This window comes from Coptis chinensis, chromosome 8 (genome assembly GCF_015680905.1).
Source record: "Coptis chinensis isolate HL-2020 chromosome 8, ASM1568090v1, whole genome shotgun sequence".
Lineage (NCBI taxonomy): Eukaryota > Viridiplantae > Streptophyta > Magnoliopsida > Ranunculales > Ranunculaceae > Coptis > Coptis chinensis.
This window is the reverse complement of record NC_141463.1, coordinates 11,427,036-11,498,638: the sequence shown is the minus strand read 5'-3', so window position 1 is coordinate 11,498,638 and position 71,603 is coordinate 11,427,036. Positions and strand designations below refer to the sequence as shown.

Sequence of the window (71,603 nt, the reverse complement as noted above, 5' to 3'; positions counted from 1 at the left end):
ATTTTACGTGTGATGAGTAGTTATTAGCATCATTTTTTAATGTTTGCCCTCTCTTTTACGTACGACGACACCTTATTAATATATGCATCAACTTAAAAGATTATATCCATGCTTGAGTTTTGAAGTGCGGTTTTTGTTGTTTTGCTTCACAAGTGTTTGGTTAAAGTTTTTTATATGTTGTTTGATCATATAAGTGAAGGTGTATAACCTTGATATAACTGTTAGTTTATGTTATCTATATAAAGATGTTTCTTTTATTGAATGTTTAATGTTTGTCTTCAACGTGAAAGTTGTTTGTTATTTCAAGTGATTTATGTTGCTTTAGACATACAAACCGGTTAACATTTTCTTTGCTGTTTAGTGTAACTCATGAAACTTGCTTTGAGCATTGCAATACCTTGTGTGTTAGTTTAGGTTTCTTCCCTTGCAGGTTTTGGTTGGAGAAGCATGGGCTCTTTAACCGAACCGGTTCAAGTGAAGGAGAAGATTGATCTTGCAGAGAAGGAGAAACAAATCTTTGATCTATTACTAGCAGTGGTTCGTCACTTCAATCTTAAAACTTCGCTTAGAGTTGCGAGACAAGCTTCTAGGCCAGGAATGTCATGATGTTGATATTGCATTGGATAACATGCTGGGTCGTGAGTTTTGCGAAAAGGTGAATGAGTACTTGCTGATCACTGGAGAAGAAAAACAAAAAAGGTATAGCATCCACCGCAATCCTGATCAATCTAAACACTTGGAAACAGAAAATATGACTCTATTTGGTGAACAGATCGATTTTGTAAACCTGAGATCAGAAAACTATTGTGAGAACAGTCGATTTCCTATTATGAAGTTTGGCGGAGCTGAAGAAGACACATATCGATGAGATTTTACAATCAACAGCTTGTCCTACAATATCCATAGCAAATCAGTTGAAGATTTTACGGGAAGAGGTCTGGCAGATTTGAAGTCTGGAAAGATAGTAACTCCGTTACCTCCAAAATATACGTTCTTGGATGATCCTTTGAGAGTTCTACGTGCCATTCGTTTTGTTGCAAAATTTGGATTTGTATTAGATGAAGAGTTAAAGAAAGCTGCTGCTAGCGATGAAGTGAAGGCTGCTATTGTGGGTAAAGTTAGTAGAGAGAGGATTGGTAAGGAGATCGATCTCATGATCTCTGGCAATGATCCGGTCAGAGCAATGATTTACATTTGTGATTTGCAGTTATTTTGGGTTGTGTTTAGTGTTCCTCGTGAATTTGAGCATATAATTTTTGAAGGATGCAACAGGCTTTGTGTTCGTTATGTCAGTGCTGCATGGAGCCTTCTACAAGTAGTTGGGTTTGAAACCTTCCATGAAGAACAAAGAAAGCTTTACTTGTTTGGGGCACTGTTTCTGCCACTTGGAGAATTACAATGTGCAAACAGAATCGTTAGTCATATTTTGAGGAACTCTCCCAAGGGTGCCAAGGATGCAAACAATGTTATAAGGTTGCATAAAGCATCAGAAAAAATCCTATCTGTGATTCCTTCCATGACACCAGACAACATTGAGCGTGTTCTAGAAGATTCTGAACTTCTTGTATCAGTCACTTCAAGACAATTGATTAGGGTAGAACTAGGATTTCTTCTTCTGGAAGATCGAGAGCTTGAAAGTTTATGGCGGGCAACCTTGTTGATTTCCATATTAATTTCCTCTGGAACTGATTACAGTCATATGGAATCCTTTTTGAAAACAGGTGGTGAATTGTATAGAAGAATCGAAAATACCATTGTGGACCTAGGTCTTGACAATGTGTGGAAGATGGAAAAACTAGTTGATGGGAATGTAATAATGAGCGCATTGCAGCTTAAGCAGGGGCCACGAGTCAGGGAATGGAAACGGAGATCGCTTAGATGGCAGCTTGCCCATCGCTATGGCACTCTTGAGGAATGTCTTGACTGGATGAAGAGCGCAAACATTGAAAACGAGAAAAGGAAACATGATCAAAGCAGGATCTAATGTTGAGAGAAAACAAGGTGAGCATCAAGATCGAATCCTTGACTCAACAGGTTGAAGGGGCGGACTTTACTTTTTGTAGTTAGTTAACATCTCCTGTAAACATCATCTTGGCACCTTGGTCTATTCAAAACGTATTAGACTCGTACAGAAATGCTTGCTTACATTGTAAGTAACCTTTTTCTTTTGGGTTCAACACAACTTTCTACTGCACTACTATTTCTTGTAGTAACTTTGAGTCTGTTGCGCACCTATACACTTGGTCACACATGCTGAAAACTTGCACTGCTTGACGTCGGGCTAACACAAATGCATCTTGTTTTACCTTTTTAATGTTTTAATCTAAAATTAAATCCAGTCCATCTCTGGCGAATATGATCCATATAGTACTTCCCTATCCCTGAACACATCATCATATCAAGACAAACTCAGAACTGCAGAAGTGACGAGTTAAACTCAACTGTTTGCTTGAATTGTCATGGCTAAATGGCTTACGTTAGACTCAGGATGGCAAAGTGAAACTCGGAGGGCCACTTCTGGGTAGCGTGACCAGTAACCTAAAGAACTTTGCCCATACATAGTTTACATACATGAGTCCTACAAAGTAGAAAGGACGCCATTTCCTTTTAATCCCCCCTTTAAAGAGTGAGACTTCCAATTGTCACCGTGCTCTTTACTGTCAACCCAGTTCTTAACGTCAAGTCAGTTTCTAAACTACTAGCATCAAGATAGACTTCAGTGTCGCGTATTATCAACATCCAAGAAAATAATGAAACCAGAAACAGAACATGTTAGAGCAAGTCAATGCAACATAGCATGCCAATTGGGCCTTTTAGCACAAATGATGGTTCAAGCAATTTTAGCACTTCATAAAGTTCATATCAATGCAACCCATTCTCTTTGGCTACCAAAGAAGTCAGAGTGTCAGACAACAGAATTTCTGTTTAATCACTAATGTATAGAAGCACAATTTCAGCCTTCTGATTTCTGAATATGACACACAGGCTAGGCTAACTTTTCAGTCTAGTAGACTTCCTCACCGGTACATTCTGCTATGCCCAACTAGAATCGTGGATCGTGGAATACTGGAATGAGAACAGAGAAGTTTGGATTGGGTTTGTGGACTTAAAACTCAGCCCAAAAAATCTTCTGCATTTAAAGAGTCCTTAATTCCATGTACTAACGATTTGGTCTTCTAGACGCACGGATGCACCTTCTTTGGAAGCCATCGAAGTCTTAAAGTCGGTCTACACTCTACAGTTCCCCACATACCTTCAATCACAAGTCCACAACACATGTTATATTCTCCTTTCACGTCCACTTTCATGTTATATTCTGTTATATTCTGAATTTTAAGGGGAAATTAGAAATTGTGTGCAAGTGCATCAAACTAACTTCAAAGACTAATTAACGAAACATCGAAAAATGGATGCAACTGTACTGAACTAATCTCAATAAATAATTAACGGGAAATCATAAATTTGATACAACTGCATTGAACAAATAAACCTCAAAAAATAATAAATAGGAAATCGAAAACTTACTGCAAATGCATTGAACTAACCTCAAAGAACAATTAACGGGAAATCGAAAATTGGATACAACTGCATTGAACTAACCTCAAAGAATCATTAACGGAAAATCGAAAACTTGATGCAACTGCATTAAACTAAAATCATATATTAACTAATTGGTCGGGAAATCAGAAATTTGATGTAATATTCTTGATGAATATTTAACGAAAAATCGGAAACTGGATGCAAATGCATTGAAATAACCTCAAAAAATAATTAACTGGAAATCGAAAACTAGATGTAACTACATTGAACTACCTTCAAAGCATAAATAACTGGAAATTGGAAGCTAGATGAGAACTAACCTCGAGAAATAATTAACGGTAAATCAGAAACTGGTTGCAGATGTATTGAACTAACCTCAAAGAGTAATTAACGGGAAATTGAAACATATATGCAAATGCAATGAACTAATCTCAAAGAGTAATTAGCAAAACATTGAAAACTAGATGCAACTGCACTGAATTAACCTTAATGAATAATTAACGGGAAATCAGAAATTTGATACAACTACATTGAATTAACCTCAAAAAATAATTAATGGAAAATCGGAAACTAGATGCAACTACATTGAACTAGCATCAAAGAATAATTAACGTAAAATAAAAAACTTGATGCAAATGCATTGAACTAACCCCGAAACATAGTTGTATTGTATATAGGGAGAATATAATGTCTCGATAAGTATAGTTTTGCATTTTAAGTAGTGTTTATTATAATTCTTTTATTATGATTGAGAATGTCTTACTATTCAAGTAGCTTCAATATCTTCTTCGTCATATTGGAAATTCTCACAAAATTTCAATTAAACTTCTATTATTAAATAACCTAACAACAAAAATAAGTCGATGAGTTTTATCAAGGTTTGGTACTTTCTTTTTATAGAGAGTAGCGCAAGAAAATTGAATGAGTGATTCATATAATTTCCATATCCCATAGTTGTGCATAGTTGCTAATATTATTTAGAATAATTTAATATAATGACAGCCGTTCGTAGGACGGGTTCGAAAGCTAGTTTATATATATAGATAGATAGATTGGTAACTAGTTCTCGAACTCGTCCTATAAACGGGTGCCGTTATATATTACATTATTTTAAAAAAATATTTGCAACTACGCAGAGCTATGAGATATAAATATTATATCGATCTTGCAATGTGAAAATCCCAGTTACCATAAAAATAAATAATCCCTTCGAATTTTTTTTGTTTTTTAATAATAGGAGTTTGATCAAAGTTTTTTTGAGAATGCCAAATTGAGGTAAATATCATATTGCACCTAGTTGAATACAACTATATTTTGAGGTTAGTTCAATACATTTGCATTCAGTTTTCGATTTTTCGTTAATTATTCTTTAAGATTAGTTAAATGTTGTTGCATCCAGCTTCCGATTTTTCGTTAATTGTTTTGATGCATTTGCATCAAGTTTCCGATTTTCCATTAATTATTCCTTGAGATTAGTTTGATGCATTTGCATTCAATTTCTGATTTCTTGTTAATTATTTTTTGAGGTTAGTTCAATACATTTTCTTCCAGTTTATAATTTCCCATTAATTGTTTTTTTAAGTTAGTTCGATGTTCCCGTTAAATGTTCTCTGAGGTTAGTTCGATGCATTTGCATTCAGTTTTTTATTTTCTGTTAATTATTCTTTGATATTAGTTCAATGCAGTTGCATCCAGTTTCCAATTTTCCCGTTAATTATTTTTTGAGGTCATCTTGAAAAATATTTGCAACAAACTATGCAAAGCTATGAGATATGAATAATATATTGATCATTCATCTAAATTTTTTGCAACGTGAAAACCTAACTCTCTATAAAAAGAAAGGACCCACCATTGATAAAACTCTTCAACTTATTTTTGTTATTTAATATTAGAAGTCGATTGAAGTTTTGTGAGAATGCCAAATAAAGTAAATATCATATTGAATCTACTTGAATAGCAAGACATTCCCAATCATACGAAAAAGAAATATGATAAACGTCATTTTAAATGCTAACTATACTTGTCGAGATATTCCCAATATATAAAATGTATTTTGTTAGGTTAGTTCAATACATTTGCATCCAATTTCCGATTTCTCATTAAATATTTTTGAGGTTAGTTCAATGTATTTGCATCCAGTTTTCGATTTTCCACTAATTATTCTTTGAGGTTAGTTCAATGCATTTGCATCAAGTTTTTTATTTCCCGTTAATTATTCTTTGAAGTTAGTTCAATGCAAATTTTTGATTTCCCGTTAATTATGCTTTGTGGGTAGTTCAATGCAGTTGCATCAACATTTTGATTTACTGTTTATTATTCTTTGAGATTATGCATCTAATTTCCTATTAATTATTCTTTGAGGTTATATCAATGCAGTTGCATCTGATTTCTGATTTGCCATTAGCTGAATGTAGCTTCTGATTGCCCATTAATTATTATTTGGGGTTAGTTCAGCCTTCGCCTAACAACTACCTTAATTATTCTTGGTTTTATTTTCAAAGGATGTTTCTGAATAACTAATGTCAAATATTTATTTCCAAATTATTATCACTGTGTATGATCTAATTTCCTAATAATTATTCTTTGAGGTTAATTCAATGAACTTGCATTCAGTTTCCAATTTTCCGTTAATTATTCTTTGAGGTTAGTTCAACGCATTTACATCCAGTTTCCAATTTTTCATTAATTATTCTTTGAGGTTAGTTCGATACAGTTGTATTGAGTTTTTAATTTTCCATTGATTATTCTTTGAGGTTTGTTCGATTCATTTGCAACTAGCTTCTGATTTACAGTAATTTATTCTTTGAGGTTAGTTCAATGCAATTGTATCTAGTTTTTTTATTTTCCGTTAATAATTCTTTGAGGTTAGTTTAATACATTTGTATACAGTTTTCGATTTCCCGTTAATTATTTTTTTGAGCTTAGTTCGCTGCATTTGTATTGAGTTTCTGATTTTTTGTAATTATTATTTCAGGTTAGTTCAATGCATTTCCTTGTTTCCTATTTTCTATTAATAATTTTTTGAGGTTAGTTCAATGCAGTTACATCCAGTTTCCGATTTCCTGTTAATTATTCTTTGAGAGTAGTTCAAAGCATTTTCATCCAGTTTCTGATTTCCCATTAATTATTGTTTGAAGTTAGTTGATTAATGCAGTTACCTTTTGATTTTCCGTTAACTATTATTTGAGGTCAAGTTCTAGTTTCCTGTTTCACTTTAATATTTTTTTAGGTTAGTTCGTTGCGTTTGCATGTAGTTTCCAATTTTTCGTTAATTATTCTTTGAGGTTAGTTCGATACATGCAGTTGCATTGAGTTTCTGATTTCCCGTTGATTAGTCTTTGAGGTTTGTTCGATGCATTTGTATCTAACTTCTGATTTACAGTTATTTATTATTTGAGATCAGTTCAATGAAATTGCATTCAGTTTCCGATTTCTCATTAATAATTCTTTGAGGTTAGTCAATGCATTTGCATCTAGTTTTTTATTTATCGTTAATTATTTTTTGAGATTAGTTCGCTGCATTTGCATCCAATTTCCGATTTTCCCCTAATTATTCTTTGAGGTTAGTTCGATGCATATTTCCTTATTGCTTCCAATTTTATGTCAATTATTTATGTTTCGACCCCCACCTACGTGGCAAGCGTCCATTAGTAGGGGTTTCTATTTTATTCATTTAATCGACAGGGCTAAAGCCCAATTTGCAATACCATAGATCAATGTACATGCCCATTAACTCATGTGTCTAAAGTTGAACCTTAGCCACATGGCTTGCCACTAATGTACATTGATTTATGTCCAGATTCATTTCTTATCAAAGAGATAATTATCAGATGAGAGTTATAGTCTATCACAATTACTCAAGCTACAAGATTACTTGAACTACAAGGACTCTCTACTCTACCTATATAAATACCACATTATTTTTCATAAGAAACTACGTTGAAACTTAATCCCTAGATAATAGATCTTGGGTATGTAGGTAGCCATTATTTGGTTCAGTTTCATCTCCCCAACATCAAATTCCTCTTTTTTTTAGTGCGTTCTTTACCATTGCTCTCGTTGTGTTGAAGCAGTTTACTACCAAAACATAATTGGCGCCATCTGTGGGTTTTTTGAATCCATTATGACGTGAAACAATCAAAATGGTAAGCACAAAAAGCAGACCGAACATACAAACATATTCCTCCTGCCAATAGGAATCACACCCCTCGAAATTCAAGTCGGGCAATGCAAGAACCATTGAACAATCGAGTTGCTCCTAGTGGTAGAATCAATTCTCAACATCCAACTGCAGCAGCACCGCCGCCGCCGGTACCGCAAACGGCGATACAAACGCCTCCGAAAAAAGGCGTCACGGAAGAAAGTATAAGGAAAACCTTAATCCCAGACTGGACCGACCTGATAGGGAAGGCCGACCTCGCAGATTTGAGGAAAATCGCCATCCTAGACAGGTCCGACCAGACAGGGAAAGAAGGCTTCACAAAAGAAAGTATAAGGAAAACCTTCATCCTAGACTGGACCGACTTGACAGGAAAGGCCGACCTCGCAGATTTGAGAAAATCGTCATCCCGCATGTGTCCGACCGCGGGGAAAAAAAAAAGCCACGAGAGAAAATATAAGGAATACCAATATCCCAAACAAGACTAACTTGACAGGGAAGGCCGACCTCGTTGACTTGAGGAAAATCGCCGTCCTAGACATGTCTGATCCAATAAGGAAGGAAGGTGTCACAGAAGCAACTAGAGGGAAGACCACAATCCCAGACAAACTACCGACCTAGATAGGCTGGTTACACGCAAAGAAAAAGACAATCTCCAGTCGGACCTGAACGTGTGTACCGCCTAAAATCTCTAACTTTTGTAAGAGGTAATGGCAGGTGTCATCTTCCACATAGGCTCAACCGGGGGCGTCTGTCTGTTTAAATCTTCTAGATAAAATGGATTTCACCCCACTTAACACGAAGTCCCTTTGATGTAACTTCCCACTCATCATAAAGTTCATCTGAACCTTAACGAACCTTGTCTGATTCATCCGTATCCGTTGCCACGAATTTCCGAACTGGTGAACGCCACTTCGGGCTTCCAATGCCTATCTTTCATGGATGCTTCTTCAGGGTACTACCAGATATCTTTGAATGTGGGTGACCAAGAGTTCACCGCCTTCATCACCGACCAAGGCATTTTTGCTACACTGTTATGCCTTTTGGTCTGAAAAATGCCGGTGCAACCTACCAAAAGCTTGTCAATACAATTTTTTCCGATCTGCTGGAAAAAAATAATGGAGGCTTATATCGATGATATAGTCGTTAAATTGAAGCATACTGGTGATCATCTTTCCGATCTTCAACCTATTTTTGATAGGCTTAACAAGTATAACATGAGACTCAATCCCGCTAAATGTTCTTTTGGCCTCTCTTCTGGAAAATTTCTGGGATACCTCATGACTCGTAGAGGTATTAAGGGTAATCCTGATCAGATCGTTATTGATATGCCATCACCAAATAATAAGAAGGAAATTCAACGACTTACTGGTCGGCTTGCCGCTTTTCATAGATTTATTTCTAAATATTTCGATCGTTGTCATCCCTTCTTCCAGACTTTAAAGGGGGCGGCAACTTGGAACGTTGATTGTGAGATGGCATTGCAACAACTGGAGAAATACTTGGTCAGTCCTCCTATATTGACAAGTCCTTCAACAGGTCAACCTAGTGGCATATACCTGGTAGCTACAACTCAAGCTGTTAGTGTTGTTCTTTTCATTGATGATGGTAGACCCATCTTTTTTATCAGTAAGACTTTAACCGGAGCTGAGTCTCGTTATTCAAAGATGGAAAAAATTGCACTTGCAATGGTTCATGTCGCTCGCCGATTGAAACCATACTTCCAGGGGAGGTTGGACAGAATTATACCGAAAATCCCTTACACAAGATCTTTCGTAATGCACAAGAATCAAGTAGATTAGCCGAATGGGAAAGTTATCTTAGTGTATATAGCATTGTCTTTGAAAATCGTACTACTAAAAAAGGACATGCTCGGGCTTCTTTGATAGCTGATTTTCCGATTGATGATTCTCCTATTGACAATTTCTTGCGCCAGGAAGAATCTATGGAAGACATTCTGCCGCCAATAACTGGGGGCGACGAAGACCAACATGAAAACGCAATTCCTAATCCCATTGACCTATGGATTGTTTACTCAGATGGCTCCCATAGTAAATCTGGGTCTGGAATTGGATGCATTTTTTGTTAAACCCGGCAAAGAAAAGATTGGGAAATAAATGCGACTTGGCTTCGCCGCTTCAAATAACGAAGCCAAGTATGAGGCTGCCATTTGTACCTTGAGAACAGATTTGACACTAGGGGCACGAAAGCTCCAGTTATACACGGATTCTCACCTTGTTGCCAATCAGTTTGGTGGGTCTTTTGAAGCAAGAGATGAGCGTATGGCGGCTTTTCTTAGTTTGATACATAGTCTTGCTCGACAAATTGATAGCATCTCTATCACTCAAAGACCCCGAAATGACTTACGTCATGCAGATTCATTGGCTTATCTCTCCGTCGCCGTTAGAAGCGAAGGGTCAAGACACATCACTTTTACAGTCATCTTTTCATCAGTCTAAGTTTGAACGATTTTACGCTCGCTTAGTTCGTTACTCTCATTACAAAAAAATCTGACGAAGTTACCACATTTAGCTTCGTCAGTTTAAGTTTGAACGCTTTTATGCTCGCTTAGTTCATTACTATCATTACGAAAAAATCTGACGAAGTTACCACATTTAGCTTTGTCAGTCTAAGTTTAAACGCTTTTTACGCTCGCTTAGTCATTACTATCGCTACGACAAAATCTGACGAAGTTACTACGTTTAACTTTGACAATCTAAGTTTGAACGCTTTTACGCTCGCTTAGTTCGTTACTATCACTATAACAAAATCTGGCAAAGTTACCACGTTTAGCTTCGTCAGTTTAAGTTTGCACGCTTTACGCTCGCTTAGTCCATTACTATCGTTCCGACAAAATCTGACGAGGTTACCATGTTTAGCTTCGTCAGCCTAAGTTTGAATGCTTTTATGCTCGCTTAGCCTAATTTTGCAAAGTTAATGACGCATTAGGGGCGTTTTTCTCTTCGTGGGGGCGTCTCGTTCTATTTCATTTCAATTGCATAAATCTACAACATTATCAGTTTTCCGCAGGTATATTATCTGACACAACAACAATATTCAATAACAAACCCATCTTTATTTTTATTTTTCATCAAAAGAAGTTTTAGCTCTATGGTATTACATTCACACAATTACCTAATCAATTGTCTCTGTCAATTGTCTTCACGGGTTGTTCGATTAAATCTTCATTTTCTTCTTCGAAATCTGCATTCGCTTCGCTTAGCGCTTTCGGTTAACTATTTTCCGCAGTTATTCTTTTTTCTAAGGCATTGTGCCGATCTTTCTACGAAAATTTTCAGAGCGAAAATTATCCAAGCGAAAATTTTCGTCAAGCGTCGTTATTTTTTCTAAGGCATTGGTCGATCTTTCTACGAAAAAATTTCCGAGTGAAAATTTTCGTCAGCTTCATTATTTTTTCTAAGGCATTGTGCCAATCTTTCTACGAAAAATTTTCCGAGCGAAAATTTTCATCAACTTCATTATTTTTTCTAAGGCATTGTGCCGATCTTTCTATGAAAAATTCTCCGAGCGAAAATTTTCGTCAACATCATTATTTTTTCTAAGGTATTGTGCCGATCTTTCTACGAAAAATTCTCCCAGCGAAAATTTCCGACAGCTTCATTATTTTTTCTAAAGCATTGAGCCGATCTTTCCAAGTTAAACTTTCCGACAACGCCATTATTTTCTCTAAGGCATTGCGCTGATCTTTCTCAACGAAACTTCTTTCAGCTTCTTTCATTCTTCTATGACATTAATTGACACATTGTTGTGCACAACTTTTCTCCGTCAACTCTTTGTACATATATTTTGCTCGAACTACCGCCATTTCTCCGTGCAGCAAAAATTCGCATTACGTTAACTTTCTGAGTGAAAACTTTCTTCAGCTACTTTATTTTTTCTACGGCATTGTGATCTTTTCGCTCAAAACTTTTCGTCAATATCTTTTGCTCGTAATTCCGTCGTTTCAACCTGCGACGAAAATACAAATTTTTTCGTTAGTCTTTCAGACTTAACCAAAATTTGAAGCTAACTGAAAAAAAAATACTGACATACCTGTTTCATGTTGTCGAATTTTTTTGCAACCGCTTTGTCATATTTTCCGAACTTTTCTTCTTCTTCTTCGGCAGCCCAAAATAACTCAATAATTGTGCAATTTCTTTGCTTAACGGAATTGCACTCCCGCAACTTAATTGTGAGTAAACCGTTACTACTTCATTTTCTTAGACTTTTGTTTCAAATTCATACACTTCGTCCATCTCAAATCTCTCAAGTACTAGTATTTTCCGTAGTTCTTTAAGTGACCATTGCCGTGGCGTCGTGTGTACGTTGTATCTGTCACCTTCTTTCCACCTCACCAAGTCTACGATCGTCATAGATTTTTTTTTTTTTTTCCGATTATCTTTCACCCGTATAATACGGTCGTATCTACCTACCAAAAAAAAAAAAAAACGAGTCAGATAGCTCAAAAACCGGGTTCCCTAATTCCACAAGGGTGAACCGAGCCAAATCAATGCGACAGGTACGGTGCCCTTCATTTGCTGGAGGTGCACCGTATAATGTTTATATTTGAGTTCCGAATGCACCAGGCCAAACTAAATAAGTGCAGGTACGGTGGCCTTCTTTTCCTTTCACTACACCGTATCATGTTAGTTAATTTTAGTTTTTGAAGATTGGCGCCTTCATCTGTATCACCATCACAGAACAAACACGAGTTTAGCAACGAGATACTCAACAGAGACATGTGATTTTTTATCGTGCAAAACTCTGATATTCAAATCACGTGAGTACCTCGTAAACACAGAGCTTCATGGCAACAACATGTACAACGCCTTAACACGAAGCTTCACGACAACAGCACGTACAACGCCTTAACACGAAGCTTCATGGCGAGAGCACATACCGATGGCCTATCACAACGAAGCAGACTTCTCTTGTGGGATTGGTGGTACCGGCTTTCCACTTGCTGCACAGACCATCTACGTCGATAGATATGGGGCAAGAACGAACGCGAGTCGCTAGCGTGTTCTGCCACCAAAGGTCCTGTTGCTTGGCCGGCCAGCCTTGTCCCCTGAGCCTACCGGAAACCGACACAAATTTCTATATAGGCAGAGTTGATGGAGAGAGAAAATACTTGCTAGTCAACGCGAAGACGACACACAGCATTCTAGAGCGGCAGTACTGCGGAAGAGAACAAGCTTTCTGCGACTTCAGGAGTCTTGACCACGTCTGTTGGATGAGCGTTAAGGTTTTTTTTTATTTGGGATTTGCAGTTTCAATTTATCGGAAGGAATCACTCAACCCTATGGTGCTGCACCAGTACTTATATAAGTTTTTGTTGAGCTGTTTTCCAGTGTTGGTGGGATTCTTTTCATATTCCAAATTTCATCTCTCATCTCAATTCTTATCTCCTCCACATTCTTATCTCATCCGAACACTTTGAGTCCAATTAGTATTTAACTTCTTTTTATTACTGTTATTACTATATTGCCCCTACGTTAATTTCAACAGTCTAATCCTAGTATCGCTATTCTGGTGGCAAGCGTAATTGAAATCAAGTTTTGTAGTATTGTCATGTAATGCGTTCGGTACAGTTTTCGGCAATAAATTTCTTTCGAAAAATTTTCTATGCATTTTTCAGCCATTTTTTTTTTAACTACAATGCGTCCCGTACACGTTAGTTTGACCTTATTTATTTTTTCTGATAATTCACGAATTTTTTCTGATTGTCCATTTTCCTATCATTTACGTTCACACGCCACTTTGTTATACATTCCGCTTACTCTTTTCTTATTCCAAGTTTTTCTTGATTTTTCTTCTCTTCTTTGCCATGTGAACTTTGACAAAGAGGGGGCGGTATTTCGACCCCCACCTACGTGGCAAGCGTCCATTAGTAGGGGTCTCTATTTTATTCGTTTAATCGACAGGGCTAAAGCCCAATTTGCAATATCATGGATTAATGTACAGGCCCATTAACTCATGTGTCTAAGGCTGAACCTTAGCCACATGGCTTGCCACTAATGTACATTGATTTATGTCCAGATTCATTTCTTTTCAAAGAGATAATTATCAGATGAGAGTTATAGTCTATCACAATTACTCAAGCTACAAGATTACTTGAGCTACAAGGACTCTCTACTCTACCTATACAAATACCACATTATTTTTCATAAGGAACTACGTTGAAACTTGATCCCTAGATAATAGATCTTGGGTATGTAGGCAGCCATTATTTGGTTCAGTTTCATCTCCCCCAACATCAAATTCCTCTGTTTCTTAGTGCGTTCTTTACCATTGCTCTCGTTGTGTTGAAGCAGTTTACTGCCGAAAACAATTTACAAACTCAAGTGCTCTTCCAATTATGCTAAATATCCACTTTAAGGGGCTCAAAAGCATCTCATCAATTGCATTATTGTGCTAAATATCTGCTTTAAGAGGCTCAAAAGCATAATATTAAAGACAATTGACTATGCATTTTTTAACTCTTAAATAACAGTCAGTAATTTAGTCTATGTGAATATTATATTTGACATAAATCTTAAACCCGTAATTACCACCGCTTTTTTATTTTTATACTATTATAACATGAAAACTGTAATATTTATGTTGGTTTCTTACCCTACATATGTGCACACATCTTCCTATAGCCAAGCCTAAGGAGCATTTTAAGCTGCCAAATTAAAGCAATTCATGATCTGACTGGTATAGCAAGTATTTTAGGATACCACCCTTACCATATAGAGTCCCTTAACATGATATGTTTTTAAAAAAATTTGGAATACGAATCCTCTTCGAGTGCTTTTCGTACGTAAGAAGTGTTATTTAATTAAAACAATATTCATACGTAGATGATATGTTATGACTATTGAAGTTCAAGAGGGATTTATACGCCCACCAATAGGGGCGGATCTCGATCTCAGTGACTACGATTGCAGAAGAATTTTGTAAATTATTTAATAATTTAATTCATTCACTTATTAAGTATAGTTTTTTTTATAACATAGCAGTCCTTTTTCAAGCTCTCTAAGACTATCCACGTGAGCAAGGGAATTACTAAAAAAGTGGAGAAAAAAAAAAATCCGATAGAAGTCTCAAAAACTACGATAGATGTCTCCCACTCAGAACGGCCATAATGGAAGGTTAGCTAAGCCCGCCTAAAAAACCCACGACTATTCCCAAAAAAAACAAAAACACACGGCTACTAAACTAAAAAAAACAACCCTAGAGATTCTCTTCATAATCATTTATAAAAATGGATCTGCGGGACTGAACCTCAACCGCTCTTCGAACCTGGTAAGAGAAACTCTAACAGAGTTTTTGTTTTTGTTTTGTTTTGTTTATTTTTCCCCATTCGAAAGGATTAGAAGTTCCACAAAGAAAATGAGTTTTTCATGGGACGTTGTTTAGAGATGGAGGAAGAAATGAAAATGCCTAAAAAAGCCTTGGCAAAATGTAACAGTGAACTGCAAGCATCGAGAAATATGTGTACTAAAACAAACATCAACTAGCTGCCGGATCTCGACAGTTTTATTAATCCAAACAAAATTCAATTTTTTTTAAGGTATGTGCTAAATTTCTTTAAAAAATCAGCTTTCAGTGGTTTGGTTATGATTGTGGAATTCGAGTTGTTAAAGATGGTGAGAAGTTGAATCTGAAAATTGTCGTTGGTGAACAACTTAGGAATTTTGTCTTTTAAGATGTCACATTTGTTTTCTTCGTATTATGATACTAAATCTGGTAACATGATAGTACATAAATCTGTTTAGGTGTCTTTTGGTTCAAAGGTATATTTGAGTCACTAAATTACTTTTAGGTTACTTTTGCTTCGACAGCAAATATGACATGATAATAGTACTAGCAACTTTTTATGCATTGCATAGGTAGGTTCGGATTCAGGACAAAGAAATGCTCAAGTCTTGAAAAATGTTCGCCAAAGTTTCATGCAGATTTGCTCTTGAAATTTGAAGTAATCAACAGCTTAACAGTGCATCAAATAGAATCTCAGAGCCATTATGTACTATGTAGTCTCAACTTTTTTTACTTTTGAAAGTGCAAAACCATGCATCAACTAAGCTTAAGTGAGTCAACAAGCATGAGGAGAACGTGTGATGGAGGTGTTGGAATTAGTTGGAATATGACTTCGATGTTTTGGAACATAATACACCACAATTGACAGAGATGGTAGTTTCATAGGAGGTTTCAGAACATAAGAGCATCTCTAGGTGGTGGTAGCATACTCTTCAAATTTGAAGAATGCTACCACATAATCTGATAGCAAATTTCGACCAACTCTAGGTGGTCGCAAATTCGTGGTCGCAAAATTTATTGGAGATGACCCCTGCGACATTATTATTGTAAATGCGCCGCCAAGATCACACGTCGCGACATTACAACCGCGCCCCAAGTTCAAAAAATAATTTGTCGCGACATTAGTGACATTAGTTGGTTGGTCAAAGTCAAAAAAACTTTATACATTAGAGGTTTGGTCAACAAAAAACTTGATTAGTATCTGGCGACGACATTACTATTGTCGCCTCCTTTTGGAACAAGAATGCGAACCTTCAAATTTGAAGAATGGATAAAGATAGCTTCACCCATGGAGGCGGATTTGACACCACAATTGGTGCCTTGATGAGAGGATATTGTTTTGGCACGTATGGTCACTATAAATATGAGGTGTCACAAGTACTAGAAGTGGTGGACATGGGACTTCACCACTAGAGGCTTGGGTATATTGATTTCTTCGTGCACCTATTGTTTTCCCTTTGAGTGATGTTCTAAAATAATCGTATTCTTTTCTTCAGTTCTATTGCAATTATCAATTATTAGTTCTACTCGATTTTTTAATATGTTTTATTTGAGAATAAACTTACATATGAACTGACGTTGAAGTAATTTGAGATTGTGGCTTATAACTTAGTTTTGGCTCTTCGGTGCTTTGTTGGTGATATTGAAGTTTGGATACTTTGGTTGCAAGATCACTTGGGGGATGTTTCCATTTGATTAGGCAACGGGTAGGTCTATTATATGGGAGCAGAAAACCTAGAAAGGTAAAATTTCAGTGTAATTCATTAGTTCCATATATATATTTTTTTTTTATATATTTAATGAATATATTGGGGTTTTAATCATGATTGCTAGTATTTTATAAATGAGTCAGCAACGTTTTGTTTTCTAGGATTCAAATTCTCTTTTTAGGGTTAGTTGCAAGATTCACAATTTTTAGTCAACATGATATAATATAATTATTAATATTTTTCTACTTTATTTATTTTTGTGGCATTGTAGTTGCTATGAATAGAAGTGAAAGGTGGATTGTGGATAGTGAACAAAAGATTGTGCAGTTATTATCCTATATTGTTTGCATTAGTGTTACTATCACATCAAAAAGCAAACCAACGGAGATACAAATTAGGTACTTCCTCACCGCCTTTAAACAATTTACTGTGTTATGAGTTGGTATGTTTGTTTGATTTACCCTAGCGTAGCAATCATCTTCTCCGACTCATGAAATGCGAGGAGTAGCAAGATCTAAAAACAGGAAAAAAGAAGGATGACAAAAAAAAAGAATATTATGAACAAAACTACAAAAGTAATTCCCTCTAAAAATCAGGAGAGAAAAAAGGAAGATTACAAACAAAACTTTTACAAACAAAACTACAAAAATACTTCTCTTTGATATTCCTCTATCTCAATCTTCACCGAAATCTTATCAAAAGCCTTCATTAAAATTCACTCCGACTCCATTCTCAATTAGATAGTTGTTGCTCGATTTAATGCGCTAAATTTTCTTCTTCATAGCTTTAGATGTTAGGAATCGATTTAGATTGTATGTTCTAACAATAAATGTAAAATAAATGTAATGAGTATATATGACTTAAGATTGACATATACTTATCATTTCTGTTGAATATTGATAGGTTCCTGTTGTAGATTCAATTCTTTGATTTATTACTTAACGCACACGCACACAACCACAATTTTTGTAATTCTGATGTCTTCTTTGAAGGTTGATGAACTGAGAGACAGTTGCACCTTCAGTCGACTCAACTACGACAAGCAAATATGAAGATGGAGATACTTCAGGTCAGTTCATCTTATCTATTTTATTTTGAGAAGTGTGATTTCCTAGCAACTGGAATCCTATCAATTGTCTCTTGGGAAATTGCTTGTAATTACAGACATCTTAAGGAAGACTGCAATTCATAAAGTCTTTGCTCGAGACTAGGTATCTCTTTCAGATGAATAAGAAGATTAAGTCCACTGTACTTTCATCAAGTAGGAAATTTGCAGGCACATCTTGAATTTGGAATTACGGTCTGTTCTTTGCAACCTCAGGGATTCCCTTTCTTGAGGAGTTGAGAAAGAGGGTTGTGTATATGGACCTAACTATGGCAGGCAAATAGTCGGAAAGAATTAGCTTAGGTCAGTTTATCTAATATATTTTGTTCTTAATTAATAATTATAACCATTACTTAAGTCCCAAGTAAACGAGTTTCTTTCATTATTAATAGTAATATTGTTATTGCCTGTAATATGCGTCTTTGCCCCAGGGACTCTGGCAAGTGCAGTGTTTGAATATGGTATTCAGATTATGGGGTTAAACATTAATCCCAAATGTGGTCGTTCATATGGGGAAAAGCAGCAAAGCCAAAGGGTAAATGTGTTCAGTCCCTTAGAATTCGTTTGACCTCATTCTGGGAGCTAGCGGCCCTCATCCAAGGCGCAATCTGATTTCAGCCAAGAGGCATTGTCAGTCTGGCCTGTTGTAAGATAGCCAATCGGCTGCCAACTTGGAGATGGGTACTCAATGTGGAAAAGGTTCTTATCAGAATATTTTGGACTCTGCATGGAGAAGATCAAGAGTGATGTGAGATTACCGAACAAAAACTCTATTTGAAAGAGAATAAGAAATTGAGGAAAACCCTCTTTCCCACATAATGGAAAGTTGGAAACTACCTCCCCACTCTGCAGCTTTTCTTATAGTCGAGGTAGGAGCTTGAAATTGATGTATGAAACAATGTTGGTTTTAAATGGTTGTAGGGTTCGATAAGTGAGCATACTATGGTTTCAACTGTCAATTCTCTTTTATATGTTGAAAATGTTTCAATTACTATAATTACTAAATATACTTTTCCTAAATCTATTTTACTTTTAAGGAGTTATCTCCAGTCTCCACCAACAACATTTGGACATGCTCACATTTAATCTGCAGCTTCAAAGGTTTTTACCTCCAAAGCCAACAACGATGAGATCATAAAAAAAAACTCCAGACAAAACACCAACTATGGCAAAAGGACAAATATAATATAATGAATCATTTGAGAGATCATCAGGTATAAACTATTTAAACAATAAATGAGGATTTAGGAACATCACTCGGGTTTACTCATAGAAATGGACCACTAGATTCCATTGGGATTTTTAATCACTATCGAACTCCTCGGGGTATTTCTCTGCTACTGAGTGATTTTAAAGTAAAAAATATTTTTTTAACAACTTCTTTATGTGTTCTCTTCTTTATCTCCCATTAGTAATAGTTATTGATTGTGTTGAATTGAATTGATTTGGGGTTCTAAGTGTTTGTGACATTGTCTCACTGAGTCCGTTTTCTCCACTCTCAGTAGTAAAATGGCCAGAAAAAGTAGGTAGAAAGATCCTAAATTTTAAGGGGAAATCAGAAATTGTGTGCAAGTGCATCAAACTAACCTCAAAGAATAATTTACAATAAATAAAAAAATTTGAGGCAAATGCATTGAACTAATTTTAAAGAATTATTAATGGGAAATTGGAAATTTGATACAAAGGCATTGAACTAATCTCAAAGAATAATTAACGGGAATGTGTGCAAGTTTATCAAACTAACCTCAAAGAATAATTTACAATAAATAAAAAATTTGAGGCAAATGCATTGAACTAATTTTAAAGAATTATTAATGGGAAATTGGAAATTTAATGCAAAGGCATTGAACTAATATCAAAGAATAATTAACGGAAAATCGGAAACTGGATACAACTATACGACAGAACTAACCTCAAAGAATAATTAATAAGAAATTGGAATCTATATGAAACTACACATAACTAACTTCAAGATGCAAATGCATTGACTTAATATCAAAGAATAATTAACGAAAAATAAAAAATTAGATGCAAATGCATTGAACTAACCTCAAAGCATATTTGTATTATATGTAGTGAGAATGTCTCGACAAGTATAGTTTTACATTTAAAATGGTGCACTTTTATCACATCTTTTTTCGTATGAACGGGAATGTTTTGCTATTCAAGTAGCTTCAATATGATTTTCACCTCATTGGGCATTCTCACAAAACTTCAATCAAATTTCTATTATTAAACAAGAACAAAAAGTCAGAAAGATTAATCAGGAGAGTGGGTTTTCGGCATTGCAAGAATTTTAGATGACGATGGATATATACATGCACACTGAGTGAGTGACTCGTCAATGAATCTAAAAACCAGGAAGAGAGAAGCAAGAAGACCGGCTTTCATTGCTTTTTCCAATTTCATTTGAAAATAGGCTTTGGATGGGGGTATTGAACTTTATGTTGTGCCCAGTAGGGGTGGGCAATGGGCCGCCCTAAACATTTAAAAGCCCTTCAAATATTAAGGTCGGGTCGGCCCGGCCCTAAATTTAGCATAGGGTCGGGTCGAGCTGGGTCACAAGTCTAAATCTCAAGCCCTGACCCTACCCTAAGCCCTCTTTAAAGACTTTAGGGCCGGGTTTTAGAGTCGGGTTTTAGGGTCGGGCCTATATATTTTCTTCTTTTTACAAATGCCATTTTTCAGACAAAAGTTATTTTTTTGGTTTCTGTGTTACAAATGTCTGCTCTGTATTTCACTTTAATAGTGTGGATGGAAACCTTTAGTTATAGACTTGTCTTGGATGTGAATAAAAATATAATTTATAAGAAGTAAATGGGAAAATAAATTAAGAATAATAAAGTCTTATTTTTTTTATTAGGCTAGTGCTCATTGTTCTTCTAAGAAATGGGGCTCAGCCCCTTTGTTTTAATCCGGATGAGTATAAACCCCTTCCTATCGGTCCATATCACATAACCTCCCTATTTATCGGCCCATATCATATAAACTCCCTGCTTTCCAATATCAGCGAAATTCTAGTCCGATTTCTATTTTCTATTTTATTTTATTACCCGTTTTACCCTTTTTCATCAAAATGGCGTCGAGAAAGAAAAGAAGGATTGAAGAAGAAGAAAGTGAATCAGAAGACTTCTCATGTCCAAGCTTCCAATCGAAATCTTCTTCAACATTCTATCAAGACTACCAATCAAATCCTCTTTAAATCCAAAAGGGTAAGCAAATCTTGGTTCAATGCAATCAAACATCCTCATTTCATCAAAATGCACCACGCCAAGGTGATTCAAAAAAACTCCCCTTGTGTTCTTTTTATCACTTGATTAGTCATGAAAACTTAGAGGTTCTTGATACTACAATTAAATCATATCTTCCCAAATATCCGAGACCTTTTCCTCAAATGGATTCTTGTCAAATGGTTTGTCAAATGGATTCCTCAAATTGGTTGGCCTTACATGCCGATACAATTGATGAGTTGTTGGGTTCTGACGGTGTCGGGATTATGGGTTATTATAAGGCATATTTATATCACTAACTGCGGCGAGTCAGTTCTGCAACCGTTATCCCATTTGGGGACCCTCATATCACCAAGGAATGTTGGTAAACTGAAAAAGAGGTACTAAATTTCACCCCACTTCTTTTTTATATTTCGGCATTCTTTGGCGTTTAACTTGGTTGGTGTTTACCTGTTAACCTTTTGCACTTTCCGATTGTAAAGTGATAACATAATTTTGGCCATCTCTTTTTTATCCTTTTTTTTTTTTGAAAGAGTAGGGTGTTTAAAGCTTTTTTTTTATTGCAGCTAGAGTTTTCATTGGTTTCATTTGTTTTTTGCACTTTATGTCTTTTTATGTTGCCTAACTGATACCTCTCCTCCTCTAATATTCTTGGGATATAGTGACCGGTGGTTGCATCTTGTCCTTGTACGAGTTACTGCCTTAAATTATATTTGTTAAAATGAATGATTACCTCTTCTTCAATCAGAAGATCTAGAAAATGGAAAAAAAGAAAAGAAGGAAACCAAGCCCGGCCCAGTTGCATATTCGTGATATGTTTTTTCATCTGATTTTTGCTCTGGCGAGCATGTATTCGTGCATGCTTCTTCTGAGTTACAGTTGGAGCAGTTCACAATCGGACGGTTCGATCTTATAGATGTTGGTCGGACAACGGTTTGGGTTCGGATATGCACTCAATGGGTCATAAGAGCATTGTATGTATGATCTCTTTTAGCCCCTCTTATCATGCCCGATCGCGAGTTCTTTTAGACCTTTTCTTTGGTTAGGGCGGTTGTGTTTGTATCATCGGTGTCTTGTATCATTAAGTGTGTTGTAACCTCGTAATTATGTAAGAAATATCTTTAACTCAATTCTGTTCTGTAACTCAACTCTGAAGTGTTGATTATTATTATGTAACAGGTTGTAGTTCCACCATGAAATATGTGGAAGATACATTTTAAATAAGTCGTTAATTTATGCTGATGCCCAAAAGTTAAGGCTCTAGTAGTCAGGATGTGTTAGAAATTAAGGATAAACAAAAGAAAGAAGAGTCTCCTTCAATTGGGGAATTGCGCGATTCTGGTTTAAATAGGAACCCTGAAATTCTACCTGCTGTAGAACCTATTCAAGCCCCTCTTTCTCGTCGTCCGGCTGGCCTTGGTGGCGCTGCTCCATTGATTGTTCATTTTGATGTTATATAGACACATTTTGTAAAACTATATTTACATCCACCGAATTTTTATAGACGCGTTTTTGACATTTGAGTTCTAACCGGTGGACGGGTTATAGAAATATGAATTTACATATGCAAATATGAAGTTACATATGTGCATACAAATTTACATATGCAAATATGAAATTTCATAGACATTTTTTCTGATATCTGACAGGTGACACAGGTTATGTAAATATGAATTTTCATATGTAAATATAAATTTACATATGATGCCGTCATATGTAAATTTTATATTGTCATATGTAAATACAAATTTACATAGGATGACGTCAGCCCGGTTTTTACAGGGGTATTTTGGTCTGTTTTGGCTTTAATGTTATGTTTTAAATAATATGGAGGTTTTATGCATGTGTTCGGTTAGAGGGGGTTTTTATGCTAGTTATGTATCAACCAGGGAGATTAAACCCAAAATCTGATTGTTCTTCATGGCTACTAGATAGGTTGACAAATTTTTGTTATATAAGACAAGTTATTGGAAGTATCTTTGGGTGTAAGTGATAAATTATAAATGACAATGTTATTTTAATTTAAAATATTTAACAAAGAGTTTGACAATTATGGTACGTGTATTTATAGTGAAAATGTGAAAATGTGTATTTATAGGGCTAAATTAGGGTCGGGCCTTCGGGCCTATGTTTTCGAACCTTAGCCCTAGTCCTGCCCTAGAAAGCCTTAGGGTCGGGTCGGCCCTGCCCTAAACTCTGTGAGGGCTTTAGTTGTGAGGGTTTTATAGGGCTTAGGGTCGGGTCGGTCAGGGCCGGATTAGGGTCGTTAGGGCCAAATTCCCACCCCTAGACTGCCCATCATAACTACAGATCCTAAGTTTGGGCCGGAGTCTGCCCAAGACAATAGTAGGACCCTTTATTTATTGAGACTTCAGACATTATTACCGCGTGCCATTACGATTTCAGTTGGTTTAGGATTCGGACTTCTAGCGGTTAGTGTTTACCTATAAATATAGGGTGCGTATGTACAAGTGTAAAATTCAATTACCAAGTGTTACATTGCATATATTGGCTCGTTGTTTTCTCCTGTTATCAACTTTCATAAACTTTTCCTTGCAAAGAAGAGTCCAAGAAGCTAGTTGAAGGTGATCATGGAAGAAGTACCACGTGGGGTTAGATTTGCTCCAACAGATGAAGAACTTATCACGTATTTTCTTCCTAGGTTAGTCACTGGGGAAAGTCTGCCGTCATGCTATAACATCATGGTATGCGAGCTTTATGGAAGCGAAGCATATGAACCCTGGCAATTGTTTGAGGGGAGTAGGACGAGTGAAGTTTATGTTTATACGACGGTTCAAAAGAAATACGATGGTCGGAAGAAGAACGAAAGAACGGTCAGAAGTGGAGAGTGGACATGGAGGATCTCACAAAACAAACCGGTCTTTGATCAAAAGAAGAGAACTATTGGATACAAGAAGTTTCTGAATTTCGTAGAGTCGAAGAGCAAAGGGACAGCTAAGACTCCCTATATGATGGACGAGTTTGTGATGAAGGATCACGAAGACCACACTCTCTGTAGAATCAGAAGGAAGGACTCAAAAGATGATAACACTAGTACTAGTCCATCCTCTTCGTCGAAAAGGCCTGTGGAGATTGATGATCTATCATACGATGAGGCAACGAGCAGGAAACGTATCAAGACATTAACAGCGCCAACATCAACAGTGCCAATGGCAAGCCAGCTAGTAGATGATCGTGTTGTAGATGCTGTGTTCTTTGCGTCAACTTCTTATGGACAGGAGAAAGAATCGATTGTGTCTAATATTGAAGAACCATCACGTGGTTCGGGGGTTCCAACTGAAGGGTACTGTATGCCTGAATCTGATCAGTTTCCATCTCATCATAATTATCAAACTTTGAGTGTTAACGACTATGATTGTCCATATGCACCACTGCCTCCTTCGATAAGGCAACCAGATGATATTCTGGACCAATGCGGAACAAGATCCACATCACAAGCATTTTCAACTAACCATATGCAACCTGATCAACATAACTTTCAAGATTTGTCCATTGACGACTATGGTTTTCCATATGCACGGTTACCTCCTGTGGTAAGTGTACCAGATGAAATTCCGTTGCCTATTGAAAAGTCCAAGTTTCTTGGTTTGCCAGAAGATGAGGACGGGTTCCATAACTTTTTAAAGGAAATGCTCTTCGAAGATTGACCGGCAAAAGAGAGTTGATACATTTGGTGGAAATGCCCTTCGGAGATTGACCGGCAAAAGAGAGTTGATACATGGTTGCAGACGAAGACCCTGTACACGGGCTGGAAAAGGAAAACAACCGATCTGGATGGCAGGACTGTGTGAACATTTACCCTGGTTAACTATAAATTGTACCGGAGGTTGATATGCATAAATTTTAATGCAGTAGTAACTTATGAATGTAATTTTCGTATATCTATCGTTGAAATTAATATTCTTTTACATTCATTAATTGAATATTGATTTTATTGTTTCTACTTTCTTCTTCGTTTTCGTGGATTTGTACTTGTTCAGTTGCATTGGTTACTTGAGTCAGTAGGTTAGGCTACTTGAAGCCATCAAGGACAGGATCCCATTATATGCCAGTCGTAATAAAATGTGTAACATGTATGTAGAAACCTTCATGTAGAGTTTGGAATGGGGTCCCTGCGAATCTGCGATCAATAGCATCAATGAATCCCCACCCGTCGAGCAGAGATCACAATGCCATTTTTCCTCTTGGAAATTTGAAAAAACAGTTATATGAGTTTTATTGACAGAGTTTATAAGAGACTTATATTTCATAGTTTACCTAATTAGCATTAAAGCCTTGTACATACATACCCGCAATTAATCTAAGCCACGCAATTACCATCAAAGAGCAAAAATTTATGGGTGGAAACTTTGTAATTCAAAATCTAAGATAAATCATCTCTGCACCCCCAGCACGGCAACTCCCATATATATCCAACCCACACCCCGCAAATGCACTCTACTTCAAAGGAAAATGGCGTACACCCGTCTATAAACTCCATCTTGACCTGGAAACCTAATAAATTTTCGCAATAAACTGGACATTGATACTTTCTAGGATTTCAAAGTTCTTAGACTACGTTATAGAAGGAGTATAAGCAACAATGCCACTCTTTCCATGTATGTTTCATACTTCCCAATGAGAGAGATGGTTTGTGGCCTCTTATGGAGATGGTGGGTTCTGATGCAATGTTCTTGACAATACTCAGAAGTTCATTTAGACAATCAGTACAAGTTGGAAGGTTCAACATACCCAAGTTTAATAAGAACACATCAGAAGTTGAAGCTTCAGTGAATCTCAAGGGCGTACCTAGGAACTTCACCAAAATGAAGTGTTCAACTCATGACGTTTGGATAAAAAACTCGAATTGAATGGACAATTTAGCCTTTATAGTTACTAAAAAGTGTGAAAAATCAAATATATTGACATCTTATCCCCTGCTACATTGAATGCAATAAAAGCGAAACCAATAAACCCCATGAAGTAACTGTTTTAATGACAAACTGGCATACATTTCGTCTTGCTACAAAGCTAAAACCGAAGCTCTGTTTTCCCAAATGACTTATTTATCATTAATCCTAATACATCACTAATACATACAGATGGTATGAAAACACAAAGGGTAGCGCACCTCAGACTGAGCTTCTAGGACAAGCCAAGGCGAAGTTTTAAGTAGCTAATGACAAGAGATGATGAAAGACTACAACGCAGTTGCAGATCAGACGGAATCAACAATTTGTACAGACTATCAGTCATAAGACAACATGCAACAATCAACCAGCATTCCCAAAATTTAACAAAAGAAGAAGTACTAATTAGCTCTCTAAACTCCTGTCTGAATCTGAGTGTTTGGTGATGTTCACTCCGCCATTCATTCTTGCACGTGCTTCTGCAAACATCCTTTGTTGCTCCGCCAATGCTTCTTCCTCTGTCATTTTTTCACCACTCCACTTTCCAGCTTTTGGGGAGTCCTGTGACAAATAATAATATTAAAGCATAAAAAATTGACCGCAATGTACAGATCCAACTGCGAAGAGAATTAAATAAGGTGAAAGAGTGTAAAAACAAACCATGGTCTCAAGCTTATGTTGTTCATATGCAGCATAGACATCCTCAATGTAATCTCCAAACCCAAGAACCTGATGTCAATACATCATCAAATAGCATGCAAAACTATACTAAAGAGAACTATAGGGTCCTCAATTCAATTTTGAGCTTGGTAAAGTTAAAAAGCTACAGATGGTGATTAAAATGTCGGTCACGCGATTTCTAACAAAAAGAACGAAAGAAACTGAAAAGGCATCTCATTAAAACAGACAAGCTGGAAGTATAAATGAAGATTTTTTTTATCAGGTAGAATAAGAAGATCTGTTCATATTTCATAACTGTGCTGCACAGAAACTTGCATGCTGTCCAGAGCATCTGAAGCATCAAAGGATCAGGTAATCCAAGGTGGAACTTCTGTACCATTCGGTAGGTTTCACAGAATTTATGATGCATATCGAATGATCTTTATAAGAAAATACATATATCTCGGTGCGTCTATATCTCAACTTGGAAGGGTGAACACATAAAGAAGCAACATCTTGAAACTATAAAAAGAGGTGACAAAGGTAGCACCCTTTCCTTATGGCTCCAAGGCAATACAGAGACGAAAAATTGCAAAAGCACGCACGTGATACAGCTCATCGGAAACCCTTAATTTACTTAGTCTCTTTCTCACTCAACGCCCAACAAAGACTCTTCCCACCCACCCCCAAACCATACACATTAAAACTTATTCATAAATTCCATAGATATTTCAAATGCTCTACACTTCCATTGGTACTTACACAGTTACACCAAATGTGAGACACTGAGACTGTGTGGCTAATAAGCAACAAGAAAAACCAGTTGTTACGGGAGCTGTACATCAATTTTCTAAGTGTTTTTGATTGCTGAGCTTATTAAGGTAATAACATCTTTATCCAAATAAGGAACTTATATAACATTACACACCTAATGACTCACCCTTACTATAAAGCCATCTAACGGCGAAAAACTAAAATATGTTTGATCCCTAGAAAAGAAACTCAAGTGAACCAAAAAGTTTGTAGGTTCACATAACTATGAATACAAATCTAAAGCAAATGAGAATTACATGCAAAAATAAATAAATAAATGAAAAATAGAAAATAGAAAATAGAAAAAAAATTGACAAACTCATTCAAGTCCAATAACCCTCTCCCTTAAATAAAAAAGCACACGTAAACACATAGTACTCAAACAACATGCCACACTACTTGTTCCAAACAGACCTAAATGAGATAAATATGACTTTTTAAGGCAAATTTCACTTTGATAAGCATATAGATGATCAGTCAGAACTTAGAGCCTTGAGTTAATAGTAAAGAGTGAAGACATAAGATGTGGGATGTAGCAACAACCTCTAGAGCCTTGAGAACATGCTCAGGTGCAATTGTTCTTTTGTCCTCTTTGCTGCATACCTCGTTGGATTCTGATGAAACGAGGTTTATAAATTCTGCATAAAACAAAAATAAATATATGAAGCAAGTTTAGATCCAAATTTATAACACAAAATTTGTTTCATAGTTAGAACGTTTATTCCCTAATCCCCCTTATATTCCCCTTTTCCTCGAAGGTGTTCAGTGTGCCTACTGGTCAAGAGTTGTGCCCAAGGTAGTGGGTTCGCTTCCCACCAAGTAAAATTTGCACACAGCAATACAATATTACAATCCATATCAAACAAAAACATAGTACTTCTATTTGAAGAAAACCCCAAGGGTGATCCTACACAAACGTGGCTCTCGTTTCCCACAACTGATTATTTCTTGAATGAGCAAGGAACAAACAAGTTGGGAGCAAGCACCCCTACTCTAAGATAAAAAGAACACGATTAAAATACCGTCTTTTAAATTTATATATTCATGTTCTTAAACAAGATAATCTTTCTGTCTTCTTCATGCTGATGTGACAAAGAAATTAAACAGCTCTTTATCCTCATTTTGTATATAAATTTTAACCAAAATCTACTTATAATCAAAATTTTCATTAAACATGATGTATTAACAGCGGATACCATGCACGCATGGGGGTAAAAAAGGAAATCATATATCAGGCAAGAATGCAATCTGTGTTTTCAAACGTTTTGAACGCACCTACACAACATTCAACAAGAAGGTCTTGTGCATCCCTAGCAACACGAACATCTTGTGGCAGCATCTCCTTAATAATCTTAAACATAGTCGCTGCACAGAAACAACAAACACACATGAATGTCACCTCACAAATTATAGCCGAAATAAACATAATGTCACATCAAATGTTGCACCCTTATTGGTCTGATGTGTTTGTTATAAGATGCATATAAGAGTTGCAAAAAGTGTCACCACCTGCAATACTCATCACTTTTGCCTCTAGGTTATCGAGTCCAGTTCATACGATGGCTAAAATAGTAATTATCATTGTTGCTTCTAGAAGCTCCTGTTTAACATAATGAAAGACTAAGACCACCACAAAAATCAAAATTAGTCCTATGTTTCTAATTTGGATATCGGAAAGTCTTTATCATGATAGTTTTTTCCCAGTATCAAACTATTAATGCCATAAAACCATCACACTATCAGTTCAATTCTAATTTCTCACCTTTCATAAGATATCTAAAACCATGAACTAAACCTATTATAAAAATTAGCTATCTATAACTACTCATCCAATGGTGGTCTGCTCCATGTAATCTAATAAGTAGGCTTCTATCGCTCAATAAGACCATTTCTATATTTAACTTATTATAATGGTATTTAACAAAATTTGTCACCTTTGGGCAGCGTGACATCTTCTTTCGACTTGCCAACAATATCCATCGACTCCATTCTGCAAACAAATACAACCAAAATATCAAAACCAAATAGACCAATTTTAACCTTTGCCCAATCGATCGACAGAATGTGAATTGATACCTACTAAATTTATTTAGGGCACAAAAGAAATTGGGAAAGAGAAGAAGAAAATTTCTGCTTAATTTACATATTTGCCCTTGGTCGTTTTATTAGTTATTTGTAGATTAGATTCTTTTCGAGTCCACGTCGTGGCAAGTTCTCATTTGAGCAAACACGTGTTTGGGCTTGATAAAGCCCAATTTATTAATAAAGTAAAGAATCATAATAAAAGTTTATTTTGTCACTAATAAATCAAATGAGTTGATATATATACAGATATTCAACCAGTGTTCCTCATGCCAGCAGCTATTCCATTGATTGTGATAAGCAATGCATCTCTAAGCTTATGGTTATCATCATCACATCTCAATCTCCTTAGTATCTCAACTTGTAATATGTTGATTGGGTTGAGGTACGGGAGTCTGCTTTCTATCAGTCTCCTCAAACTTTTGTTGTTGTCCGAGAGCTTCTCGTGCCCACTGATCACCAACACGAACTTCTCAGTAGTCATTAGCTCACTTCTCAGTTCATCACCAAGTTCTCTTCTACTGTCTGATACTAGCACTTCATCGTAATGCCTGGATATAGGGATGTCACTTTTTCCAAGTACCATCTCTATGAGATCTATAGTGGACTGGAAGAATGGCCATTCTTTGTACATTGCTTGCAAGTCTTCGGTATATCCCTGTTCGCATGCACCCTTTAGGCCAGCACCAACACCAAGCCAAGCAGGGAGAACAAATCTTGTCTGTGTCCATGCAAATACCCATGGTATTGCACGAAGATGTCCGATTCCTGTTGAATTCTTTCTACGTGCTGGTCTGCTTCCTATGTTGAGGAAACCAAGCTCAGCCTGTGGCGTAACCTCGTTAAAATAGGCAAGAAAGTCTGGGTTGTCATATACAATACTCCGATAATTGTTGCAACTGAATTTGGAAATTTCTTCCATAAGGTTACGCCAATTTTCTTCTCTAGGGGGGATTGGAGGCTGTAGCGTAGCAAGCAGCACGGCTGTTGTATAGATCTCCAGCTGCCTCACAGCCGTCTGTGGCAAACCGAACTTGGCCTGCACCATCTCACCTTGTTCTGTTGATCGGAGAGTACCCTGAACGTTTGTTAACGAACATCAGATGTATGTTTCAGGCATAGAAATGATAGTTGCAATCTCGCCCAAATATTGGAATTTAAAACATCATCTATCAGTGCAGTGTGTTCCTGTTAGCTGATAATAAGCATGCAAAAATCCATTAAGTGAATAGGAAAAGATCCATACTTAAAAGATATATTCTCACTTTCTCAGTAAGGCAACTATTGAAAATAGAGAGATCACGTTTTGGAATTAATTATGACCGAGTCAGACAAAAAGATATGTCTAAACAAAGGTTACAGAATTTCTAATTGAACGTGTTCTAATGAAGAGTGTAATGTTCAGTGGAAAAACCATTTGACGATTACTATAGACTTTTGAAGTCACGTAGTGTATTTCCTATCCTTATATATAATATATAGATAGATAGATTAAAAAGGATGCAATGACCATGAACAGAAGCGATTTTGAAAAAGGTAAGACCTGTGCTATTACTGAACGTTAGCTAGCAAAAGAATTATCTAGTAGTATCCAAGTTCTGCAACTGCATGATGGACCTACCATTACAGAACCAGGTGGTTGGGACTGAATGGCAAGATACGTGGGTCCACCACCACGTCCAATACTTCCTCCCCGTCCATGGAATAGTGTTACTTTGATGCCATACTCATTGCAGGTAGCCACAACGTCCTCTTGGGCTTTGTACAGTTCCCACGCTGCAGTGAAGCGGTCAACATCTTTTCCAGAATCTGAGTACCCAACCATTACCTGTCCACAATAACCCAGTGGAGTTACAGAAGTTTCATATGGCCTAGACAAAATTATCCCATTTATTTATGATGCGTACCTCTTGTTGTCCATTGTGGTTTTTTATGATGTGCTCCCGATACCAATCAATTGCTAACAACTTTCTGATCACTGAACCAGCTCCTCTCAAGTCCTTGACGGTTTCAAATAGAGGGACCACTCTCAACCTATAAGCAACCAAAGGGGTCAGGGTTTTCCTTCTCTTTTCTTTTTTGTTTTGTATGTATATGTATTACCGCACAAAAACTAAAATATGTTCTGTGGATCCTTCTAATCGATGAAGTGCATCAAAAAATCTATTTTCTGAACCTAGTCATTTCTGTTCAGCACATTCAAAAGCAAAATTTTCCACTATGACACTATCAATCTTGTTATTTCCAAGAGAGAAAATCCATTTCTGTTTGTCTCCTCCTCACTTATAATAGCAAGCTTGATATAGAAATAACAATGTATTTCAAAATCTACTAATTATTCCTATATACTCTGTTTGTCTCCTCCTCACTTATAATAGCAAGCTTGATATAGAAATAACAATGTATTTCAAAATCTACTAATTATTCCTATATACATTACATACCTCATATGCTGAGTTACATTGACACGGATAGGTGTGTGACCCACGGATACAAAGTGTCTGACACGGCGAAATATCAAAATTTGAGGTAAGTCACATACAATGTGTCTGACACGGACACGTGGATACATATCCGACACGGATTTTTTTCAAAATATGGCGTGTCCATGTAACATAGCTCGTATGTTATTTGTGAAGTTAGTGACTCTGGAAATGTTTAGTGCTTCTAACTATTGACCTGTGCAATTAAAAGGCATTAGCGCTTCCTAGGCGCTGGGATAAACCTAGGGCCTAGGCAACAGTAGGGACGAGCCTAAACCATAGGCACTGGGACTAGGCACATTTTTGCCTGCATAGCCATTGACTCCAAAAGATTGTAATAACCAAGTAGTGGCCAGTGAATGTGTCCGAAGAAGAGAGAGGAAGAAAGAGAGGTGGGGCTGGGTAAAGGTGTCAACTTACGTTCCACCAGGACATGGTCTCCCCATCTCCCCAGAAAGAGCAAGTCGAGCATCTTTCTGTAAGAGCTCCACAGCCAATACATCACTGGCCTGCCAATTGTCATGTAGAACTCAGACTGTCGTTAGTTTCAAAATAGAAGGTAAATGGACTGGGAATTAATGATTTACTTATGTAGGACGAAAAAGAGATACTGAACAGGCATTACTATTCAAGCACGTAGTAGATGGTTCACATCAGTGGAACCACAAATCCGAGAAAAATAGCAAGTACGTACATTGGAGGCCATGGAAATCACATATGCTCCAAGTGCATCACTTCCTAGTTCAGCAGCAACACGGAAAGTCTCCAAGACCTCTTTCACTTCGGGAACAACCTGAGATTCTCAAATTATAGTACTAAGGAAAAAAGGAAAGTCTATACATATGCACAATTTTCAACAGCGTCATAAGATGACATAGTTTAACTCTCTAAATACTTGACTGATTAGAGAACTTCAACAACTCATTGCATATCCCATACTTTTGTTCTTTAAGTGCTTAAGTTTGTTTACTTAACCTTACAAAAAAAGATGGCCACAAATGGATTACAAGGATAATATATTGGAGTATACAAGGATAATACAAGATGTGCATACCTCTATTGTATGTGGAACAAGAGGCCGCTTGCCCTGGAGTTCTCTAGTCAAAAACTCCAGTTTTCTTTGTTCATCCCACTCACTATATGCACCCATATCCAAATACTTAGTAACTGCATCCACTGTTTCAGTATGCTTGCTAGATTCCTGGTGCATGTTAAGACTATAAGTCAAGCACCCTACTGATTATCCAAAAAAGATCTCAGCTTACTGGAAAAAATAAAAATCACCTGACGCAGATCAAGCTTCATTAATCCCATCCCAAAGGTGGCAACTCTTCTAATGAGGTCCCCTAGCCGACCATCCGCTAGGACACCAGAACCACATGATTGCTACAAGGCCATTGCAGATAATGCATCAGATATGTATATGCAAGCAATCTAAGATTCTAAGTAGCTATACCAGGGACATCTAAGGATAAGGAAATCGACGTGATTTTAGTCAATGAATACCAGGGAGTCATAACACAAAAGTAGTGGTTCCAGAAGTTGATCGGAAGTTTCATAGTAATCCAAAACATCAAGGTCACAAGGAAGATCCTCTAGCAGAAGTTCTAGTCGTCTTCTTGTTCCTGCAAGCTATAATCATTGTATAGAACATACGTTAGAAAGAATATAGAAAAATATAAATTTTGAACTAACAAAATTATAGAGTTAGAGTAACAAATTCAGAATATATCCACAGGATATATTGAAGTACGGATATGAGGCCTGTCCAATGTGGGCAGAGATCTAAATAGTTTTCTGAAAAGTATCTTGTCCTTTAAAAATCATATCATTTACGTAATAGACCCATGAACATTGTCATTTATGCTGATAAGAATTAAGAATTTCAACCTTTTCTTTTACACTTTGTAGAACAATTCTATAAGGAGCTATTCCAGGAAGTTGAGGCACGCTTGGGTCTAGAAGCTTTGCGAAGCTGGAGCTGCCTGTTGTTTTAGACTCCGCAAACCGTTTCCTCCTGGCAAGAAGTTGACTAGAGCTGAAAGAACTAGATTTTTCTATTACTGGTGCCTGAATACTGCTAGAAGCTTTGCTGCCAATAGCTAGCTCTGCATCTCGAACAGGAAGTTCAGCAGAACCACCATTCTATGATCATATATAAGATAATGTTTGTGTTAGTATGATACTATGATATTGCTATAGCTAATATATTACAGAAATTCATCAAGTTCATATAAAGAAAGTGAGCAGAAAAATACTACGTATATCAAATTTGTTTTACCTGATGATTCAGTGCTATGTAGTTCTCAGGAAATTCTGGTCCTGGATAATGAGATTCCCCCCTTTCATATTCTACATTGAAAAATAAAAGCTGTAAGGAAATGACCATTCATTTACCCTTTGAGTTCACATGAGTGTAAAGCAGTGGAGAAATTGGCGAAGAAAAAATAATAATAATAACAAAAGTTCGGGGTGCTCTGCAGTTTGGGTAATAAGCAGGTCTCTGGATCAATTCAGGTCATATTCCAATGGAACTGTCTCAAGTTAGTTTGTCCAAGTACCTTATAAATAACTTCATGTGATTGAGCTGGGTGGGTACAGAAAACTCCTAGATTGAATACGACTAGGAATTTTTAGTTTTCTTACTCGGATTTGCTTCGAAGACTTCCTTATGGGTCTAGCATCTTGCACAGTGCATTATAGGCATTGTTACAAAGCCACGTAGGTACCAGTCAGTCAGTCAGTCAGTCAGTTGGACTTTGTCATGGTTGCAAGGTGTAGTTTTATGGGAGGTTAAGAATTTGCACTGACAAATTCATAATACCAATTCATAAACATGTGGGTATATATAGTAAATTCAAGTTCTTGCACTACATTCTTTTTTGCTTTCCTTTCCTTTCCTTTTCATTTTTTCCTATCTCATTTCACTTCATGACAGGATAGGTAGATAATGTAGATAATGTGCTTCTTTTATAACACTCAAAGAAATGGACAAGGAAATCCTAATAATAGAGACTTCCTTTGTTCGGATTGACTTCTTTATAATTAATAAATCACAAAATTACTCTTCATGCTAAGACACAAGCAAAAGACAGTGAGAAGTGATGTGGAAATTTGCATTATCTATTAAAGACCATGCTATGTACTTGGAGGCGGCCTATCCATGTATCGATACCATGTTCAGAACTTAAATCAGACATACTTGCACAAGATGGCAAATCTGCATGAGATGGAAGTTTCCTTGGCAAGGTAAAAGCTTGTTGACTGGAAGGCTTTGACTGATTTCTGTCATGCCTTACCTCTGACGCAATCTCTGCAGTAAAATGTACAAAACAATTATACATGCGAGCTAATAAACAGCTTCTGTCTGTCAAGATTGATTCTTGCTTAATGGAAATTTAGTGAAAGTCTAAGCAATTTATCAACTTGACAGAAAAGAAAAAACCTTATATAAATGCATCTTATGTCAAAGTATCCATAAACGTGCTAAATTTAGCCAAAAAAATTATAATAGAAAGAAAGAAAGAAAGAAAGTGAGTAAGAAAGAAAGATAACAAAGGAAAAAAAAAACACTTGGGACAATGTCCTAGATCAATATCTAACAGGTTTAACCACCAACTCTAGTCTTCCAATTTCTCAAACGGGTCACTGTCACGATGTTCAATTATTTGTCTCAAATTTACACCAAAAGTAAGCACCAATATAATCATTGAACAAAGTTGTATTACCTACTAATTATAAGTTGGTTTCAGGTATTACATATCATAGAATCATTGTTTACAAACTTAATTTGTCCGAATCAGCCACTGCGTTCTTTCATGATCTTGAATTGCATAACCATTTAGACCCACAAGGACTTTGGAGCTTTCTATAACCTTAAATATAGCCTAGAAAGAAAAGTCGCTTGTTCCAATGAAAAATAGTACTAATAGGAATAAGATTCTTGGATACATGGGCAAACCTTTTTGTAGAATCTCATGTGCAAGTCTCGTCAAACTATCAGTGCACTTTTTCATAGAGAGCTCAAATTTCAGGCTGTCAACTTCCCGAATATAGAGATCGATTGCCATCCACCGTGATAAAAGAGAGACATCTTTTGTAACCTGCAATTGCATCATAGGGTTACAACGTGAAAGCCTAAACCTGAAAATTTTAAATCTTGTTGTATTGGGTTGTAAGTACTGAGATAGTGAGGTAAGCAGTGGGAAACTACTGTTACAATTCTTGGATAACTGTGTTCGATCTTCACATTTGAGGACAAATAGGATTATAGGAGACTTCTGATTAACTTGGACCTGAGATGCTTTATTTTGATTGGTCTAGACTCTAGACCCTTACAAATTCTTATCGGGAAAAGCTGTTGTCTGAAAAGCAGAGTTCCCTTCTTAAAGAGGACTTTTCTCCCCATTTGAGCTAGCCAGTGTCCCCAGTTTTCTCTCAGTTTACCCACATCATCCATCACAACGATAGCAGTGTCCCAAAATGATTCCTCTATTCTGCAGTATACAAAATATTGTTTGTCTCGGGTTATCCCTATTTTGGTTGCATGGGCTAGATTAGTGCAATTCATCGACTTGAACATACATATCAAAATTTACACAAGGACACCAAGTCGGCAACAATTTTCTTCAGCTCATTTTGGCTTAACAAAGGCCAAGTACTATAGCAAAATGATTACTTGGGAGAAACGTGGACGCGGAAGCAAACATTAGTGAATATTTCGCTCCCACATGTTCTCTTTCTTTCTCATCCTCTGATAAGGGCCAGAAAGTGAAGTCGAGTTATAAGAAAGTCATATCCGTTTATTACACAGTAGACAGTCTCCTTTTCATTTCTATCGAATCACACGGGTCCCGTATTGTTTTGCCTCATTCCCTACCTCTTCTTGCATATTTACTCTCCTATAATCAATTCAATTTTTTCAGTTCATGTAAGAAGGGCTTTTAATCTTTCTTTATCTATCAGCTAGGAAGGAATACTCAGACCCAAGGTATAGGCAAACAGTTGGTTAATTTGGTCAAACGTTCGTCTTAGGGTATCAAACCAATCCAGGCATACTTTAGAATTTGTTAGTTAATAGTGAACAAATTGTTTTAAGAACTAAATAAGTTAATTCAAAGCGTAGAAAGCCTCACCTTTGCAGTGACATTAGGATTTCCATCTCGATCGCCTCCCATCCAAGAACCAAACTTTATTGGTGTGCAAGTCAAGGGAAGTGGCTTTCCAGTATGCTGAAAAAAAGAAAGAAAGAGCTGAGTGAAACACTACTCCAAAAGAATGAGAAACCTATAGCAAATATCACATATTCGCAGCACAGTAGCATCAGAGTTACCAGCATAGCAATGAGAAAATAAGTTCCAATAGCCAAACAATTGGGCATGATCAAAAGATTCTACACAAAAATATATATGAATGAAACAACTTAAGGTGATGTATAGCCCTTCACAGAACCTGGCAGATGGATTGCATGCGCAAGCCAACCCACGAAGAGTATGATGTGGCTCAGTTAGATCCAGGTAACCTGGAGCTGAAGTGTGTACCTTCTTAAGAGCATTGCTGACACGCCGCAGATAACGGGGCACTGCTCGCCAAAGGGATTGCTCCACAATGTGTAAACCTGAGTGTGAAGACAAACATCTATTATACAAGAAGAACCAAAAACAGAAGATAGAACATTATCTCAACTCAGTAGTTTACCAGCCCTAGCTTCATCTACTGGAGTGGGCTTGTGGCGCCTGAGCTCATCAGTCTGCCATATTGCAGTAATCTCTCTCACCTACCATTATCAAACAAGTCATGGGTGAAAATTGCATAAAATCTAAACCAAGTCTTCCATGACAATAGTTAATGATAGGTATGTACCAAATCTTCAATCAACATATCTCTATCTTCATGGCTAAGATCAGCGCGAGCGTTGTACTCCAACAGGTACTGCAAGCAAAAGATATCTTTTATAAATTTAAACAATGTGTTAGCGTAAATCGATTACTACAAACTATACCACCATACTAATCATCTTACAGCGATTCTGATGTGTTTGTACTGCAAGGTGCGCCGGTTTTATCTGTGTGGGGTGAGCTGTAAGAACAATCTCCACCACCTGCAGCAAAAACTGATCAACACCACAACCAATTACCTCTTCAATTTAGGAAAAGAAAAAGGAAAAACAAACCTGTTTACAGACTGTGTCATAGAGATCTTCGGGAGCAATCCCACTATGTATCAACTTATTAAAGATATCGTCACAAGATTTAGACAAAAAGGGTACATTTCGCGCCTTACGTACACTGTATGCAAACATTAAAGATATCTCAAGTCATGCAAGTAAAAAATAGAAAACAGATCAAGTGGATGCCTGTACTAATTAGCCAAGAAGTAGTGTAATACAATCAGATTACCGGTGGTGGGTTTCGGCAATAGTCATGAGATTGAGATAATGACTGAATGCTCTAGCCAGTGTAAGAGCATCTTCTAGTGTCATATTTGATATCTCCGACTTTAACTGCTTTTCAAGCACCTCTGCCGTGTCTTCAATCCCTGCCGTCCTCATATTGAGAGCACTCTTAACAGAACATGCCCAATTCATCAGTTCAGTAAACATCAAACTAATGAAGAAATAGGAGGAAAAGACGAATGCCCACATCTCAAAACAAAACACTATACACATAGGGTAACATTGCAGATTTAATTTAGTAGTACTCAAGTTCTTAGATCAACAAAATTTCGGCAAGTATAAAACAGAGTAAAAAAGATCAAGTGCAAGGAAAAGTGCAACACCAACGTTTCAAACAGCAAATTAGACAACATATAGAGACAATTCAAATAAAAATAAGAAAAACTCAAAGTGCAAAATAAACAGAAGGTTGAAAAAATAGTGGAAAGCATATCATAACACCATAACACATGTATGGCAAGATGCAAAAGAATGTAGCATTTCCCCATGTATACAATGAACTATATGTAATGAAAAGAAGGAAGATAAAGTATATGCATACCTGAGCAAGGATCCTAATCTTTTCAATCTTTTCCATGACTTGAGGACCAACTTCTCTTTGAAGAACGTCATTGAGAAGGCTTCCAAGTAACCTGCAATCATCATCAAGGCTTTGGAAAGAGATTTCTTCAGCAATATCATCTGTTGTGTCAGTCATTGTAAAAAAACACTAACACACACGGAGAAGAGAGAGTGAATATGAAACAAAAAAGGTGGTGCAAGAGAGAGAGATGTGAAGAGTTCAAAAGACGGGGCATAGTTTTAGCCTTTAGTAACTGCATCACGTAGAACATGGAGAGGATGCAAAGTGGCAGTTTGAAACCGTGTTTAGTGGTGAATCATATCCTCTTTTTTCTCATTGTGTAATGGAATATGTCAATTGCATGCAAAATTGTTTGCAAGTAATGGTGTTTCAATCTTGGAATCTGGATTAATTGTGAACATTTTTTAGTCCTGTACAGCCAGTCTACCAGTTAGTGTGATACCGAAAGTCCGTAAGACCCAGCTATGCACATTTGGATGAGACAGGTTCAAGTTTTTATGTGTTGGTGTACCACTAGACAGGTTCAAGTGTTCAACCCTACGAAAGAAAATAATTCCAGTATTTGGGGAAATCGATATTAATTAGGTCATAACTTCATATATTGATTGAGTGTAATGTAACGAAATTGTTGGACTCGAATCACCAGTGACCAAGACCATTTAGCGCCGTCTATAATCTTACTACTATAATGAGCAATAATTCTACACTGACACATAGAATTTGACACAGTTGACCAACAGAGTATCGTGGCATTACAACATCAATGTTGCATTATGAAAAATCATCACTGCAACATCAATGTTGTATCGAGAAGTACCACTGCAACGTGAATGTTGCACCATGAAAACTAATATTGCCATGAAAAATCAATAGAATAGATGGTTTGCTATGAAGAAAAGATGAGAATCGCAAAATAAAAATGGAAAAAATGATAATGGAAAGAGAAGAAGTGTTTTAAAAGAGATAAAAGAGATTTTTGTCTTTTATTTTCACCACTGCACAACCTACACTGCCGATTTACTATTTTACTCCTACTACATTTTTATGATTTTATTTAATTTGATGGAGTGAAAGTACAATAGATATTTTGTGGAATCAATTTAACTTCTAAAACTTGATCTACCAATGAAACGTCTCATAGTCAAATCACAAATTCAGAGTGACAAAAACTGTACTCACCTCCTGGCTCCCCCCTGCCATGGCTGTATACCACTATTTTCGGCAAGGGTAAAACAGTAAAAGTGCGCCATGCCGTTCCACACTTCCACTTGGATTCGTATGGTAGTTTCATACTTATTGGTGCATTTTAGAGAAATGTGGTTCTTGAATTCATGAGCATTACCAGACTCAGCAACTTGCTACAATCACTTTGTTATTAATTACTTCTTAATGTTTATTTAATTGACTAATGGAATCATTTTTTTAAATTATAGTTATTAGCTTAATCGCCGTTTGTTAATTGAATTATATACAACGTAGTTTCTCTTGCAACTGTATGTTATTTTATCTTTGATTCAATGTATATTAACAATACAGAGCAGTGTATGGCCCATCCTACGGCTCTAACAATGTTTTTTTGGCTTGTGACGTGGACAATATAACTCATACCGGATCGTGTGCTGTTTTACACATCAACATCTACCCTCATTAGATCTAACTCTCCCGACTGTCTCTCTCTTCTCACTCTCTCTCTTTGGCTTTTAGGTGTTGTCGCTCCCTCACTCTCTCTCTATCACAGCTCTGCTCATCAGGTAAGAACCATATATTGGGTCGACTTTTTATATTGGTGTCGACTGTTGCTCCCTCAAACAGCATTCGACACCAATATAAACCAAAAAGACAATATTGGGTCAATTTTTTCCCTGATTTGCCTCACTCAGGTGTGTCTAACTCCTTCCCCATCTTGTCTATTTCACTTTCTAATTCCTTTATTCTATGCATGAAGACGAACCACCTATTTTTTTCTACCAAAAGGACCCACCTTTTCGATTTACCCCCACAAGCTTGAATTTTTAAGGGGTTTAGGTTTTAGTCCTACTTATAATAGCGATATTAGGCTTTGATACATTTATACTTGAAAATTAGACTTTAGTCCAACTTTTGTCTTGTATTTTGCTTAATACCTAGAATACTCTTACACGTGCGTCTCACATGTTTGATTAATTTTAGGACCAAAGCCTAATATCGCTACTATAAATATGACCAAAGCCTAAATATCCCTAATTTCAGGCATATAAAAGGGATAGATTTCCACTATCTTTTGTTGTTGCTGCAACACAAGCAACAGTCGTTGCTTTGTTAGACTTACAAGCCATGGAAGAGGTACTATGTTTGGTGGAGGTGGAGAAAGATGGGCTACTGTGAAGATTCGAACTGTATTTAGAGGATTCTTGGTATTATTTTATTGATGTTTTAGTGTTTAGTTCATCTCATTCCATTCTACTTGTTCACTTTCTTCATGGGTGTTTGTGACTTTTGATTGGTGATGAATATTTAGTCATAGATTGTTTTTCATTGGTTTGTTTAATTTTCTCTATTCAAAGATCATCCGCGGATAGCTTTTGGTTTAGCTCTGATTGGTGTCCTTTAATTTCTCTATTTTTAATCTGATTTAAATTGTATTTCAGGCAAGAAAAGCTCATAGAGCTTTAAAAGGACTAGTTAAACTACAAGCTCTTGTAAGAGGTTATCTTGTGAGGAAACAAGCTACTAGAGACCAAAGATAGTGGAAATCGATACTTGCAGGCCTAAATCACGGTCACGAAGAACCAACACCGACACTTCAATGTCGGAATCTGGTGAAGATCCATCATATCAAACGATCTCCTCTCCACTTCCATGCCATATGCCAGCTCGTCTATCAATACCCGAAGGCTGACATTATCATCAGACTTCGATTGGGGATTCAATGGGGATGAATGTAGGTTCTCAACTGCACAAAGCACACCGCGGTTTACGAATTCTACTAGTTCTCAATTGCACAAAGCACATCACCAATGCTGAAGGCTGTGATCAAGCATAGACAGGCAAAAAAAAGAGTTAGACAAATAAAACAAGAGCATGTGAACAGAGAAATTCAAGATTTAGGAGGGCCTTATTAGAGTAAACTTTCCAGTTTTGGATAAGTACGGATAGCATAGCACCAAGTAATCCAAACAGAGTACCAGAGGAAACAAATTGGGTTGTTCTTGATAAAAGTGCAGGCCGTCAAACTACCAACAAAGGCAGAGTATGTAGACAAGCCCAATCCTCCTACAAAAAGCGAAAAAGAAATAAGAATTGTAAGCATCAACCACAGCCCATATAAGAATTATGGCCAAGTATTCCTTTGTTTCGAAAAATGATAAGCAACTCACATGACCCAAACTCTTGCTCCAAACAAACTCCAACAAATATTACACTTGAGAGCCTAATATCGCTACTGATAAATTCTCATGCAAGAAAAGGGCAATCGAAAGGGAAGAATCGGGGAATTAATTCATTTTGTATTAATCCCTTTTGTCTGTCTGAAATTAGGGGTATTTAGGCTTTGGTCCTATTTATAATAGCGATATTAGGCTTTGGTCCTAAAATTCATCAAACATGTGAGACGCACGCGTAAGGGTATTCTAGGTATTAAACAAAATACAAGGCAAAAGTTGGACTAAAGTCTAATTTTCAAGTATAAATGTATCAAAGCCTAATATCGCTATTATAAGTAGGACTAAAACCTAAAAACCCCAATTTTTAATGTTAAAAACTTGCATTTTGTCAAGCTGCAAAGATGTCGAACCTGTCTTTTTCTTTGTTCTTTATAACATGTAGCAGCAGTGTTTAATTTGCCTTTATCTTATGTTCTATTAAAAAGTAACAATACCTTTTTCATCTTTCATTTCATGTGTTGATCCTGACTTTCGCAAGTTTGCTTTTGTGGAGCCTACACATTCAATGCCACCCCGTAAGGTCTGTCATATATCTTTTTTAAATTGTTGATTCTTTGTCATCTGTCTATACTGATTTATTATGTGAGTAGCTCATGTGATATCAATTTCAGTCTGAATATTGAACTCTCTCACTTTAAGTGTGCAAATGTTAAGTGTAATATAAGACTTGCTATGGGACCATTATGGCTTTCATGTCTTTTACTTTCATGTCTTCTTCTTCACAGCCTCCGAAATGGTGGATAGGGGCAAGCGCCATGAATCCATGCGAGGATCCTTCGAACCATGAGAACCATAATTCTGATCCAGTCCAAGATAGGTTGACCCTTCAACCACCACCTACCTTTCGAGTACTACTTCAACTTCTCACACTTTTCTATTATTTTGTTATGAATTTTACTACCCTTCGTACTTGTGCGATGTCCGTTGCTCCTAATTATTAACTTTTTTTTCCTTCTTCTGTATTGCTTAGTATTGACTTAATCTTTTCTGATTTCTCTTTATTAAGCAATCCACCCGACCAAATGTGGATAAGGGCAACGCTCAATGCACCCGTCTGAGGAACCTTCAAACCAAAAAAGACATATTTACATCCCCCCCCCCCAAGGTAGGTTGAATCTTCAGCCACCTCGTGCTTTCCAGGTCTTACTTCAGTCACCTCATGACTTATTATCTATACATCATTGCTTTGATGCATTGCAATTAAGTCTATTATTTATTTGTTTATTTTATATTTCTTAATTGTTCAACGCCCAACGGATGACATTCCTCCCTCTCTTCAACAGTCGTCTGGTGCTCAGATCAGCTTCGAATTGAACTCCCCCTATTAATATTGTCGATGTGTTTTATTCTACCATCGTCTACAATTATTCCTCCACCAAACTGTATTATATATAGTGTCTATCGTGTTACTATAGAGCTCTTACTTTCTGTCTCGTTTTTTTATTGATTTTATTTTTGAAATTTCAAATTGTTGTCACTACTACAACACATTTATAGCTATTGTTAAATAGATTTTCATATTATTTCCTTTGCTATAGATATTAACAAAAAGAATGATGGCTCAACGTGTTATAAGGGAACGAGAAAAACACCTTAAACAAAACAATAACTCGCGTTGTTTGTTCGCACAATCTACCGCACCAGTCTTACCCGATTTCTAGTGGCTACCCGAGTCCTCACAAAATATCCTTCCTCCAAATCTACGTACTCCACCTCAAGCTGTGAGACACCCAACTCACCATAGCCCTATTACACCTATTCCTGGATTCGAGCTACTCACTTCCTCTGAATCTCTTCAACGAGTCGTGGGACATCTTATTCCTATAAGGCTATTTACAGATGTCCTCCCATCACGTGCTCAGACTGATTTTGCAATGGGTCATCAAAATGCAAGGTATTTAAATAGGCAATTATTTGTTACCTGTATGATCTTGACTTTTACAGTCAACTCTTACATGTATTCTCTACAACGTATCCCCCGAAGTCTTCAACCTCATCATTACTTCATGTGATACCACAACCAACAACATCAAATGGTTCTTCAACATTGCATCACCAAAATGCAAGGTATACGTCTGTTCTTATTGAAACATTGATCATTATTTGCACCTTCGTCTACTTTGCTGACACGTTCGTTATTATGTAGACAACAACCACTACAAGATACCATTCAATATGATGGAAATGATGACATGACAGACGATGAAGATGATGTACTGCCTTCTAATGTTCTTAACCGTCCAATTGAACAAGGTCGTCACTCCTTAGGGGAAATGAATGTTCAGTGTCCTTTCTGCCATGCACTTCATTGGAAAGATGAACGGTTAAGTAGATTGTCTCTAGCAAATCCTCGGTTTGGGACTTGCTGTTTGCAAGGGAAAATAAAAATGCCTCCATTGCATACGTTGCCTGCTGCCCTTAAAGCTTTGTACGAGGGAGATGATCGCAAGTCAAAGTCTTTTCGAAAGTACAGAAGACAATACAATCAGGCGTTTGCATTTACAAGTCTAAGTGCTGATGAACGTGTCTTTGTTGGTCGAGGCCCATGACCTTTCCCTATACATGTTTACAGCACCGAACAGGAGCTCTTATTCCCGATCCAGGCAGACAGGCAACGTACTCTCAACTCTATATTTATGATCCAAGTGCAGCATTAGATATTCGACAGCTCCGGAATCCTAATCTGGATGTAGATGTTCTTAGGATCCTGCACGAAACTATGCTCCAATATAACCGTTTCTCTGACACTTTCTTCCATGCATACGAGGTTCTTAGATCGGCTTCTGTTGGGAATGATGAAAATGTCAACATCCATGCTTATTTACATTACAATACGGCCACTGACAGACGCCGCTACAACTTTGCCATCAGCTTATGAGATTGCTGTTATTTTACCCGGAGATGGCAGTGAGTGGGATAGTATGTGAAACATTGTGATTTATCTTAAAGGGGGAAATGAATTTGTTCATATCAGTGAATGTCATCCAGCTTACTTACCTTTACACTATGTGTTAATGTTTCCTCGTGGAAAGCTTGGGTGGTCACCAGATCTGAGGCGTTCGGACCCCTCAACTTCAACCACCACTGCTGACCGCCTCACACAGATGGACTTCTATTCTTACCTTCTGTTTCAGTGCTCCAACGAATATTCTTCTATTCTGCTAGGGAAAAAAACTGTTTCAGGAATTCTTAGTTGATGCATGGGCTGCCACTGAACAAAACAAATTATGGTACTACAGATTTAGGCAAGATGTACTTCGTGTTAAATTATATCAAAATTTCACTGATGTCCCAGCAGAAACCTTAAATCCAGATCAAGTTGGAAGGCGTGTAGTTCTACCAGCATCATACGTCGGCAGTCCAAGGCATATGTTTGAGATATTCCAGGACTCAATGGCTATAACTCAGTTCAACAACCATCCAGATATATTCCTCACCATGACTGCGAACCCACATTGGGAGGAAGTTATTAAGGCCTTGTAGAAGAATGAAAATGCTACTGATCGACCGGAAGTGGTAGCCCGTGTGTTTGAACTAAAGCGAAACGCCTTAATGAGAGAGATCAGAGACAAGGGTGTGCTTGGTATTGATGTTGCACATGTTTACACAATTGAATTTCAGAAACATGGTCTACCACACATGCACGCCCTTATATATCTTCGACATCAAGACAAAATTCGTGTGCCTGCTCAGGTTGACCGCATTGTTTGTGCTGAATTTCTTGATCCAGATACTGAACCTGAATTGTTCTACATTGTTATCAAATGTATGGTTCATGGGCCATGTGGCTTAAAAAATCCAAGTTGTCCATGTATGGTAAATAGGTGTTGCAAAAGTCAGTATCCCCGTGCTTTCGAAAATGTTACGACCATGGATAAGAGTGGATATCTTATCTACCGTCATCGTGACACTGGCAAGAAATATAATGTTAGAGGGCATGAAGTTGATAATAGGGATGTTGTTCATACAATCCTTATCTTTCTAAGATGTTCGATTGCCATATTAATGTCGAAGTTTGTGCTGAGATACGTTATGTCAAATACATTCACAAGTAAATATTCAAAGGACACGACAGAACAACAGTGGTGTTCAATAACTTGGATGAGATTCAACAATATTTAGATACATGATATATCAGGCCACCTGAAACGGTTTGGAGGTTGTTCGGATTTTCCCTTCACCAAGAGAAGCCATCTATTGTGAGATTAGCACGTCATCTCCCTTGAATGCACCGAGTAGTTTACAATCCTAATTAATCAACGGATGCTATTCTATTAAGGGCTCAACAACAAAAGTCAACTCTAATTGCATTTTTCTAGCGGTGTGCTTCAAATCCTGATGCACGAGGGCTTACATATCAAGAATTCCAGAACATTATGTTTGGAGTAAAAGGTGGCATAGATGGACAAAAAGGACTCAAGCACCTGCTATTGGCAAAATGTACTTTGCAAGTCCTAACTCTGGTGAGCAGTTTTTATTTGCGGTTACTTCTAACTGTTGTAAAAGGTCCACAATCCTTTGATGATCTAAAGAGAATTGGAAATGGTCTTCCGCTTCCTACTTTCAAAGAAGCGTGTGTTATGCGTGGACTTCTTGAAGACGACAGAGAATGGGTGCAATGTTTACAAGAAATCATGCAAATCGGTATCAACTTCAACTTTTCCTCATCTATTATTACGGAGTGCAATCCAATGCAACCCGAAGCCTTATGGAATGAATTTTGAAAGCATTTTTGACCTCCCACAAATTCAAACCATGTTCTTCATTCCTCATCCTATAGATGCCCAGGTACAAGATTATGGCTTATTTCTCCTAAATGATATTCTCTACAAGTCAGGTGGTAAAACTCTTGCTCATTTTCCTATAATGTCGCTCCCAATTAGAAATTGGAGCTTGGTCGTTAGGAACAGACTTATATGAAAGCAAAGGCAATTTCAATTTGACCCACACAATGAAGAGGCACACGCCAATACCATCCACTTAAATGCTGAGCAACATTTTGCATATAGTGAAGTGACAGATTCAGTAGCTCATAACAGCGGACGACTATTTTTCTTGAATGGAGCAGCTGGCACAGGAAAAACTTTGTTTACAACACCATTGCTGCTACGTGTCATACTCAAAGACACATTGCTATTATGGTGGCTTCATCCGGAATAGCTTCTTTACTATTGGCGGTGGTCGGACTACTCACTCAACCTTTTGCATCCCATTAGATATTATGGATAACTCTGTATGTGGGTTTAGTAAGCATTCACCATAAGTTGAATTATTCAGACAAGCTAACCTAATCATATGGGATAAGGTCCCATGCAAAACAAATGTTTGGAAGTTGTTGATCGCACACTTCGTGATGTTCGAGACAATGACAACCCATTCGGGGGGATTACTGTAGTTCTTGGTGGTGACTTCTGTCAATGCCTACCAATTACACCCAGAGGGGCCCGAGAGCAAATTGTTCATGCTTCCTTGCGATGCTCTTTTCTTTGGAATCACATCAATGTTCTCACCTTGGTACAAAACATGAGATTAGAGCGTGGCACTTATGAGAATTTACTATTTGCAGAGTTCTTAACAAAGGTATGAACATTTCTGTCCTAATTTATAATATTCCTCTATTAGAATTCTCATAATATTCTATTTCACATTTTATATCATCAGGTTGGAAATGATCTTGAAGCGTTTATTGAGCTACCCTCAACAATCCATCATTGCATAAATCTTCAGGACCTGATTTCTACTACTTATCCTCATTTGGATGAAACTTCCACTGTCACCCCTGACTATTTAACTGAGCGGACAATTCTTTCTGTGAGGAATGATGATGTCAATGCCATTAATGCAGCAGCTTTATGTATGTTCCCAGGGGAAACTAGGACTTTTCTAGCAGCTGACAAGTTGGATGAGGCAGATGCAAATAATCCAAGAAATATTAATCAGTATCCAAATGAGTACCTAAACTCACTTGATCCCACGGGTCTGCCACCATTTTGACTCAAGCTAAAAGAGGGTTGTCCAATAATGTTGCTGCGCAATATTTTCCCCCAGAGATGGGTTATGCAACAGGACTTGCTTGATGGTGTTGCAATGTCAACCACACGTTATCTGGGCCAGAATTCTTACAGGTGAAAAATTGGGTAACCGTATATTTATTCCAAGGATCTCTTTGTCACCATCCTCTTCAGATTTTCCTTTCAATATGACAAGAAGACAATTTCCTATCCGTTTGGCTTATTCCATGACTATAAATAAATCACAAGGACATGGCCAGTTCCGTTTTAGCCATGGCCAGTTATATGTGGCATTATCCAGGTGCACTTCCGCAGCCCGCATAAGTATTCTTCTACCTCCAAACGTTGAAAAGCTTACTACAAATGTCGTATACCCTGAAGTCTTGCTTTAAGCTTTTGTCAGGTTAGTGCATAAGTAGTTTCTTTTCCTTATTATTAGTTTTATTTTCTTTTCATGGTTGTTTACATTTACTTATTCAACAAGTCGATCTATTTGCACTCACTTTATTTAAAAACTTTACTTCCTGCAATTGAATAGATATTCAATTTTTGTTCACACTAGCCAAGAGTCTTTCACAACGCGTTTTGCAACATAGTCAGTTTCTATTTACTTTTACTATAGCATCGGCTTCTGTCTTTGTTTCACTTTGAATCTTTAGTTCCTTCTTTTGCTAAATAATATTTGCACTTTCTATTTACACTCTTATTCAATGCTTTCCAAGCAGACATACAAGACAATTACTTAATTCTTCAATTAAGTATTCTTCAGGCATGGGATTTACAACAGAGGTGCTGAACTTAGCAACTCAAATTAAAGTCCTCGTGGGGTTTATGAACAAGTTGTGATTGTAAATAATGATATTTCTCCTCAGGGCATACTTTTGTGGGGGTGCTCTTACGGCCCCTTCTTTGTAATCTTTTGCGGATTTCTCCTCAATGTACCCTCACTTTAGTGGAACACTATTTTATCTATGTTATTGCCAACTTTTTTGTGGGATGCTAACAAGTAAGTTCAATACACTATATCTATTTATCTATGTTATTGCCTACTTTTTTTGTGTTTTGCTCGTTAGTAACTTATATCTAAATGTTGTTTACTTATTCTTTTGTCAATTGGGGATTTTGTTTGTCACAGTGATTGTTGGAGAGGCTGCAAATTTTGTGGCTTATGTTTTCGCCCCACCTGTTCTACTGATTCCCTTAGGTGCACTGAGTATAATTGTCAGGTAAGGAGCAAAACTTTAATTTGGTTAAATAAGGGAGTGTAAAAACTCAAATTCTTGTTAAGGGTATTTTTGTAAATTTCATAATAAATCTAGGGTCATTTATGTAAATTGGTCGTCGGGTTTATATTTCAAACGTAACTTCTTATGGAACTTAACTCCGACTCATAAGTCACGTTAGGTAAGCGACCCATATGCGAAAATTTGACAAAATGCCGGTTAGCGGTTTTCTGCGTGCGAAGCTGGCACGAGTTAACAGCTTACACGCATGATTGGGTCATCGTTATAGCCTGCGGTGAGATAGAATATAAAAGATTAAATTTAACGGGATGGGCTGGAAAAATAATTACGACGCAACGTCAAACGAGTTGGCGGTTAGGAGTGTGAGGACTTTAAGCCTAATTGTAATATATTGGGCTTGGGCCTAAATATATCGGCCCAAATAGGAAAAACGAAATCGCGAAATCAAAAAAAAATCGCACCTAACTTCTTCTTCCCCAATTTTCGCACCTTTTAAAACCCTAGGAGAGAGAAACCGAAATTCTCTCAATTCCCATCGATCCAACCATAAATTCTTCACACCCAAACCTAGGAACACTAAACTGAAGTGAGAGAATTCAAAATCTCTTGGAAATTCGAGCATACCGCAGCCAAATCGCGGCGACAGGTGAGTGAATTCTCTCCGACCGATTCAACCCAATAATTCGAACAACCAATCCCTAACAACACTCAAAGCAAGTGCGGGAATTCAAAAAAATTTGGAATTTGCGTCGGGATTCGCGAAAGGTTAGTGAATTTCGTGCATTACCACGGCTTTTCAATCAACAAGTTTAAACTTCGATGTTGATAGCTTGTGATGTATTGATGGAAATATTGAGCGGGAGTGTGGTATTTCGCGATGCTTGATTGGAGAAGCTAGTGAATTTCGAAAATGCAAGCGAAATTGCAAAAGAAAGGTGAGTCGCGATTCCGTCTCTATTAGATAATTAGCTTTAAATTTCGATGGAATTGGATATATCGGTTGTAACATTGGGGTGTTGAAGGTTAGGCAGCGCAGTTTGGAGGAGCTAGAGTGGAGTGAAATAGTGGTGGAGCCGAACCGAGAGGGGATCGGCTAACTCTTAAAATTTTAAATATTCAATCTATTTTAGAGCATTGATGTTAGTTCACACTTGTTTAAGATCCGTTGAGTGTCGAATAAGTGAGAGCGAACACCCACTTAGTAGTATTGGATTAAATGTGAATTGAAGAGTGGAATTTGTGGTAGTTAGAGTTGGGAAAAATCATAATAGTTAGGGGATTGATAGATATGATTGGCATTGACGTATGGGTCCTACAGTGGCTGTAAAATGACTCTGAGCCTGTCGGAGGAACAATGCCGAAATGGCCTCAGCTCTGATTAGCGGTAGTTAGATGAAAATTTATCCAAACCAAATTCTTAACGTCGAGATTTCTTCTCGGCTTACACTAGTTAAGAATTCCTCGTTGTTCGATCAATTCTAACAACCGACGTATATGTATATGCTGTTATAGGAGTGAATTCGAGTTGATTCGGTTAAGCGAGCTTGATTCGGTTAAGTGGACTTGAGGAGAACGGAGCTTGCTAAGGTAGGGACCTACATACCAATATATGGTTTGCTTATTTTCATGCATGATTTGAATTGTTTAAATAGGAAATAGATAGTTGCGTATCAACCATGCATGTATATATGATATTCATGTTTTGCACTGTATTTCCTCGATATAAACTGTATATATAGATAGCTTTTTGGTGAAATGGTTTTTTGGTAAAAATCGGGGTAATGGAGATTTGTTTTCTTTGTTAAAAGAGAAAAACTGGTTTTAGGAAGGGTTCGCGTCTCTTGTCTCGATGGGAGAGACAGAAAATGGATTTTGTATCGCGGTGAGGATTACCCGGTGTTTGTAACTAGGTGTGAGGTTCTGGATTGTTCTCGGGATAGGTGTTGTTATTTACGATGATTATTTGGGAATCATCGGTTGTTATTTACTATGACTGGCCCGTTTGGGAGTCATAGGTTGTTTTTAATCGATTGTGGGAAATCCAGGAACTCATACCTACAGAATCAACGATTTAAAAGGAAAACTAAATATGTAATTATAGTATTTTAAAATAATCGGTAATATCGTAGTATATATATATATATATATATATATATATATATATATATATATATATATAATACTACGCTTATCACAAGGGATTTGGAAAAGAATTGGTGAATTCCTATAAAGAAGGAATTGTTGTCGTATTTCCGGAGACGGCAGTTCGCTCTAGGATTCCAACGGTGGTGTACACCTTTCGAGGTGGTGGGCCACCTTTAAAGGGATGCATCACTAGATGTAGTCCGGGAATTCCTTTTCTACTTTTCTAGATAACCATGTTTGTATGTGTCACGCTGTATGGTGATTAGCTTGTGTGAGGTTACATGCTACCTCAATGAGGTTTTAGACGCGAGGAGTGAGAGTTTAGTCCACTCCTGGATGTGTGTCGATCCCTGGCGGTCTGCGTCGTCCGAACGGTTGACCACCGTAAAGTTAGGTGTGCTGGGGATATGGGCCACTTGAGCCCTAAAAGCTTTGGGGATTTTGTGTGTCTGCACAACAACAACGGCATTCAGCTCCTGCTTGCGGTAAAATCGTGAAAACAACGGTGCATGGTTCACACCGGAAAGTACTTGAACCGAAATTGCCTCGTGGATTGGGTGATACCGCATGCCCTCACCATTCTAATAGGATCAGCGGCCCTACAATAGTTGTATGATGATTGTGAAAAACTCTATTTTGTATATCAATGAAGCATGTCGAGATGATTTCTGCTAGTTAGTGATGTATATATACATAGTCACAATATTTGAATACTATTATAGAAACCCTGCATGTTTTAAATGTTTTCGATAAGTAGACTATTTATTGGTTATGTGTGTTTCTACTGGGCATCGTTGTTGCTCATCCTACTTAACATTTCAGACGAGCGAGTTGCGGAGGAGGCTTTTCCTAACCCTAGCGATGAGGGGTTGGGGATTTGGGAGGATTCCCTTATGCTTGACGAGAGGCGAGTCAAGTTTATATTTTAAGGTTTGTATAGAGATAATCTAGGTTATTCTTTTGCTGTATATAATGAGCATAACTCTTTTCTTTTGGTTGTATAGTAAGAGGCTAGTTCCTTTGGTTGTATATATAGTGAGCTAGGCCATCTTGATGTAATAATCGATGTATTTAGCGACGGTTCTCCTTATTTTGTAGATATACCATCATATCCCTGTAGTATTTAAAGTTAGGAGTAGTATGTATGGTTGTTGGATATATATATGGTTGGAAGAATGAATTATGAGATGTCCAGGGATTATGACAGGTTTATGACAGGTTTTTAGGGTTTATGAATGTTGATCAAACTAAAGAAATTCTGCCGAAATTTCGGTAGAATCGGGATAGGTGGCTGCCTCGAGATTCATTCCACGTCCTCGGGATGTGTGTTGGGTCTCAGGGCGTGACAGGGATTCCTTTTGTGACATTGGCGCCATTACATGTTTAGTGCAACGTATTCAAGTGTGAGTTATACTTTTAGATCCATAGTATGTCAAGCTCACGCTCTTATGAACTTTTATTTGAGAGTGAGGGTTTTCAGTAATTGGCTTGGAGATCTATTATTTTATACTCAGGCTTGCCCATTATAAAAGAAATGCTTTAATGTGACATTAGGGATTATCAATTGGAAAAGCTCAAATATTCCTATTGCGTGTTGGTCCAAAACAATTTAAGATGTGGTTTTCCTTAATGGAGTGTTTTTTCCTGGACATTTTCCTGGTAATTATTAATTGAAAGCTTCAAAAACCTTTCAGAACTAACACTTTTTTTTTTTTTTTTTTGAATCTTGGTACTGATGTTTTAGCACACGTTTTGCTAAAGGAACGATTGCAGAAAATGGGTATTTTTGGACGTGTGGCCTGCATTGTGGGCTCAGTTGTGATTGTAATTCACGCACCTCAAGAGCACACACCAAACTCCGTAGAAGAAATTTGGACTTTGGCAACTCAGCCTGGTATGGTGCTTACCTTCTTATAATTGTCAAAACATTGTTCTTCCTCGCAAAGATAGTACTAATTATTTTTAAATTGCATGTGTTTTGTCTATAGCATTCCTATTTTATCGCAGCAGCTACTTTATCGTAGTATTAGCTCTTGTCTTTGCACTTTGAACCACACTATGGGCAGACTAACATACTGGTTTACTTGGGCATCTGTTCTTTAATGGGTTCGCTAATGGTAAATTGTCTTTCCTTAGCAAGCTTAGTAAGAAACTTGAATAACATTATAGGGTCATATTGTCGTTAGGTCGTTACACCTGTTATTGTTTTTGATTTGTCAAACTTCCTTGTGTTTGCATGCAGGTTGTAAGCATAAAAGCCATTGGGATTGCCATAAAGCTGACATTGGAGGGAATAAGTCAGCTTGCTTATCCTCAAACATGGGTTTAAATGACTTGTATGAGACTCAAACCTCTTCAGAGATGGATACACGTTACTACCTGAGTAGCCTGAGTTGTTTTGCGGTGTGTCTTTGCCCCTCATTAGACATGTACACTGTTGTCCCTTTGGTGTATATGGTGTGCATTTTCTCATCATTTCTGCTTTTTGGATGGTAGTTTAAGTATCAAATTATATGTCTAAACCTTATAAGAGTTCATATATGATTAGATTTGTGAGATTGCTATTTTTTGTGACTATTTTATTTTATATTTTAAACCAAAGGCTCGACAAGTTATGATAGTACTGTAGGCGCGTCGAGGTCTCATGGGCCGTAGGCACGGGCATACCCTAATACAAAGATATTGGGAACCATCAGAGTATTTCTTTACCACGACTTTACAAGGAATCAAGTAAGTGTCACCTCTGTGGTTACATGTACGTGGGAAATTGGAATTCATCCATACGAATTGTAAAACATGATCATTGTTGCATGCATAGAAATGGGATCAATTGATATCTGGACTTTCCCCCTTATCTAACGCTGTGACCATTGGGACAACGGATAACTTAAGTAATTTAATTAATAGCATGAAGTCATTAGAGGACATCTAACTAATTGCAGAAAACACATGATCTTCTATTTACTTAATATTGGAATATAATTTCTGCAATAAGAACAAACAGTGAATATAAGAAGGTTGAGGCACAGATCGGTACGCTCTCTTTAACGTTGTTTCGTGTATGTTCCTCTCTATGCAGACAGACCACGTCAACCTCCAGGATACAACAGCCAATTATAAATCCTCTGTGTTTACTGCACTTAAACAAAGAAGAAAAATGAAGAACAACGAGACTTATATTATGATTGCCCAAAAACATAGCTTAGAAAATAAGATTTTGCAGATACTGTATAGGCTGCTGGAAGAGACGTTTATATAGAGAGAGGAAAACGGTGTAGAAACGTGGAGCATTATTAGATCCAAATTTGTAGGGAACGACTTCAGTTTCCCGATAAGGAATGGAGTCCATTAGTCCACTACGTTTATGTTTCCCAATCCATATCCAATTCTGTTTCCAAACTTATCAGGAAAAAGGTTTACCAAAAAGAAGATAAGGGATCAAAGAGCCCAAGCCCAAGCTCGAGCCTTGAGCCACGAGCACGAGCCTGGCCCGGTTCGGTTCAGCGCGCGTGCGTGTGGCTTTGTGTGAGTCCTCTCTCCTAACACAAAAACATTTGTACCCTAAAGGCACGCCCTTAGTCTGGTTCGTGAATGAAAAATTACAAGATCATCTGATTCACAAATAATTTAACACAGGAATCAAAAGGAGTACTAACAGTCACGCAATCGAAGTAATTATACTTCTTTAACACTTTTTCAATATAGTGTGACTGATCCAACCATATGCTATCAGATAATCTTGTAATTTTGATTCCTAACATTACATCAGCCTTTAATGTGCAGACATGAAAGGAGAACACTGGATGTGTTATGCGTGATTCTAACTTATTGTATACTCAAGACCTAAGTTTAAGACTTAGTCACTTATGGCTCTTATACTTTGAGTAATTTTCACTACGTAAAGGTTTAAGTCTTGGACACCTTCATCTATGCATAACATGTTGAAACTGATATTGATTGCCCTTAAATATATTTCATATTTTGTTTTTATCAAAATAAGTGGGGGATTGTTGTGTTATTTTAAATAAAACAAGTGGTGAAGTTGGGGCGGCTTTGTGGTGGTTTGATACCTTAACCTCTTTGTGGGATAGTGGTTTAAGTAAAGAACTTTAGTCCCACATTGGAGAGGAAACACTAGTGAGTAGTGTTTATAAGTGAGAGCCCCATACTAAGGGTGTGCCCTTAGGGTACAAATGTTTTTGTGTTAGGAGGGAGGACTCACATAAAGCCACACGCGCGTGCACCGAACCAAACCAGGCTCGTGGCTCAAGGCTTGGGCTTGGGCTCTTTGATCCCTTATCTTTTTTTTGGTAAACCTTTTTTCTTAACTGTTTCCTAATAGGTTTGGAAACAGAATTGGATATGGATTGGAAAACAGAAACGTAGTGGACTGGTGGACTCCAATCCTTATCGGGAAATTGAAGCACACAAAATTGGATCTACTAGTGCTCCACATTTATATACCGTTTTCCTCTCTCTATACATACTCCTCTTCCAACAGCCTATACAGTATCTGCAAAACCTTATTTTCTAAGCTACCTTTTTGGGCAATCATAATATCAGTCTCATTGTTTGTTCTTTTTCTTCTTTGTTTAAAGTGCAGTAAACACAGAAGATTCATAACTGATTGTTGTATCCTGGAGGTTGATGTGGTCTATCTGCATAGAGAGAAACAGACGCGAAACAACCTTAAAGAGAGCATACTGATCTGTGCCTCAGCCTTCTTATATTCACTATTTGTTCTTGTTGCAGAAATTATATTCCAATACTTTTAAGGTTGTTTAACAATGGAATATGAAGAAGGTAACCCGTCCAAGTCCCACAATGACAATAGCCATAACCGACCGTTCAAGTTTGCTGGTGAGCACTTCAAGCGGTGGAAGGTGAAGATGATGTTCTATCTAACCAAGGTGAAAGTGGAAACCGTTCTAAGTGAACCGATTCCTAATGAAGATGTCCTGCTGGAACCTGCTCTATCTGTTGCTATTGATAAATGGAACGCTGCGGATTTCAAGTGTAAGAATTACATCCTGAACTCGCTTGCTGATAATCTATACAACTTATACTCTGAACTTCCATTTGCTTCTGATGTTTGGGAAGCCCTGCAAAAGAAGTATGATACTGAGGAAGCTGGCTCCAAAAAATAAGTTGTAAGTCATTATCTTAAGTTTTCGATAGTAGATGACAAATCTATTGTGTCTTAATGCCATGACCTACAGATTATTATTCATGAGATACTTTCAGAAGGGATGAAAATTGACGGGCAATTTCAGGTTTCTATCGTCATTGATAAGCTTCCTCCCTCTTGGAAGGATTTCAGAAACATACTGAGGCATAAGTCTAAGGAGTTTTCGATGGAGAGTCTTATTATGAGACTCCATATAGAAGAGGAATCATGAGAACAAGACCATAATGAGGAAGTAGCTACGTCATCTGCCAAGGCTAAGGTTAATGTGTTAAACCAACAAACCAGTAAGACTAATCTAGCTTGAAGCCTAATAAGAAAGCCATGAAGAACAAACCTTCCAACAAAAAAGCTCCACAGAATTAGAACTAGAATCAGGTGCATATGAATCATAAACCACCCGTTGACATGTCAAAAGTTGTCTGTTATACTTGTAAGAAGAAAGGGCATTATGCTCCAAACTGTAAGTATCATAAAGTCAATGAGGCTAACGAACGTTACTGAGGAACTTTTTGTTGCTATGATAACTGAGGTCAATTCTATTAATGTCTATGAGGGGTGGTGGGTTGATACTGGTGCTTCTAGGCATGTTTGCTTTGATAGAAACTGGTTCAAGAGTTATACTACAACTACGAATCAGGAAGTTCTACTTGGTAATAATCATACGACCAAGGTTCTGGGTACTGTTGATGTTGAGCTACAGTTTACTTCTGGGAAGAAGTTGTTGTTAAAGGATGTTCTTCATACTCCTGAGATTAGGAAGAATTTAGTTTTTTATTTTATTTTGAACAAAGCTGGGTTTCAGCAAGTCATAACTAGTGATCAGTATGTGATCACTAAGTCCGGGGTTTTTATTGGTAAGGGATATGCATGTAATGGGATGTTTAAGTTTAATGTTGCTGATCTGAATAAAACTTGTACTTCTGCTTATATGATATCTTGTTCTGTTAATGTTTGGCATGGTAGATTATGTCATATTAATAGGAAGTATGTTAAGAACATGAGCATATCATACTTGGTTTGATTCCTAACCTGAATGATGATTTTGCACACTGTGAATCTTGCACTAAGGCGAAAATCACAAATAAGCCTCACAAATCAATTGAGAGAAGTACAAATCTGCTAAACTTGGTACATACTGATATTTGTGAGCTTGAAGGAGTTATGACTACTAGCCTTTTGGGCACGCTCGTTGAGCGTGAACTGGTAAGATGGTTTTGAGTTATTGTTTCTATTTGAGTATTTGACGGAGGACGTTTGCTCTGGTATTTTGCAATATCGATATGTTGACATGATGACATGTGCTGGAGAACGTAGAGATAACCAAAAATTTGAATATTTAAACAAAATCTTCCTTGTGTATCTCAAATACATGGTAGCAAATTAAAGAAAATAGCGATATACATGGTAAGAGAAAAAATGACAAAGATATGTTGGTCAGAAGAGAAGGGAAGAAGCCTAAAGAACTGCATACCACTTCAAGATGGCAAATGCTCCCACCAAGTAATATGGCACATGGAGTAGCGTTCTACAGTAGAAGCACAAATTTGTATATCTTATCACCACGATCCATTATGTTAACTATTTTACTTGCCAAAGCAATGGCACCAATCCCAAATATAAGAAGCACTAAAAGCCTTGTAACTGATATACAAAATGTTGTTTTTATTCCAAGTTTACAATCATTTGGCCATTAAGCAAGCATGCTTGCAAGAATTAGGATCACTGAAGGTACGATGCACCACTCAAAATTTCTAGACTACATGTGAAGAAGGATAGAGGAGCATCATATCCCAAAAATAGATCATTTAGTAGTAACAGAGATGCTATAGTTGGGGGTTGAAGGATATGCTATATAGTCCAAACACGTTTTACGCTTTATTCAAACCTTCTGAAAGAGCCCACCAATGTTTAACAGTGGTATTTCCGAATGAGCTCATAGCTCAAAAAGCTTGGATCATCTTCACAGCACTCACCTTCCAGTGAAGATATGTTCACGCGTCTGCCGAGAAATCGAAGGTGGGCGCTCCCATGATACTCATTGAATTCTTCCGGAAGATTACGATTTTAAAAGCTTCTTCCGTAATTGTCCTACCATAATTCAGTAATATTAGATTAGTTAAACAACTCATTGCTAATGAAGGTAAGTTCCAAGCACATAGGGATTACCTGGTTCATATCAATGGTCTGAAGAGCTTCCCCTCGAGTAAAAATTATTGCATGGTTCTGGTTTTCAGGTTTTTCTTCATATAATAATTAGACTGTCCAAAACCATCATTAAGCTTATTAAGTGCAACATATATGCATGTTACATTGCTGATATCAGATATATATAAAACAATATAATTAAGATACTCACTTTTGATGAAGCACTCTCATACTTCATGTTGTTCGACAGAAGTGGCTATTGACAAAAGATTCTAGAGAAAACCCGAGCGAAAATAATATCCGAAATAAGAGTCACTCAAATAAAGGTATACATATGAATCAAATTGAATAAAGCGTTGATGAAACCAGACTCTTGTTCATCCTCTTCTGCGGCCAAAGCAATAAGCGTTGGTTTCTCTTCCTCTTCACTGAAGTCGTTGTAAAACTGTCATCAATCCTTGAAGAAAAAAAAGATTTGAATGGCAAGTGCAATATATGTAAGAAAGTGACGCCACCGTAATTATTCAAATGAATGCATGTACAAAGAAATTAAAATTATGTAACACTTGCGTGGCTATTAATTGTGCTTAAATGTTATTCTTGTGTCTTTGTGAATATTTGGAGTTGAGGGTATGTAGTTTTTAGATATCAATGCTTAGACTCCCTCAATGAAGACCTATCAAGCACTTGGTATGGCTAGTTGTCTAACTCGTAGCCTTAAGCATACGTGGAAACTTAAACCCTAGAGTCTAGACTATTTTGCTCTACGTAAATAAAAGTTGATAATATCGTTCAACATTACACAAAATACATATGCCTAGCAGTCATTCTAATTCTAAGTTGAATATATAGAAAGGAATCAAAAATCAGAATTGAGCTAGGAACAACTTTGTTGCACTGGACTGCAAATTTGCATGTTCAAGAGTTCCATTTCATGATATATGATATATAGAAGTGTGAACACAAAGGTATAATTGGTGATTTCACACAGACACTCACTTAATTGCAAGTTAGTTAATTCCAATTAATTTGAAATGGGTACACAGTGATTTTCAAGCCATTGCAATTAGATTCGAGAGAGAAACCCAATTATATTAGATCTGTTTTAGTAGAATCCAAGTTAAAGTGATAAATAGAACTAAAGAGTCCATCAAACATGTAGCTCCCCTCCAACTGATTTGTCTCTCAATCAAACTCTGAGTTGCATAGCATGTTAAAACAATCTGTACATATGATTCTAAATTACTAACCTATTCAACATAGTACATGGATGCATCCACTGGAATTCTATATCCAATACGACAATACAATAGTCTCTATGTCTCAAAGCACTAAACCAAATTTTGAGAACACCGCCAAAAGAATACAAAACCATTTATAACGTGATTTGAGAGCGAAATCACAACATAATGGAAGAGGGGAAGAGATCGAAGGGACCATCTATACCCAACCCAGCAACAAAACCGCACTAAAAGACGAACCCATTTTTATGCAACTACCAAACCAACGTTAAGATCAAGAATACCAAACCAGTAAAAAGGAAAAAAAGAACAAAAAAGAAAAAAAAGTAAAGAAAAGGTAAAAAAGTCTAAAATAAAATAAAAAACACAAATAAATGCACCATACCTTCAAGCACTCAAAAGGCGCATTTAATAAGAAAAAAAATAAATATTTAATCTGGTACCGCTATAGACAACATAAATAATTTCATCACACGGTAAGTCAAGTCAAGTAGTATATAAATTAATCGAAGTTGCGGGGACATAGTTTGAATTCCAAACTTTTGCCCCTGTTCAAAGGATATATCAGCTTTTACAGTGATATAGATAAAGAAAGGATGCAATAAGGCTACAGAAAGTTAAATAACAGTATGCATGTATAGAACCTTTTAATGGCTACAAAAGGGTATTTGCTCTTTTCTTTTCTCCTTTCCTCTTATATGAAGTGGAAGAGAAGACAGCACAAAGAGTGAGTGGTTATTATAAAGAGAGAAGAGGGAAAGAGTTGGGGTTACATTGGGTTTTGGGGGCATGTGAGGTGGCCACCGGGAGTTGTCTAATGGATTTAAACATAAACTACGACACTTCAATAGTATATGTCTGAAAGTTCCAAACCAAAGTCCGGGGACAATACTGAAAGGAAACAACACTACTTAATTTTTTTTTTTCGGAAAAAAAAATGTACATTCGAATTCGAATATAGTTCACGCATAAATAAAGCATGCATTCAAACACCAAAGGGCCACGATTAAGACAAATTTAAAGATATAACGGTAACACTATAGACAATTTGAAAAACAATACCGTGATCCGCCCACTCTTTGGAGCAATTTTGCTGAGTTGCTTACGCAGTCACCTCTGCTAGCTTTATATTGGCTTCTACTTATATTTCCTTCTACTAAGTCACCTACACCATCACTATGCATAACCACTCTAGAAATTCAAACAGGCACATTTAAATTACTTTAGTGCGTATCATCAACCTCAAACGTAGTGAACTCAAAATAAGGTAGGAGAGAGATTATCACCAATAATACCTATTTTGACAATATCAGTGAGAGCACACCTATAAAAGCATGCTCACAAACAATAGACCAATAACACAGAAAGGCATATCGGATGTACATACAGTCCAAGGTGTCTTGGAAAGCCTTTTCATCTCTTTATCAACACCCCACACCAACTTATCATCCAAAAAACAAAAAAAATAGCAGACCAACTTCATTTTAGATCAAAGAGTTGAGAAAATAGGGAAACCACAACTTCAATTGCTCCCAATTAGTATACCATTAAGCACATATAGTTATGCTATTTCATCACTATCTAATGTAGAGACTCAAAATATAGTGCTAAATTTAAAAACATGCCTGATTTTGATATGAAATACTCTTCAAGAGATTATCAAACAACCATTTCGACATTCAGAGTATATGTAAGATTATAAAAAAATAAACCAAAGTACATATAAAATAAATAAAAAAACCCAAGGTGGATTAATGGCCTTAAAAATATGAAGATTATATGGCTTTCATTTACCTACAATGCCTTTGGCAGCCTTGCAAATAAATCACACCATCGAACCCACCCCTTGATCACTATATATGGAGTAGTATTTATTCGGAAGACTCATATGCCGTTTGAGGAGCTATTGACCAGAAATGGAAGGCGTTGAGATGCAATGCAATCTTATGTAACACTTTTATAAAAAGGCTCATAGTATTGAGATCAAAACATATATGAAAATAAGGATTTAACAAATATATGAATAATCAAAGCTACAATCTAAATAGAGATACCATTAACCGCTTGTTAATAAAGAGATCGCCGTGTGTGATAGAAACCGCCCTGCTTTGATCTGAACCTTTCCAGGTTTCCTTATATGCTTTGTACAACCTGATTGTTACCTATATGATTTTTATTGTCGATTAAAACATTAACTCTTGTGTTTGAGAAGTTCAATTGTATTGAGTTGTCAGGTACAACAAAAGGTACTCTGGACTTGAACAATGTGAATTGACAGATGTTTTTCCTATTGGTATGTATCAACACGAAATATGCATGATGTCAACACAGCGTACAAAAGCACATGGAATTTCTTTCTTCCAATTAAACGTAATTCGTGTAAACAATGTTAATGACTTAATGACCTTTAAGAAGCCAGACATTACAATTTAAATGGTCATCCAATGGGACCGAATGATCGATACCTTTTACGTGAGCTAGTAGAAGTGATTAGCTAACGAAAACAGAGCTAAAACATACATACATTATAGTAGAAAAGTTTTACCTCATTAGCAGATATGAAGAAGCCATTTTGATCTTTATCAAATATCCCCGAAAGCTTTTTTCAGCTCTTCGTCGTGGCTTAGAGCCGTTATACTTGGTTCAAATGATGGACTGCTTTCTACTACTTCACTTATGCTTGGTGTCGCAAATGCAAGCAAGGATCGGTGGGATATGATCCCGGTAGGAGTTGTTGTTGCTGTTGCTGGCTGCTTGTAGCATGGCTGTTGGAGAATATGTGTCATTTGCTACTCGAGAGATATTGAGGGGTAGGTCGGGCGAAAAACTATGATCCTCACTTGTTTGGCCAAGAGAGTATCCAACCCTGAATTCATTCCTAGTCCAAATAATAAGAGGAACACCAATTCCATGCTTGTTTTCCGACATTGGCGGCCTCAAAAGAAAAAAACCAAGGCAAATAAGCAACTAACCAAAAGAGGATCCATCTATGCTAGATCACCGGAAAATCGCCCGATGTTTTGTTTGCCTTTGTTTTGTTTGTATCTGGGGATATGTAATTCACATTACATCGTTTCCATTTTAGGGTCATCTTAAAGCTGTTAAATTTGCACAGTTCATGACTAACTGCATCTCCTGAATTTTATCAACTCTGATTTACTTGCAGAGACCGTGAGTAGCAGTATGGAGGATCCAGATGGGACATTGGCAAGTGTTGCCCAGTGCATTGAGCAGCTTCGTCCAGAGTTCCTCAACTCTACATGAGAAAGAAAGCTCATTGAAGCAGCTGATGAACCTTATTGATATACATGACAATGCTTTTAGTGCTGTTGGATCTCATTCTCAGGCTGTTCCTATACTTGTTTCACTCCTTAGATCAGGATCACTTGGAGTGAAGATGCAGGCTGCTACAGTTTTGGGCTCTCTCTGCAAGGACGATGAACTACGGGTGAAAGTATTGCTGGGAGGTTGCATTCCGCCATTGCTCTGCCTTCTCAGATCCAGCTCCGAAGAAGGACAAATTGCTGCTGCAAAGGCTATTTACGCTGTTTCTCAAGGTGGGGCTCGAGATCATGTTGGGTCAAAAATCTTCTCAACTGAAGGAGTTATTCCAGTACTCTGGAAGCAGCTAGAAATCGGACCAAAAGCTGGTAAATTGGTTGATAACCTATTGACTGGAGCTTCAAGAAACCTCTCCAGCAGTACTGAGAAGTTCTGGTCGGCAACAGTAGAAGCAGGAGGAGTGGATGTCCTTGTGAAGTTGCTGACAACTGCACAGTCAAGTACTCAAGCAAATGTTTGCTTTCTTCTCGCATGTATGATGATGGAGGACGCATCTACGTGTCCTAGGGTATTAGCTACAGAATCTACTAAACTTCTTCTCAATTGGATCGATTGGACACATGTCACCAGTAATGGAATTGCTATATATGTCGCCTAAGAGGTCTCCATTGATGAGGGTGATTTCAGAGGAAGAAAGAGTAGTGACGATTGACAATGACTATGAAACCTTACCGAACCCTATGAAGGTGGCTTGTGCATCAGGTTTGGCATTCTTGTGTGGCTCACTTTGACCACTGTTGTCAGTCATGATTGGCATCAACAGAATTCTGAAGCTTGTCATATTAAAACTTCGCTAATCATCTGTTGGAGTTCCTCATGCGCTAGGTTTTGATCCAATGACTGTTGCTAGCTCCTCAATAGTAATGTAACCTAAAGAGCAGATCAATTCATTGGAAATAATTCAGAAATACCACAAAAAGAAGAGACAAATATAGTTGAATTCAGACATACTTGCTTAATTAACACACTTCATGTTCTGCTCTTATGTTATAGGGCTGAAGAAGACATAGAAGACACAGAGAACATGTAAACCTCAAACCCAAGACACTTGTTGCCAAATCTCACTTTATCCGTGCTTAAAAAAAAGCAATGGCACTTTTTTGGGGACAGAAAAGCTAATGTGTCACAATTTTTTTTGGCAATGCATTGATGATGCTCTATGTAAGCTCTTGGTAAGTTGAACATGTCTTACCCAAGTCGGAAAATCTTTCCTATGGTTAGTTGGACGACACAGTATATCCCAGTGCATCCATCCAAAGGTCAAGCATCAGGGTTGTAGGTTTGTGAAACCAAGCTTTGATAAAGAACCCAAATTGGGAATTAAACGCCAGTAATAAAGAAATAAAAATAATAAATGCTTGTCATTGTAAAGAAGCTCGGTTTAAATATAATATTTGTTGATAGCTTTCGCCTTTCGCTTACAGAATGTGGTATTTCTACAGAATGTTAGTATCTGGATATCGTAATACATGCATAAACTGATAAAAAGAACCAAAGGTATCACAGGACATTGCGAACCAATCACAATGTCTAAGCTGTTGCTGGTGAGATTTAGAAGTTAGTCTATCAAAACTGAAGGCGTGAAGGAACCCGGACCATCAGTGTCAAATATAAACCTGACTTTTGCAAACCAAGTGAAGCTCTAGTTGGTATAGGAACGGCCGAACGGTAGTTCGCACACCAAAATGGTAGCCCGCATGATATGACCGTTTAATGTAAACTGGCAAAAGAAAAAAGTTTATCATCAAGAGGAAGAACAGTAATGGCACATTTAAGTGATGGAAACTGTTGCTGCACAACCTATTCTTTACAAAATGTATTTCTTCAATAATATTGCCAGTGACTATATGATATATCACATGCCCTGGTACATCAGAGTATATGCAACTTCGATGTCTTGCTTTATGGACTCATTATAATTTACCAAAAACACCATAAAAGATAGCGGGCTGTCAGAAATTACAGGGTGCAGTCAGAAGAAATTCATACTTGTATGTTTGTTAGAAAACAACAATCATATTGTGTTAGTTAATTAGACGTATAAACATTTTTTAAAGCGAAGTACCTTGAGTTTAGACCATTAAACCTTGTACTCGTTGACACGAATCCACTTTGTAGATGACCACTTGTTGCCCTTAATCACAGGGCATCCACCTGGAATTTAGCCATAACACAAATGCAGGTACATAGTGGATAATTAGGAGAGAGGAAACTCATTTCACAACATGATCGAAAGCTTGAAGACTACTTCACATAACAGAAATGCAAGGAGACGGTTATTAAAAATTCTACGTGAAGGACACAAATAATGATGGATGATGAGCTTCTATTTCAAAGAAGGGTCCTAAGAGAATGCATGATTACAGTTGTACAATGAACCTTAAGACTTTTATTTGCAATGGAACAAAAAAAAAATACCATGCAAACTTGAAGGATCTAGAGTAGCATCAGGCCACATGCTCCAGAACAGTAAAGCATCTCCCATCTTTGGCTTTACAGAAAGGCCTTTCTTCCCACATTCAGATAATTAATTCCACCAAGGAACAGAACTGAAGTTCCCTTTGGCAGCAGGAAACACTGTTTCTCCTCCTTCTTCAACGTCCGAGCTGTTTCAATAGGGAAATACAAAGAAACATGAGGGAGGACTACTTAGCCTGTTGGGCTGCTTTACTTTTAATGTTCTGGCGTTTGTAGGCCCTGCTTTCTAACGATATTTCTTTTACCCAGCAAGGGGTGGGTGGGTGGGTGTTTCATCTTGCTTTCTAATGATATTTCTTTTACCCAGCAATAAAAAAAAAGGGGGTCCTAATAGCCTCAGCCGAAAAAACCCCCAGTTAATCATTTGTTCACTTAGAATTCTAGAGGTTGACACTTAAGGAAATATAGGGAAATACAAATTATAGAAGATGTTATACATAAATAATAGACAAACCTCAGACTCCTTAGCCTTAGCTACTTGCACTCGTCGCCTTTGAGTAGCCGCTGCCTTTTCAGCTGTTGCTCCACTTCAGTAAGCTTTTCTTTATGCTCTGCTCACCCAATAACCAAAAAAAATAGAGAAGCTTAATGGGAAACCAACAGGTTCATCTAAAAAAATTCAAAGGACGACAAAAAAAAGGTTAAAAATTGTTACTTGTAGGTGGAGCAGGAGGCAATCCATTTGGGAATTCAATCAAACTTGTCGATGCATCTTTGCCCGACTGAAGCGCTCGTTGACGTCTTGTAAGAGACATTTCCTTTTTCGCCCCAACTGATGAATAAATATAATCCTTTTGTAAAACGTCTGATATAAGTTCTTCTTCCACAAGATCCTTATTCTCAGATTGTCTTTCTGACCTTGACTTCTTACCATCTCTTAAAACCTTCCTTTGATGCTTATCCTCACCATCTGCATAATTGAAGTCACAATCAGAAGTAACCTTAAGACTCCTGAGTTTCTCAAGATAGCGAATCTCCTCATCATTAACACCATCATCAAATTGTTCATCTAACACACGCCGCTTGGGGACACGCCTGCTCTTACGAACAGGCTCCGACTTGTCTGTTTTCTTCCCAGCTACACCGGCCATCTCCAAGCATCTTGTTTTTCGAAGACCCCTTCTTCCTGAGACTAAAGCTTCCTCCAGAGAAATCCTTCCATAGGACTCCTTGCAAACCAGACACTGGTTTCGAAGTGTTATCAATGTCCATTGTATCCTGATTCCTGAACCCAGAAAATATTCAAGCAAAAGATTTGCTAAGATTTATAGATCTTTTTCTTCATAATGTAATAAAAAATGATTGAGAAGATAAATTATATTTGCGTGAAACTTTCGGCATTTGGCATATAAAGGCCGTGTTCCTCAGCTGTCTAATAAATTGGGATTAATATAGGTAATGCCAATATCCATAAAGAAATTAGACAGGGGACCCATTCAACCTACTCGAATGGCCATAAAATCTGAAAACTATTACAACATGGCTAGGATCTCAACGCGTTTTGGCACATAGCAATGCAATCGTAATCATTATATAGATACCTTAAAAAGTCAAAAGAAATTTTCAATTGCTGGAGTTAGAAACTCAAACTTAATCTCACACCTAGAAAGATGACCATCTTTTCGAAATTGTACAAGGAGACCTTTTCCAATTCTGTATTCCATTTGCCTACATAATTTGTAATATTAAGATAGGGAGGTTTTGATCTAATACTAACAAAAGCAGGAGGCATACCCTTATCCTAAAAATGTCATTGTTCACCTCGAAATAGTCCAACAGGTGGCATAGGGAACCAGTTTCTGAACAAAACAATTCACTTTGAGATTTGTATTTCTTGTACTAAAACAATAATTTCAAAAGTATAGCCTCCCTTAACAATTCTAAATTGTGGGCGCCTTTTACTTTAACCTAAGTGCCTTGGACTTTTTATATTTTTGATCGGTAAAATGAGAATTATATTAATAAAGAAAAACTATTACACGAAGAATGAGATATCCTACAAATGCAAGAAACAAAAAGAAATACTAAAAGCTACAACTTGGACTTTGGAAGCCGATGAATCTGCTGTCAAAGCTACAACTGTTTTAGCTGGGAATTTTCTAATGTAGGTTAGGTCCTTTAGGGTTTGGAGTTAAGTGGAGAGTTTGGATAAGGAAACTTGTCTCGTTCCTGTCTTTACATTCTATTCTTCCTGGTTATTGGCTTTCTTGGCTGGCCTTGCAGCTCAACTATTCACAGAAGCTCATCTAGAGAGGGCATGTCGGCGGCACGTTGTGAAGGTCAGCTGAAAAGTGTTGGCAGAAATTTCCAGAGCTAATCACTGTCAAGTTAGCTCTCGTCCATCCAGCGCCCATACATGGTCGCTTTACCCGCACCACGTGTATGTGACGAGGTATATGGTGTTGTGGCTGTGCAGAAGCCTAGCTGGATAGTATTCAGACCTCCAGACCACTCATATCTTGTTGTATGTTTTGTCAAGCTAGGATGCCAATTGGGCTTAGTATTATGCGCAAGTACAAATATACAATGTTAGGTATCTACCTAGTCCATAGGCGCATCTTACAACTCTGATTAGTTTGCCTACTTCAGCTTTGGTCCTTATCATCTGGAATTTGACCTTCCATATGTCAGAGTACTCGTATTGGTCATAACTTTACCCTCTGCCCACATGAAGTCTTTATATACTTAAGGGCAGACAAAAAAAATTAAACATTACCAAGTTTGAGTTAATCAAAATGAAATTAAAAAAAAAACGCAATTCAAAGCCATCAAATTAAAACGATTATGAAAGCAAATCATCAAATTTAGGAAGCGACAAATGAAACTTCAGCAGATATGGAGAAGCATTTAAAATGGAAGCAACATAGAGGAGATCGAAATCTGAAACTTACTTCATCATGAAATCAAGCCATGCTCGGGGGTTCTTCCGAAGAGCATTCACGACTGGTGCATACTGGTGGGGCTCAAGTCCATACTCTGACAGTAGCTCTCCAACCTTAGCAGCCTCTGCAGTTTACACAGAAAGAATTTTACATGCTTGAATAAATTGAAAGAGGATGCATATTTTTCCTGCCAAACTATGTGATTATAAGCCAAACTCGTTGCATTAAAAATAATGAATGTATTAAAAAAATATACAAAGGAGAAGAAAGAAAAAAGACCTGTATCAGGGACACTGATAACTCTTTCCCATCTCTATTCAAATCCCCAACACCCTCAAAACCCTTCCCTTCATCTTCTACATCATCTTTTTAGCAGTGAATTAATCCAAACAAAAATCTCAAAAAAATCAAAATCTGATGAATAAAAGGAAATTCTCGTGATTTAGAAAATTGAAAGTAACAATCATACCTAATTTAGAGAAATAGTCAGATGGTTTTCTTGTCCATGGCCTTATAATTTTTCAATAAGAGAGGAGATTGGAGAGAAAAAGAGAAGCTAGAACGATGTAACTGGTTTTCTAGTAATGAAGTCGGTATAAATGTTAATAAAAGTGGTATTAATGGTAAACGTACCTCGCGGACAATTGAAATGGTGCGTGCATTTTATTTCCAACTTGAATTTACACAACGATCCCTAAAGGTATTATGTAAACTTAAGGGTATAAACGGAAGCAAAAACTGAAATGACGAAATAGTCCATTTTAAGGGCATTGAATCATTTGTTTTAATATTTGATCAAGGGTATTTGGTGGTAGAAAAAAGGCTGGTCTAATTTAAAAGGTCAGGTTAATTATGGTGTATTTTACTAATAGAGATAGGTGGGTAAAAGATATTTTATTACATTCATTGATGATTGCTCGAAGTTTGCATATGTTTATTTGCTGAAGAATAAAAGTGATGCTTTTAAAGCTTATATACTTGAGGTTCAAAATCAGTATGACAGGAACATTAAAGTAATTCGAAGTGATAGAGGTACTGAATATGGTTCTGCTGATTTTAATCTTTTTTTGCAAACACATGGTATAATTCATGAGACGATAGCTCCTTATTCACCTGAAATGAATGGAGTAGCTGAATGTAAGAACAAAACTCTTAAGGAATTAACTGTTGCCATGTTACTTAGTTCTGGAGCACCCTCAAATTTATGGGGTGAAGCTGTTTTGACTGTATGCTATGTGCTGAATAAAATTGTTAATTCTAAGACAAAGGTTACACCTTATGAGCTATGGAAGAACAGGAAGCCTAATTTGAGTTACTTCAGAACATGGGGATATCTTGCTTTTGTAAGGAAGCATGATCCCAAAATCTCAAAGCTTGAGAGTAAAGCTTATGAGTGTGTCTTTCTAGGCTATGCTATGAATAGCAAGGCCTACAGATTTCTAGATATAAAGACTAATGCCTTGTTTGAATCATCTGATGCTGAATTTCTAGAAGAGTTTCCATACTTATCTAGAAATATTAGGGGTGCGTCATCCTCCAAGGCACTTACTTCTGATGTTTTTGACACTTATATACCTAGATTACATGACGGAGACACTATTACAGAATCTGAACCTAGAAGAGGTAAGAGAGTAAGGGTTACTAAGAATTTGAGACCCAATTTTGTCACTTTTGCTTTGGAAGGAGATTCCTCCTCTATTAAAGAAGCTCTCGCACATCTTCTAACTCAAGTTTTGGAGAGAAGCCATATAGAGTGAGCTTGACTCTCTCATGGATAACAAAACTTAGGAGCTTGTTGATTTGCCTCCTGGTTGCAAGACTATAGGAAACAAATGGAATTTAAGAAGGAAGTTTAAACCGATGGTTCAATGGACAAGTTTAAAGCAAGGCTTGCTATCAAGGGCTTTAGACAGAGAGAGAACTTTGATTTCTTTGACACATATTCACATGTTACATGGATAACATCCATTAAAGTATTATTTTTTGTTGTTGTTGTTGTTCATAATCTTGTTATTCATCAAATGGATGTTAAGACAACCTTTCTAAACAGGGATTTAGAAGAGGAGATTTACATGGATCAGCTAACAGGTTACGCGGAACCAGTTAATGGTAAAAATGTATACAAATTACTTAAGTCACTTTGTGGGTTGAAATAGACACCTAAACAGTGGCATGAGAGGTTTGATAACTTTATCATTACCAGTGGGTTCAAGATAAATGAAAGTGACAAGTGCATTTATTATAAGTATTCTGATGGGATATGTGGTATTATATGCTTATATGTTGATGATCTACTAATCTTTGGTTATAATTTACATGTTGTGAAAGAGACCAAGAACCTGTTGTATGTCTTCTAACTTTGATATGAAGGACTTAGGTGAGGCTGATGTAATGTTGGGAATCAAAATTACAAGATCATCTGATGACATATGGTTGGATCAGTCATACTACATTAAAAAAATATTGAAGAAG

The 71,603-nt window shown here is 37.1% G+C and overlaps 4 protein-coding genes and 2 pseudogenes across 10 annotated transcripts; 2 read left to right on the top strand and 4 right to left on the bottom strand.

Moving 5' to 3' along the window:
• The first annotated feature begins 429 nt into the window (after positions 1-429).
• LOC147479949 (CCA tRNA nucleotidyltransferase, mitochondrial-like) lies at positions 430-2,129 on the top strand (annotated as a pseudogene). Its single transcript, XR_015205325.1, has one exon. The product of XR_015205325.1 is annotated as a CCA tRNA nucleotidyltransferase, mitochondrial-like (transcript).
• A 23,891-nt stretch (positions 2,130-26,020) lies between these two features.
• Positions 26,021-29,909, bottom strand: LOC147479948 (protein Dr1 homolog). Of its 3 annotated transcripts, none has more exons than XM_086578264.1 (6): positions 29,772-29,909; positions 29,366-29,421; positions 28,707-28,796; positions 27,975-28,069; positions 26,619-26,687; positions 26,021-26,519 (listed from the first exon to the last, which is right to left on the bottom strand). In XM_086578264.1, the coding sequence occupies exons 2-6, from the start codon at positions 29,418-29,420 to the stop codon at positions 26,364-26,366; spliced, it is 465 nt and encodes a 154-aa protein (XP_086434390.1). In that variant the 5' UTR covers position 29,421; positions 29,772-29,909; the 3' UTR covers positions 26,021-26,363. The 3 variants fall into 3 exon arrangements, with proteins under 3 accessions (XP_086434390.1, XP_086434389.1, XP_086434391.1); XM_086578263.1 differs by lacking the exon at positions 29,772-29,909 and adding an exon at positions 29,508-29,619; XM_086578265.1 differs by lacking the exon at positions 29,772-29,909 and adding an exon at positions 29,512-29,585.
• LOC147479947 (phosphoenolpyruvate carboxylase 4-like) lies at positions 29,767-37,927 on the bottom strand. Its single transcript, XM_086578262.1, has 16 exons — positions 37,859-37,927; positions 37,694-37,772; positions 37,537-37,613; positions 37,132-37,227; positions 35,958-36,099; positions 35,199-35,309; positions 34,278-34,348; positions 33,887-34,141; positions 33,503-33,628; positions 33,281-33,382; positions 33,051-33,197; positions 32,691-32,789; positions 32,417-32,505; positions 31,421-31,547; positions 31,135-31,341; positions 29,767-30,591 (listed from the first exon to the last, which is right to left on the bottom strand). Exons 1-16 carry the CDS (start codon positions 37,874-37,876, stop codon positions 29,767-29,769), a joined length of 2,571 nt encoding a protein of 856 aa, XP_086434388.1. The 5' UTR covers positions 37,877-37,927.
• LOC147479946 (uncharacterized) lies at positions 37,889-40,458 on the bottom strand. The gene is made up of 5 exons (XM_086578266.1): positions 40,213-40,458; positions 38,992-39,082; positions 38,395-38,556; positions 38,018-38,096; positions 37,889-37,927 (listed from the first exon to the last, which is right to left on the bottom strand). The coding sequence occupies exons 1-4, from the start codon at positions 40,322-40,324 to the stop codon at positions 38,057-38,059; spliced, it is 405 nt and encodes a 134-aa protein (XP_086434392.1). The 5' UTR covers positions 40,325-40,458; the 3' UTR covers positions 37,889-37,927; positions 38,018-38,056.
• Positions 40,459-48,857: 8,399 nt separating this feature from the next.
• Positions 48,858-54,421, top strand: LOC147479945 (putative magnesium transporter NIPA6; annotated as a pseudogene). Its single transcript, XR_015205689.1, has 4 exons — positions 48,858-49,692; positions 53,589-53,749; positions 53,844-53,972; positions 54,098-54,421. The product of XR_015205689.1 is annotated as a putative magnesium transporter NIPA6 (transcript).
• A 9,087-nt stretch (positions 54,422-63,508) lies between these two features.
• On the bottom strand, positions 63,509-69,784 carry LOC147479944 (uncharacterized). 3 transcript variants are annotated; one of them, XM_086580614.1, is made up of 10 exons: positions 69,601-69,784; positions 69,411-69,496; positions 69,141-69,255; positions 66,905-67,474; positions 66,704-66,800; positions 66,190-66,377; positions 65,837-65,925; positions 65,572-65,720; positions 65,388-65,491; positions 63,509-64,641 (listed from the first exon to the last, which is right to left on the bottom strand). In XM_086580614.1, the coding sequence occupies exons 4-5, from the start codon at positions 67,338-67,340 to the stop codon at positions 66,724-66,726; spliced, it is 513 nt and encodes a 170-aa protein (XP_086436740.1). In that variant the 5' UTR covers positions 67,341-67,474; positions 69,141-69,255; positions 69,411-69,496; positions 69,601-69,784; the 3' UTR covers positions 63,509-64,641; positions 65,388-65,491; positions 65,572-65,720; positions 65,837-65,925; positions 66,190-66,377; positions 66,704-66,723. The 3 variants fall into 3 exon arrangements, 1 of the variants encoding a protein (XP_086436740.1); XR_015206118.1 differs by lacking the exons at positions 65,572-65,720; positions 66,704-66,800; positions 66,905-67,474; ... (1 more) ...; positions 69,411-69,496; positions 69,601-69,784 and having other exon boundaries at positions 66,190-66,444; XR_015206119.1 differs by lacking the exons at positions 65,388-65,491; positions 65,572-65,720; positions 66,704-66,800; ... (2 more) ...; positions 69,411-69,496; positions 69,601-69,784 and having other exon boundaries at positions 66,190-66,442.
• Between the last annotated feature and the right edge of the window lie 1,819 nt (positions 69,785-71,603).

Bases quoted from the DNA above. Each gene is read 5' to 3' on its own strand.
- LOC147479948 (XM_086578264.1), bottom strand. From the start codon at position 29,420: ATGGAGTCGATGGATATTGTTGGCAAGTCGAAAGAAGATGTCACGCTG. The intron at 28,797-29,365 runs GTGACAAATTTT...GTTTCTGTGCAG, and splicing joins AGATGTCACGCTGCCCAAAG to CGACTATGTTTAAGATTATT. The intron at 28,070-28,706 runs GTGCGTTCAAAA...TGTTTTATGCAG, and splicing joins TCTTGTTGAATGTTGTGTAG to AATTTATAAACCTCGTTTCA.
- LOC147479947 (XM_086578262.1), bottom strand. The intron at 36,100-37,131 runs GTGAGGCTTTCT...ATGCAATTGCAG, and splicing joins ATCCTAATGTCACTGCAAAG to GTTACAAAAGATGTCTCTCT. The intron at 30,592-31,134 runs GTAGGTCCATCA...ACAAACGTTCAG, and splicing joins AACCACCTGGTTCTGTAATG to GGTACTCTCCGATCAACAGA.
- LOC147479946 (XM_086578266.1), bottom strand. From the start codon at position 40,324: ATGAAACTACCATACGAATCCAAGTGGAAGTGTGGAACGGCATGGCGC. The intron at 39,083-40,212 runs GTGAGTACAGTT...TGATGATTGCAG, and splicing joins TGGCAGGGGGGAGCCAGGAG to GTTACTTGGAAGCCTTCTCA. The intron at 38,097-38,394 runs GTAATCTGATTG...TTTTTGCTGCAG, and splicing joins ATTGCCGAAACCCACCACCG to GTGGTGGAGATTGTTCTTAC.
- LOC147479944 (XM_086580614.1), bottom strand. From the start codon at position 67,340: ATGGCCGGTGTAGCTGGGAAGAAAACAGACAAGTCGGAGCCTGTTCGT. The intron at 66,801-66,904 runs GTAACAATTTTT...TTGGGTGAGCAG, and splicing joins GCCTCCTGCTCCACCTACAA to AGCATAAAGAAAAGCTTACT.